The sequence below is a fragment of the Phyllobates terribilis genome, unplaced genomic scaffold, assembly GCF_046119375.1.
Source record: "Phyllobates terribilis strain yellow unplaced genomic scaffold, ASM4611937v1 Scaffold_9__5_contigs__length_417890890, whole genome shotgun sequence".
NCBI classification, from domain to species: Eukaryota; Metazoa; Chordata; class Amphibia; order Anura; family Dendrobatidae; genus Phyllobates; species Phyllobates terribilis.
The window spans coordinates 181,157,551-181,229,639 of NW_027362769.1; positions in this window are offsets into that span (position 1 = coordinate 181,157,551).

The following is a 72,089-nucleotide window of genomic DNA, read 5'->3' on the forward strand; positions in this document are numbered from 1 at the left end:
GTTCAGACTCCTGGAGTTCAGACTCCTGGCATTCAGACTCCTGGGATTCAGACTCCTGGGGTTCAGACTCCTGGGGTTCAGACTTCTGGAGTTCAGACTCCTGGGGTTCAGACTTCTGGGGTTCAGACTTCTGGGGTTCAGACTCCTGGAGTTCAGACTTTTGGGGTTTAGACTTCTGGGGTTCAGACTCCTGGGGTTCAGACTCCTGGGGTTCAGACTCCTGGAGTTCAGACTCCTGGCATTCAGACTTCTGGGATTCAGACTTCTGGGGTTCAGACTTCTGGGGTTCAGACTCCTGGGGTACAGACTCCTGGGGTACAGACTCCTGGAGTTCAGACTCCTGGGGTTCAGACTTCTGGGGTTCAGACTCCTGGGGTTCAGACTCCTGGGGTACAGACTCCTGGAGTTCAGACTTCTGGGGTTCAGACTTCTGGGGTTCAGACTCCTGGGGTTCAGACTCCTGGGGTTCAGACTTCTGGGGTTCTCTACAATTATTAGAATGAAGAATTGGAACCAGTGCTGCAACCTAAATAATCATAGGATCAGCGAGGGACTGAAGTCCCTGGTGAAAATAAGGTTCATCCGGGACTTCAATGATAGCTTTCAGCCTCTATCAGGCAGATGTCTGTATCAACTGAGACTGCACTGAGCACAGACTCGACTGAGGGCAGAATTCCCTAAAAAGAGACTCAAGTGAGCATAGAAGCCCCTGGGCAAAGACTGAACAGAGCAGAGACTCCACTAAGCAGAGACTTCACTAAGCAGAGACTTCACTGAGCAGAGACTTCACTGAGCAGAGACTTCACTGAGCAGAGACTCCAGTGAGCAGAGACTGAAAAGAGAAGACTCCACTAGACAGAGAATCCAAAAAGCAGAGACTCCACAGAGCGCCAGAGCATCTTCCCAGGGCAGGAATACTATTGAAGACCTCCTCCTCAATACAAATATACATAATGTTCTTGGTTCTGAAAGTCTCTTTTTCTTTCTGCCGCATGAACAAATAATCTCAGGAGATAATTTCATTATTTAGTAAGAGACAACTGTGCTGTCACCAGAGACGTCCATGTCTATATGAGCCACATATTAGAGTCCATACATCAAAGCCACAGCAATTACTACAGAAGATGCCGATGATCACAGCAAAAACATGGATTTCTCTCATTCCCTGGAGACCGAAGTGCAATATTGTAACCACGTTATCGTCACGTAGAAGAACTGGAATCCGTTTATTGTGTGGGAAGAAGAAGAAAAGGGAAAGACAAAGAACCGTAGGGTAGAAAATCATCCCTGCTGCTTCCATTGCCCCTTAATTTCCGTGGGAAGAGACAATTTATGGGAAACTATGAAGGAACCAAATTTTTAATGTATGTATCTTTAAGAGTCAGAAATTCTGTCTCCCCGGCCCATGCTTTACACTGCAGCTCTGCTTGCTTACACTTATTGTTGTGTTTGAGCACAAAAGTCAGATTTCATCAAGTAGCTTTGCAATATAAAACTCTTTGAAATGTCACCTAATTTTTATACAAACCAGAGTTGCACAAACATTTAGTGATTTTTGGCATTTTTATCCCATTTTGGGTTTTACGAGTAGGCTGGGCCAATCTGGGAGGCGGCATCCCTGGGGTGCAAACAAATTTTACATCACAAAAGTGGCATAAATTACAACACAAGTGCACATCAGCTGCTGACTGGTGTAACATGTGGAGCATGGAAGCTGAAAGATGTGCCGGACTCATTAGGGGGGTGCGAGGTGCCGGCGTCCTGTGGATTTGGTGCATCTTACTCCAGCGCAAAAGTCATCAAGACGGATGTGGAAAACTCCTGTCTCCATGAATCACGGCCAGAGAGCTTATATCCATTAGGGAAGAGTCAGACAACCGTATAACTTGGACGAGATGGGACGGCAATGCTCAGACTGTCCGGCGCTCTCCTGACCCGAGCGAGGCAGCTACATAGAAATACTGTCACGCTCCTGTTGGGAGAGCCGCCGGCCAGTCTGAGCATTGCGGTCCGATCCCGTCTGAGTTATACGGTTGTCTCTTCCCTTACACTAAGGGCAGAACGATGATGAACTACAAAAGCCTAAAACACCAGTAAGATAAAAGGAATATGAAGAATTCACAGATAGAAGGAGCCCGGAGCTCGTCTGTTTGTAACAGAGGAACATGTTCTCCAAAGGGACTCCAATACGGGGGTCTCTGTCCAGGATCCTCATCTCTTGGTCAGAGTCATAACAATGGACATCTCTCTCTGGAGGACATGTCCTGTCCTGTGTTAGGGCTTGTTCAGATGAGTGTATACTCGGTCCATGTGCTGTCTATATGCACTCTATGGACGACACCACGGAACCAGCAGAGACCTTCCAGTGAATATGGCTGATTTTCCCCACAAACCAATGATCCAGTGGAAAACAAATCATGCATCCAATGTAAAGAAAGCGATGCAGATGAGCCCCCGGACCTGACATGGAGCAGCTACAACTGCAATCTGCAGACATGACCAGCCATTTTTCAACATGGAACCCAGCCTTACAAAGTGAACGACATTGCTACATTTCCTGTGTAGATGCACTGCAGGGTAATGGGTTCTGACAGGAGGAACTTTGAGATGACCTCATTGTGATGAGACCATTGTAACGAGCGGGGATTTCTCATTTCCTAGAGCCCCTGTGATGCGCTTCTCTCAGCGTAGATCGCGCCTCCACATGCCACCAATGTCCCATCAGCAGAAGAGGGTCGGGGCCACGGTCTGTGGTTCAGCAGAAAGCTTAGAAAGTGTTGTGCCCCTTAGTCTCATATTAGCTCTGCATCGCTTTCTCTGGGGGTCCGCATTGTCGGCCATTCTGTATGCCGCCTCCAAAGAAAGACGAGCAGAGCCGGCAGGAGGTGAAGCTCAGGCTCCATTGATGGTGTATGCTACCGTTACATTGTTTGTGATGGAAATAGCCCTTTAGGATGATAAGTTCCAATGGGACGATCACACAGAGGATTTTCTGCTGCATATCCATTTCCAGGAGCAGTGCAGGGGCCCAAGAGGTCAGGGGGCCACTATCACCTCCAAAGCAGGTGGAATGGGGCATGAAGATCAGCTGTTGGACTGAAAAGGGCCCATATACTGTTCTTGCCCAGTTGCCCATATACTGTTCTTGTCCAGGGGCCCATACACTGTTCTTGCCCAGGGGCCCATATACTGTTCTTGCCCAGGGGCCCACATACTGTTCTTGTCCAGGGGCCCACATACTGTTCTTGTCCAGGGGCCCATATCCTGTTCTTGCCCAGGGGCCCATATACTGTTCTTGTCCAGGGGCCCATACACTGTTCTTGCTCAGGGGCCCATATACTGTTCTTGTCAGGGCGCCCATATATTGTTCTTGCCCAGGGGCCCATATACTGTTCTTATCTAGGGGCCCATATACTGTTCTTGCCCAGGGGCCCATATACTGTTCTTGTCCAGGGGCCCATACACTGTTCTTGTCCAGGGCCCCACACACTGTTCTTGTCCAGGGGCCTCAACTGTCTGTGCAAAGGGCCCATATATTGTTCTTGCCCAGGGGCCCATATACTGTTCTTGTCCAGGGGCCCATATGACGCGCCCCTGGGCCTGCTTTCTGGTGTAGCGTTGCGCACGCAGGGGTTACCCGGAGCCGGATCTATTAGGGGTGGTAGTCCTTGTGGCGGTGACCCGGTCCGTGCCCAGGGAGTCAGACTGAGTGGCGGTGTACGTAGCAGTAGATATTGGACGACTACGCCACCCGTTGAATGCAGCTATGGAGCCGCCGCTGCAGGGCAGACCGCTGAGGCCGGTGACACAGTTGTGCAGCGGAGATGGTATAACCCCCAACGGGAGGGGTATGGCCTCAGGGCAGCCGACGTGGATGATGGGGGTAGCAGGAACCACTCGGAGACGGTACGGTGTAGTTCAGGGTCTTTACTGGTGACAAAGACAGACCCTCCCGGAGTACTGGCTAGCGAATGGGGCCTGGTCAGTCCTTGAGCAGATGGGATTTCCCCTGGCCCGGCGAAGCTGTAGGCCTTCCCAACTAACTGTACTCTTCTGGCTACCTTGCTAGAGGCGGGTAAAAGTAGCCCACGTCCCTGAGTGTACCGTGTGGTGCTCACCCGTATGGCCGGTGACTCGGGGCCTTCTATTTGCTTCCGCTCCACGACGGCGGTGCTGGTCCCACGCGTGTGACCGTGCCTTCGGGTTTCTTGGCCAGAGGACCGGAATTCCCCTGCCTGACGGATTCTGCTGCTGGGTAAAAGTTAGTCCCCACAGCCTCGGACTCCGGGTCCGGTGAGAAAGCTTCGATCAGGGCGAGCTCTACAGCTACCAGCCCCTGACCTCTTCTTAGCACGATTCCCACAGAGCTCCTCGTCTTTCTTTCCTATTACTGCTTCTCTTCTTCTCTCTACTCTTCTTCCTAACCCTGCCTCAGCCCCAGGTTTATATAGGGGAAGTTCTTCCCCTCCCAGGACTGGGCAGGAGGTGTGGCATGCATAGGATCCCTGACCAAGAGACCTCCCACCTGCTCTCAGACATAACATTGCTGTTACTGTGGAAACCAGACCCCTGGGGTGCCACATTCCCCCCTAGTGAAATTTAGTACTCCGGGACTAAACATATTTTTAGAAAAACATAACAAGGTATAAACAATAATAATACAATAAGAAAAACACATAAAGATGGTTACGGCGTGTCCGCAACCGGGTGCAGTTTTGAAGAAAAGCAAGGTGTCCATTTCACCAAACAGGGAGACGTAACCAGGTAGGGGTCTGTCCTGCCCCGAGTCCTTAACAGTCTTTAGTCCATTCCTAGGTTACGCTCCAACCAATTGTACAAGGATTCCCGGTAAATCCACCAAGGACTCCTAAAAATAACTAGAAACACATAATTATTTACAAGTAACAGACAGGTGACCACAAATAAAACAATTTAAACACTTCAAATCCTCCAACGTGCGGGTAACCGGCCTCTAGTGGCCCTAGTGGACCTACGGAGCTGACTGTCTGGCCCTGAACTACAGGGTGTAGGAGCTGTCAAGGGTAAACTGGGCAGCTGTCTACGGGCTCTTTGGCTCACTAGGGGTACGGCAGGCTCACTATAAGCAGAGGGTTGATCCTCCTGTTCTGCTTGTGTGGAGTCTCTTGCCTCCTGGACCGGCTGCTCTCCCAGCTCTACCTGTTGCTCCGTAGGCACTTGGGATGCTGGTTGGAGGAACGTGAGGACGGGTACCACAACTGCACCATTGACTTGAGTCCAGGACCGAGGGAAGTCTCCGAGCACAGTACTAACCATATCTTCCCTTTCCTCTACGGGTCGAGGGTCTTCTTGTTCCCCTTCTGGATTCCGTAGCTGTTCGGGACACTTCTTCAGGTGATCCCGGGATACAATGGCTGTGGTTTCCCCTCCGTCTTTACTGATGGTACAAACCTTTGGGTTGTCGTGGCTTGAGGGCAGTACGGTGTACGGGTCCTTCTCCCACTGGTCGTCCAACTTGTGGAGCCGTCTCTTCCTCTTCAAGACCTGCTCTCCGGGTACCAGGGGAACAGCGGGAGCATACTGGTTGTAAGTTTTCTCTTGTCTTTCCCTAGCCAGACAGAGACTTCGCTCCACGCTCTCCTGTACTTTCCGGTACTGCTGCTGCCTCTCTGTGTCCCAGTCTGCTTCCGGTGAAGTGTCCTCGGGTGTCAGGACTCCCATCTCCAGGTCAACAGGTAGCTTACCAGGCCTTGCCCTCATTAGGTAAGCCGGGGTACAGTTGGTGGAACCTACAGGGATGTAGTTGTATAGGTCCACCAGGTCGGGCAGCTTCTCAGGCCACAGACTGCGTTCTTCCAGGGGCAATGTTTTTAGAAGATCTATCACCACCTGGTTCATTTTCTTACAAAGTCCATTAGTTTGCGGATGATAGGGTGTCGTCCTGATCTTCCGGCAGCCATACAGAGTACAGAACTCTTGGAAGACCTCCGCTTCAAAGGCAGGTCCCTAGTCCGTCAGCACCTGCTCTGGGTAGCCGTGTGGACGGCAAAAGTGCTGCTGGAAGGCTCTAGCTGCTGTTTGAGCCGTTAAGTCCTTGACGGGGACGACAACCAAGAACCGGGAGTAGTGATCCACGATGGTTAATGCGTAGACGTAGCCACTTCTGCTTGGGGTCAGTTTTACATGATCCAAGGCCACCAGTTCCAACGGCTGCCGGGTGACGATGGACTGAAGGGGGGTCTTCTGGCTGGCACGGTCCTTCCTTCTTAGGTTGCATGGGCCACAGTCTCTGCACCACCTCTCGATGGTTCCTCTCATGCCTACCCAATGGAACCGCCCGCGCAGCAGGAACTCCAGCTTCTTCCATCCGAAGTGCCCAGCCCCGTCGTGGTATGCCTCCATCACCATAGCTGCGTCCCTTCTTGGCACCACTACTTGCCAGACCAGTTCATGCGTCCGGGAGTTAACCATTCTGCGGCACAACTTCCCCTTGTAAAGGAACAGTCGACTCCTCTCAGCCCACAGTTGCTTGGTCTCCTCCGGAGCGTCCGGGTCAAGGTGAGCTTCTGGCTGAGTCAGCATCTCCTTCACCAGCCGGACGGCAGGGTCACTGTCTTGCGTTTCCGCCCAGTTGTAGTGAGGTAAGGGGTTGAACGTAGCGGCTTGCTTACCCCTTACACGGTGGGAATACTGGACAGTCCCATGACGGTGGAACGCAGGGAGTTCGACCTCTTCCAAATCTTCTGAATCCTCACCCTCGTCTGGTAGGTTTGGCATCCTAGACAGGGCATCCGCGTTGGTATTGGAGCGTCCTGCCCGGTATTTGATTGTGAACTCATAGTTGGACAGGCGGGCCATCCATCTCTGCTCCAGGGCACCGAGCCTTACCGTGTCCAGATGCGTCAACGGGTTGTTATCCGTGTACACGGTGAACCGGGAAGAGGCGAGGTAGTGCTTAAAGCGTTCGGTGACTGCCCACACCACTGCCAGGAACTCCAGCTTGAATGAGCTGTAATTCTCAGGGTTTCTTTCGGTGGGTCTCAGTTTTCGGCTGGCGTAAGCAATTACCCGTTCTTTCCCCTGCTGGGTCTGGGACAGTACGGCTCCTAGCCCAATGTTACTGGCGTCGGTGTAGAGGATAAAGGGCTGGCTGTAATCAGGGTATGCCAGGATTTCATCCCCCGTGAGGGCCATCTTCAGCTGGCGGAAGGACTCTTCTTCTAACTTCTCCCATCTGAAGGGCGGCTTCTGGTTCTTGGCCTTCCGGGACTGGCCTATCAGGAGGTCCTGCATAGGAGCTGCCTTTTTGGTGAAACCGGGAATGAATCTGCGGTAGTAGCCTACCAACCCTAGGAACTGCCGCACTTCCTTTACACTGGAGGGACTTGGCCATTCCTTAATTGCGGTGATCTTATCAGGGTCGGGAGCCACTCCGTCAGCGCTCACCACGTGTCCCAGGTACTGCACCTTTGGTTTCAGGAGGTGACACTTGGAGGGTTTCACCTTTAGGCCGTAGTTTGCCAGAGCTTCGAACACTTCCGCCAGGTGTTTCAGGTGATCCTCGTAGGTTTTGGAATAGACGATGACATCGTCCAGGTATAGCAGGACCGTCTCGAAGTTTCGGTGTCCCAGACAGCATTCCATCAACCGTTGGAAGGTTCCTGGTGCGTTGCAGAGTCCGAACGGCATGCAGTTAAACTCGCTAAGTCCCATCGGGGTGGTGAATGCGGTCTTCTCCCGGTCCGCCTCTGCTACAGGAACCTGCCAGTACCCGCTAGTAAGATCCAAAGTGGAGAAGAAATTAGCAGATCTTAAAGCAGCCAAAGACTCCTCTATCCTTGGTAAAGGGTACGCATCTTTGTGTGTGATATGGTTGATTTTCCGGTAATCTACACACATTCTCATGGTGTTGTCTTTTTTTTTAACCAAGACTAGTGGAGCTGCCCAGGGGCTACAGCTATCCCTGATTACCCCAGCCTCTTTCATGTCTCTGAGCATCCCCTTGGCGTGTTGGTAATGTGCAGGGGGTACGGGTCGGTATCTCTCCTTTATGGGAGGATGATCTCCCGTGGGGATGTGGTGTTCTACCCCCTTGACTCGCCCGAAGTCTAACGGGTGTTTACTAAACACTCTCTCACACTCTTGAACCACCCGATAGACTCCCTGTTTCTGGTGTGAGGGAGTGGAGTCAGTACCCAAATGTAGTTGCTGACACCAGTCCTCCATTGTTTTCTCAGAGCCGTTACCTTCCTCCGGAGAAGATGGAGGCAAGGGTTCTATGGACTGTATGGAATTTCGATTGATGGTATACAATTTGGCCAGCGTGGCATACCTGGGCAGGTACACTTCCCTCTTCCCGATATTCACTACGCGAACGGGCACCCTCCCATGGCGTACATTGACCACCCCCCGTGCTGTCAAAATGGTGGGCCTACTGTCTGAGTAAACTGGTTCTACCATTGCCTGGTAATCTCTACCTCTCAGACCAATAGCTGCCCGGCACCAAATCATCATTTCACTTTTTGGGGGCATGGCAATAGGGAAAGGGTCACACATTCTCACGCTACCAATCTCACCACCGGAGAGTTCCACCTGTTGCTGTCGCATCAGTGCCCGGATCTCTTTCTGGAGCACTCGCTGCTCGCCGGAGCTGGCGTTCTTGGCAACCTGCTGTAAAATGAAAATCACTTCTGCAAGACAATTTTCAATCACATTAGTTCCTAGAGTTATCTTTGGGTGACTCTCGTGTTTGTCAATGTCTACAATGATCAGTCCCTGTGCTGCCAGTTCGACTCTACCGATTTTAATGGTCACCTCTTTAAATCCGATCTGTGGCACAGGCTGACCATTGCTGGCGATGATACTCAAGTCGTCGTCAGGGTAGCGGGTTATATCCGAGTCATTCCAGTACTGCTTGAAGAGCACGTACGGGATGGTGGTGACCTGTGACCCGGTGTCCAGTAGGGCACTCATAGGAATGCCATCCAGTACCACAGGCAAGACTGGACGTCCTCCCACGTATTTGTCACGCCAGTTCGATGGGCCTGATGATCTTTTTCCTAGGGGTTGGCCCTCTACCCTAGGTTGGGCCAGTTTAAAGGACAGTACCTTGCCATATGTCCGGGTTGATTGCAGCGGCGGCAGATGGGTTGTCCGTCCTCGTTGTATCGGTCGCTGGGTCTTCCTCTGGCCGGTGGGGTCCTCCTTGGTCGACGCCACGGGATGTCCTCCGGTCCGGATGCCAGCTGGATCTTCCCCGAAGTGGAAACCTGTAAAGACTGCACAGTTCGGGTTAGCGCAGCAACGCTTTTAGCTAGCTCTTGGACCTGATGGTGCAGGTCTGGAGCCGGGTCATTGCTCAAAGCCTGCGCATCAGTTCCCACAGGCCCTGCCGACAAGGGCGCCGCCTCCTGGTGGTAAGTGGTAGTGGGGCGTCTGTGGGTCACAACGCCACCTGGTGCTGGTTCTCGGAGCACCCGAATGGCTCTGTCCTTGAACTGTGCAAATCCCAGATGAGGGTCCTGTAAGGCCATTGCCCGCAACTGAGTTCGGTGGGCATTGCAATATAAACCCTCTATAAATTGTTCAGTCAACAGCCTGTCCTCGTCTCCCACGCCGTCAGGGTCGGTCTGCTTAATGGCTCTCAGGGCCTCTTGTAGGTTCAGGGCATAGTCCCTTATACTCTCTTGTGCTCGCTGCTTGCACCCGTAGAATCTAAGCTTGATCTCGGCTGAGGTGCGGGTATCAAAGGTGTCCCTCAGCCGGGTTAGTATCCCTGCGACAGTCCTCCCCCCAGGTGGCCAGGACTTTACCTCCCTTTGGGCTGCCCCGGTTAATTGGGCCACCAGAATGCTCACTTTTTGCTCTTCTGTGAGGGGGTACACCTGGAAGAGGCTATCCAGCTTTTCTCTAAAGTCATGCAGGGTATGTGACTCCCCTGAGTACTGGGGTAGCCAGGCTGCCCCCGGGATATAGGGCATGGTGAAAGGCATGACCGCAACAGCGGTGGCGCTGGCGGGGGTTGGAGCGGTGAAGCTCTCCTCCGTATCCGACATCCTTCTCCCCCCTAGTGGACCGTGGCCTACCTTGCGATGATCCTCTTCCGTAGGCCGCGGCTCCGCAGTGGATCGTCAGGGTTGAGGACCTTCCGTCGCGCTCCTGTGACGTCGGCGTCGGCTGGGCTCCTTCCAGGACCTTACGCAGCGTCCGGACGTGAGGCGGGGCTTCAGTTCTCGCGCGCTTTCGGAGTCCACGCCCCTCTTCTTCCCGCGCGGCGTCCTCAAGATGGCGTCCAATGGCGGGAAAACTCCACGGATGGCGGGAAGAAGGCCGAAGATGGCGCCGGATGGCGGGAATCTTCACCACAGATAAGTTAAAAAGTCTCTTTTTCAGGCACGCAGTACCCGGTGGTTGCGGGCACGAGATCCTGCCGACTACGCCAAAAACTGACGCGCCCCTGGGCCTGCTTTCTGGTGTAGCGTTGCGCACGCAGGGGTTACCCGGAGCCGGATCTATTAGGGGTGGTAGTCCTTGTGGCGGTGACCCGGTCCGTGCCCAGGGAGTCAGACTGAGTGGCGGTGTACGTAGCAGTAGATATTGGACGACTACGCCACCCGTTGAATGCAGCTATGGAGCCGCCGCTGCAGGGCAGACCGCTGAGGCCGGTGACACAGTTGTACAGCGGACATGGTATAACCCCCAACGGGAGGGGTATGGCCTCAGGGCAGCCGACGTGGATGATGGGGGTAGCAGGAACCACTCGGAGACGGTACGGTGTAGTTCAGGGTCTTTACTGGTGACAAAGACAGACCCTCCCGGAGTACTGGCTAGCGAATGGGGCCTGGTCAGTCCTTGAGCAGATGGGATTTCCCCTGGCCCGGCGAAGCTGTAGGCCTTCCCAACTAACTGTACTCTTCTGGCTACCTTGCTAGAGGCGGGTAAAAGTAGCCCACGTCCCTGAGTGTACCGTGTGGTGCTCACCCGTATGGCCGGTGACTCGGGGCCTTCTATTTGCTTCCGCTCCACGACGGCGGTGCTGGTCCCACGCGTGTGACCGTGCCTTCGGGTTTCTTGGCCAGAGGACCGGAATTCCCCTGCCTGACGGATTCTGCTGCTGGGTAAAAGTTAGTCCCCACAGCCTCGGACTCCGGGTCCGGTGAGAAAGCTTCGATCAGGGCGAGCTCTACAGCTACCAGCCCCTGACCTCTTCTTAGCACGATTCCCACAGAGCTCCTCGTCTTTCTTTCCTATTACTGCTTCTCTTCTTCTCTCTACTCTTCTCCTAACCCTGCCTCAGCCCCAGGTTTATATAGGGGAAGTTCTTCCCCTCCCAGGACTGGGCAGGAGGTGTGGCATGCATAGGATCCCTGACCAAGAGACCTCCCACCTGCTCTCAGACATAACATTGCTGTTACTGTGGAAACCAGACCCCTGGGGTGCCACACATACACTGTTCTTGTCCAGGGGCCCATACACTGTTCTTGTCCAGGGGCCTCAACTGTCTGTGCAAAGGGCCCATATACTGTTCTTCTCCAGGGCCCCATATACTGTTCTTGCCCAGGGGTCCATATACTGTTCTTCTCCAGGGGCCCATATACTGTTCTTGTCCAGGGGCCCATATACTGTTTTTCTCCAGGGGCCCATATCCTGTTCTTGCCCAGGGGTCCATATACTGTTCTTCTCCAGGGGCCCATATACTGTTCTTGCCCAGGGGCCCTTATACTGTTCTTGCCCAGGGGCCCATACACTGTTCTTGTCCAGGGGCCCATATCCTGTTCTTGCCCAGGGGCCCATATACTGTTCTTGTCCAGGGGCCCATATACTGTTCTCCAGGGGCCCATATCCTGCTCTTGCCCAGGGGCCTCTCCCGTCTCTGTCCGCCGCTGTACCAGTGACATATATCCTGAGTGTAAACAGACAGCGGCTGCGGTGTGAGACGATTCAGTATAAGCTGCAGGTGACGCTGCGCCGTACTCTGCAATGCTGCGGGCGACATCTGCGGCTCCTCTGCTCTTTCTTTGCTATGATATCCACAGTGGTAAATGCCTTTGTGAATTATCTCTGCAGCATCTCCGCTGCCGGGGGGTCCGCATTGGAGGTGCGATGTGGCAACGTAGGATTAATGTTGTTTTATTTAATCCCTTAATTTAAGAAAATGATGGAATAATACAATAATGTAGGATTACGTGGGGCTGCCGGATTACATGTAATACAATGTGAGCGAGTAAAGTGATATAAATAGACGTAATTATCGGATTTATGGAGTAGAAATCGCTGCTCTGGTCGGATAACTTGTTTTCTGATCTCACTATCCATCTTGATTTGTCTATTTAAAGAATAATTGGTTCATTACCGCAGTAAAGCCTCCAATTTCCAGCGACGTAATCAGCACTTGTGATAAACGGCATGTATAACAGTGTATCATTACATGGGAGAACAGATGTGCGGCGCAGAGAGGCGCAGCGTCAGCGCGATCAGATGTGAGCGCCGGAAATACAGACGCTGGCGGAAGGACTAACGGATCCATCTCTTCTGTCCATCGAGTCTCACACGGAAACATCCGACTCCTCAGAACTTGTGAATGTGAAGCAGAGCCGGGTTTCCTATAAACTATCTGCTATTTCTGTCCCTCAGACCCGCGTCCGACCGTCCTGGTATTATTACTGTAGCCCTGACATAGGGAGAATTTTTTCCGTCATTTCATGTTTTATCATCGTGTAGTAAAGCGATATCTCCGCACTCTCTGAAGACTGAGGCCGGATATTGCTCTCAGTTTTGAGCTAAATAAGTCAATAAACAGTAACAAGACCTTCGCGAGGTTGTTACACAGGAATTTTAATTTCTGAGATTATTGACTTTTATTATTCGGATTTTCAAGGGACTCGTATCTGATGGAAAAGCAATTGTGCGGCTTTATAATATGTATCTACTTTTCTACACCTTGAGCACTTCTCCTTGGAGAAAAAAGAGAATAAAAAGTAACGAAACATAGAGAAGTCCAAAACGTTGAAGTATTGATTGTGGATGTATCAAAATGTAAATGTAATATTTGCGTGAAAAAGGTTTGTACCAAGATCACAACTGAACCAGCTATCCCCAGAAAAGGTAATAGGTAGAGATGGTGGAATCTACTGATTCTGATAATTTTGCATATTCAGTTTGTTCTGAGGTGTCCACAGTTCAGGACCCGGTCCTTTGTCTGCCCTTATTCACACAGGTCACTTCTGACACAGAGTAAGGTTTTTAATATTAGACAGTGGAGGACCGTCCCAAATAGGGTCACCGTGCCGTGGTGGGATGGCTTTTATGCTATTTTTCATCAAAAACAGTGTTACTAAAAATCCTATGTTATTTAAATGCACTTTTGCTTTTTACTTACTTAGTTACAGCAGAGTTTATGTTTATTTTGTTTCTTGTAGGTTTTATCTGTTTCATGGCCAATGTGAACATGCGTTTATATGCTTCATGTATACCAACTCAAACCAAGCTCAATGTGTGTGTTTTTTTCGGAGAAAGTAATAGGTAGAGATGACTGAATCTCCTGATTCTGATAATTTGGCATATTCAGTTTTGACGGAATAGAATTGTTCAAAAGTTCCCTGAAAAGATGATTATTATACTCTGAGGTCTCTCCTGACCCCAAAAAGTGCTTAAAAAAAAAAAGATTTATTCAACATTCTTGGGCTCGTCCATCACCTGTCCTCACACGACCGTAGCCCACTGGTCCTCAATGGCGGTCTTTAGAGCTGACCGGATCAGGGCGGCGCGATGGAACAGATAACAGTAAAGTAAGTATATTTGTTCTTATTCTTTTTTTTTTACCTTTGATTGTTATGGTCCAGTGTCTGAAGAGATCTCAGAATATAATTATGCACATTTAATTTGCATGGAATAAATTTGATGTAATTTGAATTCCCTTCTAAATTTAGATTTTTGCCAGACTCACCGCGATTTGTGGCACTTTTTGTATAACGCTGTTACATTATGTGATACGTATCGCACAAATTGATTCAGTGACATGAATTAATTTAATTGTGTGTGATGAGTGAAGCGCAGGTATTAATCTATTCTATAATGTATATTATTTATTTATTTTACTCCCTTATATAGTGCCATTAATTCCACAGCGCTTTACAGACATCATCATCACTGTCCCCATTAGGGCTCACAATCTACATTCCCTATCAGTATGTCCTTGGAGTGTGGGAGGAAACCAGAGAACACGGTGGAAATGTTGCAGATGTTGTCCTTGGTGGGATTATTATGTAACATATTACGGATTATTAGTGTTATTATATCATATTTGCATTATTCATTCACCTTGGAATCGCAAACAAATCGTGTATTTGTTCTTTTGTATGTTACTGTATTATATTGTCATTAAATGTATCTACTATAGTGTGATTTTACTTCTCTTCTCAGTATGTAGTTTAATTAACTAAATGAATCAATTAATGATGTCTGGAACAATTTCTTATATTATATATCTTGTTACTTCAATAGAATTTTCAAATTAAAAATGTAGATAAAAATAAAATATATTTAGTATATTTGATAGTGATGAGCGAGCACTAAAATGCTCGGGTGCTCGATGCTCGGGTCGAGCACATTGGAATACTCGGGGGCTCGACCCGAGCAACGAGCCCAATGTAAGTCTATGGGAAACTCGAGCATTTTTCAGGTGGCTCCCCCCAGCGGTCTGCAGAGGGCCTAAAAATTGCCCAAATCGATGGGAGCAGTGCTCAAATGACATGGGAACAGCATGGGGAAGACCCCTGGAAGCATCTCTGACTCCCAGGTCACTGCTATCAACAAAGTTGTCAGAGTATTACGCCACTTTTACGGACTCACAATAAAACATACAAAAACGAAACCAAAATAGATTTTCCTGGGAAATATGTTAAGGAACATCCTTTCCAGGGTAATGACTTATATATAAGGTAAAAAAAATAACCAAAAACAAAAATACTCCTCCACATCTTCGGCTTTGTTCACACGTAGCATTTTTTATGCGTTTTTGCACTTTTGCATTGCTTTCAACCGCGACAAATGCATTCACCGGGAAATGTAATTTTAACATTTTACAACCTTATCTGGCCATGTGGTGTGTGACACATCATCAGACACATGTATACAGTGCTGAAAAGACATGTGAACAGCATGGGGAAGACCCCTGGAAGCATCTCTTATACCCAGGCCACTGCCTAAAAGTGTGCCCATCATAAGTGATCCTTGGCGCATGCGAAGATGCAGACTTGCCATGAACCTGTCGTTGCAGACTTGCAACAATCACCGTCCACGTCCTTGTCCAAGTGCAGCGTTCAGTTGTCCCAACCAAGAATTTAAAGACACATAGAGCAGGGCCACAGTAACAAGTACGACATGTTCCCATTAGAAAGGAGAGGGTCTGCTATACAGTTATAGGGTATGCAGTGAGTCCAATGGCTGACCAATTTTAGCAAAAACCCCACTAAGAATTTAAAGACACATAAAGCAGGGCCACAGTAACGACAAATTCCCATTAGGAGAGTCTCTCATTGTAACATAGTAACATAGTAACATAGTTTGTAAAGCTGAATAAAGACTTGCGTCCATCAAGTTCGACCTATTAGTTCTGTAATTGCTAAAGTTGATCCAGAGGAGGGCAAAAACCCCAAATGATTTAGCCAATCTTCACCTGAGGAAAAATTCCCTCCCGACTCTGAAACCAGCAGTCAGAATAAATCCCTGTATCAACCTACTATTTTATTCTATTTTTAAGTATATGCAGAAATCTGCCTGGTATCTAGAAATGCATCCAGTCCCCGCTTGAACTGGTGTAGTGAATCCGACATTACCGTCTCCTCACTCAGTGAATTCCATATTCTCACTGCTCTTACCGTAAAGAACCCCTTCCTATGCTGGTGCTGAAACCTTTTCTCTTCCAGTCTTAGTGAGTGCCCTCTTCTTACCGTAATATCCCTCCTTTTGAACAAATCCCGGGCAAGGTCTCTATACTGTCCCCTAACATATTTGTACACATTTATTATGTCCCCCCTCAACCTTCTCTTTTCCAGGCTGAATAGTCCTAGTTTTGCCAACCTCTCTGGGTATTGCAGTCCCTCCATTCCCTTTATTAATTTTGTTGCCCTCCTTTGTACCTTTTCAAGCTCATTTATATCCTTTCTATATATTGGGGCCCATAACTGAGCACAGTATTCCAAGTGTGGTCTGACCAGTGCTTTGTACAGTGGAAGAGCAATGTTCTCCTCCTTTGCAGCTATACCTCTTCTGATACATCCCATTACCCTGTTTGCCCTTACAGCAGCCGCCTGACTTTGGGCACTCCAATATAGTTTGCTATCAATCAAGATGCCCAAGTCCTTCTCCATCTCTGAATTCCCCAATGGTTTCCCATTCAGTGAGTACTGGTGACTTCCATTTTTCCTTCCCATATGTATGACCTTACATTTCTCCTCGTTAAACCTCATTTGCCATTTAATGCTCCACCTACCCAGCTTATCCAAATCCCTCTGTAGGTCTGCACTGTCCTCTTTTGTATTAATTGTTTTACATAACTTTGTGTCATCTGCAAATATTGATATTTTACTATTTATCCCGTTGACTATGTCGTTAATAAAGATATTAAATAACATTGGGCCTAGTACAGACCCCTGTGGTACCCCACTAGTGACGCTTACCCAATCTGAGTATATTCCATTTATAACCACCCTCTGCCTTCTATCCTTTAGCCCAGGCATGTCCAAAGTCCGGCCCGCGGGCCATTTGCGGCCCGCGGTCCGGACTAATAAGGCCCCCAGGTATCCAGCAGCATGTACCTTGCGGCCGCTGCCGCTCTCGTCGCCACCGCCGCTCTCGTCGCCACCGCCGCTCAGTACTCCGGCGCAGGGAGAAGAGCCGAAATCTCGGACATCGCGAGATTTCGGCTTTCCTTCTCCCTGCGCCGGAGTACTGAGCGGCGGCAACCGGCCAGCCAAGATCTCGCGACGTGCGAGATCTCCAGCCCCCAGGGGTTGTAAGACGTTCAGAGGTCAGATAGGCTGAAGACCTCAGCTTAGTTGTGTAAAATTATATAAATAATATATATATTAAGTTATATATAAGTCCCTGCGCCACCTTACACCTCCAGAAAGGTTAGGCCAGCAGGGCTCTCACACAAGCTTGTGGTAGCAAGCTGTCATACCCTTCATTAACCCCTGACTGCCTGTCACTGTGCTATAATTCCATTATCTGATGTGCGACTGTTGCACAGCTTGCTATTCTCTGCCTGTGTTATAAAGCATATAGCAGTATCTTATTTTTGCTGTTCCACCCTCTGCGCCTTTTAATCTCTCCCCTTCTGGCCAATTTTTATAATGGCAACTACAAATAAGAAACGAAAAGTTGACAGTGAGGGCCGCTGCTTCCAGGACAAGTGGAAAGTAGAATATTTTTTCACTGAAATAAAGAATCACTGTGTTTGTCTGATATGCCAAGAGACCGTTGCTGTTTATAAAGAATTTAATGTCAAGCGACACTATCAGACGAGACATAGCACATACGACAAGCTAACAGGGCACGACCGAAGTGAAAAGTATAAGCAACTTGAAGCTGTTTTATTGTCACAACAGCGATTTTTTACAAGAGCCCGTGAGTCAAATGAAAATGCCACAAAGGCGAGCTATGAGGTGGCAGCGTTAATTGCTAAAAATTGCAAATCTTTTGCAGAGGGTGACTTTATCAAAGAATGTGTTATGAAAATGGTAGAGAATGTCTGTCCCGAGAAGAAGCAAGAGTTTTCCAACATTTGCCTGGCTCGTAACACTGTAGCACGGAGAATTGAAGAAATTTCATCGGATATTAAGAGACAGTTAATGTCAAAAGGAGCTGATTTTGACTTCTTTTCAATAGCCTGTGATGAAAGCACGGACCTATCTGACACGGCTCAGTTGCTGATTTTTTTAAGAGGGGTGGACGATGAAATGAATGTGACTGAAGAGCTACTTGACCTCCAGAGCCTCAAGGATCAAACAAGAGGGAAAGATTTATTTGATTCTGTTAGTTCTGCCATAGATGACATGAAACTGCCTTGGAACAAAGTTACTGGGATTATTACTGATGGGGCACCTGCCATGACTGGTGAACGAAGTGGATTATCAACCCTAATCTGTAACAAGGTGAGCGAAGAAGGAGGCAAAGCTATTAAACTTCATTGCATCATTCATCAACAAGTTCTCTGTGCTAAACATCTCCAATATGATCATGTTATGAAACCGGTACTAAAGACCATTAATTTTATCCGCTCTAAAGCCCTGTGCCACCGCCAGTTTAAACAGTTTCTACTGGATATCCAGGCTGAATATGAAGATGTTTCATATCATAACGATGTAAGATGGCTCAGTCGGGGGTCTGCACTGCAACGTTTCTACTCTCTCAGAAAGGAAATAGGAGAATTCTTGGAAACAAAGGGACAAACGATGCGAGAACTATCTGATCCAATTTGGCTGGCTGATTTGGGGTTTCTAGTCGACCTAACAAAGCATCTGAATGTACTGAACATGAATCTTCAGGGCAAAGATGCAGCGGTGAACCAACTTTATTCACACCTCAAAGCCTTTGGAACAAAGCTGCAACTTTTCCTAAGGCAGTTGTCACAAACACCGCCCAATACCATCCATTTTTCAGCGCTACAGGAAATAATTAACAGTTTTCCACAGGATGATATCCATGCGCAAATAAGCAGGTATGCAGCAGACATCACATCTCTGGCTGGGGAGTTTCAACGGCGCTTTCAAGATTTTGCAGCTATTGAAAAGGAGATCAGCATTTTCTCCTCTCCATTCTCTGTTGACCCCGACAATGCTCCTGATCAGTTGCAGCTCGAGCTCATTGAGCTACATTGTGACAGCGAGTTACGCAGTCGTCATCAACAGCTCTCTCTTGTTAACTTTTACCGCCAACTGGATAAGAGCCGGTTTCAAGAGATTCGAACATTGGCTAAGAAAACCCTGAGCTTGTTTGGCTCAACATATTTGTGTGAGAAGACATTCTCTGTTATGAACTTTAACAAGAACCGCGTGAGGACAAGACTAAGTGACTCTCACCTGCGTGACATTTTGCGCATCAAAACCACGGCCATTGAACCAGACCTAGTCTATGTGCTGCAGTCCAGATCCCAGTTTCACCCTTCACATTAGTGCAGGCTAGTTTCTTTTTTTTAATTGAGATTAATATGTTGTAAAATCTCAATTAATGTCAGTTGGATAGACAGTTATATATTTGAACACATGTATACTTGCTGTTATGTTCCTGTTCACATTTTTTGAACTTATAAGTTGACAGACAACCTTACATTACTTTGTGTAATGTACTTTAAAATGTTCCTGAGATATCTCAGTTTCCTGTTTTTATTATATTAAAGGGGTTGTCCAAGTTCAGAACCCAGACATACCCCCTTTTTCACCCAGGCAGCCCCCCTGCCATGGGCATCAAAGCATCTCATGCTCCGATGTGCTCCCTTGCCCTGTGCTATTTACAATGACACACTGCCGGTAGGAGGCTTCACCGGCTCTAATGTGCAGGCTTTAGCGCTGCTCTAGCTGGTTTACTGGTGATAAAGCCCGCCCATCAGTGCCGGTGACGTCACTGGGCTTTCTGCCAGCCCCGTGGAGAGCCGGGTATGTCACTAGAACTCCAGAAAATGCCTTTCCTCTGCGCAATTTAGTGCAGGGCAAAAGTAGGACATTGGAGCATAAACTGCTTCGATGCTCAAGTCGGGGAGGGGCTTCCTGGGTGAGAATGGGGGTATGTCTGGGTTAACCCCTTTAAGGCAGATTGATTAAACACCTGTTTAGATTTGTCATCCAAGTCACAAAATAAAAAGTATGCCGTTTTCAATAAACTTTGCAAAAAAAGTTTATTTGCATTCATTTTAATGGTCCAAAGAATGTCAAGCAAAATGATCGGCCCTCGCACATGTTCACTTCATCAAATTTGGCACTCTTAGAAAAAAGTTTGGACACCCCTGCTTTAGCCAGTTAGCTACCCACTTGCAGACATTTTCCCCCAGCCCCATCATTCTCATTTTGTATACCAACCTATTATGTGGCACGCTATCGAACGCTTTTGAGAAGTCGAGATACACGACATCCACTGGTTCCCCCTGATCTACTCGAGAGCTCACCTCCTCGTAGAAGTCAATCAGGTTTGTTTGGCAGGAGTGATTCCTCATGAATCCTTGTTGGTTCGGGGTTAAAAGATTATTAGCATCAAGATGTGACGCGCCCCCTGGGCCAGTGTTGTTGGGGATACCCGGAGCCGGATCAGATGGGGGTTGTAGTCTCCGAGTGGCTGTGACCCGGTCCGTGCCCAGGGTGTCAAGCTCAGTGTGTGGCAGTCCTTACTGATGTTACTAAAGTTCTTTATGTCGACTACGCCACCCGTTGAATTGCGGTCACTACGGCCGCCGCTGCAGCAGGGTCCGCTGAGGCTGATGGTGTTTGTGCAGCTTAGGTAGTATAACCCCCAACGGGAGGGGTATAGCCTCAGGGGGTCAGGTGCAGAGGATGGTGGTTGTGGAAGTGCAGGGATGATGGTAATGAGAGTCAGAGTCGGGTTGTGCAGTTCAGGGTTCTTTACTTACTGCTGTTCTTGTACCGGTCACTCCGGCCTTGAGTGACCACCCGAGCCGCGCTGCGTCCACCAGGTCCTGGACTCGGCCAACCCCCAAGTAGTTCTGGAGCGTGGTTCTGAGCTCCCTTTCTGTCCTGTCCTCGTCTCTGGCCTTCCCCACCAGGGATCCACCTATGTCCGGCTCCCTCGGGCCTCTTGTTGGTGAACCCTTGTCTCTGGGTTCCCTGACCCTATGCGTGGTCTGCCTTCCGGGTGGATATAGTGGGTGGCCGTGGCAGATTCTGCCCACGGCCTCCGGTTCCTGGCTAAGGTGTGCTGTAGCCTCTGCCAGCTTGGGATCCGGTACCCTGTTGCCAACTCTTCACCCTTTGATTTAGTTTGGGCTCTCAGAGTTCCTTCTTTCTCCCCCTCTGGATCTTTCTTTCTCCTCTCTCACTCTTGGCCTTGGGGCTGCTCTGCTCCTCTGCTTTCCTCCACTGCTCTGCAAAAGACTGACAGACTGACCAGCCTTCTACAAAAGACTCCTCTGCAAAGACCCTGATCTAAGATGGTGCCCACCTTATATACTCCCTCTATGTGTGAGCTCAGGTGACCAGCACCCAATGAGCTCCTAGCACTACCCAGACTGCTCCCCCTATCTGCCCCTACACTACTGGGATGTTCCACCCCCCTCCCACTCCAGCCAGGAACAGACACTGTCGTACCTGCACATTTCTCTAGTGGGAGTACCATCGGTCTGTTCCTCGGAAATGGGATGTGTGTAGTGCATGCAGCTAACTGAGCTCAGTTCCACACTCCATCCTTACCCGGGAGTGGAATACCACACCTCTGGCTTGAGGTGTAATACCCCTGTAGCAGCCGAATCCTCAGGGTGCTACATTCCCCCCTGGTAAATCACAGCACGTCCTCGGGCTGTAAGATATAAAAACATCCAAAACATACAATTTTTTTCCATAAACATAAACATATAAAACATATAAAACACCATATACATCATCAGCAGCAATAAACTTCTCATATAAACATTCTTGTTTCTGGTTCCTCCGGTCACGGTGCAACTTGTGACCGGGTAAAGTGCGACAGTCTCTTGAAGAAAAATGGTTTTCCCATAAAACCAGTAGGGGGCGCTTTAGGAAGCGCAACTATATACAAGGGGATATGGCCGCTCTCAGTCCTCGGCCAGGTATTAGGGAGGATTGACCGTTCTCAGTCCTCGGTCAGTGGGAATAGGGACACACGGGGTTAACAGTTCACTTTTGGCTGGTCCCAACGGGGACTATATTTTAACTAAGTAACAGTTCTTATACCCTGACGGGTAACTTTATACAGTCTCTTCACTACCGTACTCAACGACGGCGTCCTCCTGCTCTTTCTTTGTGGACAGTTTCAGTTTCAGACCCGTCCGGGTCCTCTTGCTCCTCCTCACACCGCAGCTCCTCCTCCGTCAGGCGATGCACATGGAGGGCGTAGGGTCCTTTGGCACACTTGTGCCGGGTGAAGGTGACCTCGTCCCCTATATACAGGTCACGACCTCTGTGTCCCTCCGGTAGGTGGGACTCAACGTCTCTCCTGGTCACGAAGACGTCGCCTGGGGTGCGGTGATCCCTGATGAAACCCCACCCATGCTGCAGATTGAACTTTATCACAGTCCCGCTGGTTCGGGGACCATGCGCTGCACGGGGGTCTCTCCTGGTCCGGCTCTTCTGCTCCGCGCTCCTTATTTGGGCTTGTTGTTCCCGGACCCGCCTCTCTCTCCGCTCCCTCTCAAAGACCTCGAGCTGCTGGCGGCAGCACTCTGCACGCTCCGCTGCGGCTGCCCGAGTCTCCTGAGTGAACCCCATGAGGTCTTCTCCGGTGGGATCCCACTCAAACTGGGTCTCTTCTAGCGGGGGCGAGATCCTCTTTATGGGCTTTGGAGCCGGGATCAGGGGTTCGCACATGGCCCTTGGTTTTTGCAGCTCCAGCTGGATGTATTCCTGGGGCCATACGAAGGGCTGCCCATCCGGGCACGTATGCTGGGCGAACAGGTCCTCACCCAGGTGCGGTACTTTAGGTGTTATGGGCGCCGTGGTGGTAGCGGCGCCTGGGTTAACCAGGCCTTGCGACCAGGCCTGGGGCACCTTGAAAGTAAAGGGCACCGTAAGAACGGCGGCGCCCTGTGTTACTTGGCCCTGCGACCAGGCCGGGGGCTCCGCGGAGGTAGGGGGCGCTGTTGGTATTGCGTCGCCCGGGGGTACTAGGCCTTGCGACCAGGCCGATGGTACTTCCTGCTTGGCCACGCTCGGGGTCGAGGCGTGTGACGTCACAGGGGTCGCGGCTTCCGTTCGAGGCCTAGTCTGCGGCGGTGACGTTGCAGCGACGGGCACGGCAGGGGGAATTTTGGGCTCTGCGACGGGGAGCTGGGGCAGGCACGCGGTTTCCCGGCTCGGGGTAGTGACGTCCCCTTTACCTGCCTCCATTCGTTCGGCTCCCTTCTCGGCACCGTCTCCGGCCTTCAGTCCTCCTGCGCCATCCTCAGAGGCGGTCTGTCTCCTCGTCTCGGGTGGCGTGCTCCGCTGACGAGTCTCGGTCTGCTGGGCCATCTCTCGGCTCCACTCCGCCAACGTCTCTCGCTGTACCCGGGCCAACCTCTGTGCGAGGCCCTCCAGCGCGGTCTGTGCACACTCCCGGTCTCGGGGGAGCTGTGTTAGGATCTCCAGCAGGCCTTCTGGAGTGGCGACCTGCAACAGGCTCCTGACCACTGGGTCGGTGCTGCCTGGAGTGGCGGCCCGCATCAGGCTCCTGACCACTGGGTCGGTGCTGCCTGGCTCTCCCTCCATCTCCGGGTGTGCTTTCTCTGGACTCTCTTCCAGACGTCTTGTCTCCGGGTGCGCTCTCTCCAGACTGCTCCAAGCGACACCCATCTTTGTTCTCTTCTTCTGTCTCCGCCCACATCGAGGGTGGTCCCGGGGCAACTTCAGTTCCAGGGGCTGTTCTCTTACGCTGATGGACACTTCCAGCATCACAGTCTCTGTTGGTGGGCGCGGTTTCCGCTTTTGGCGCCATTCTTCGACCTGGCCCACGATGGGAGGTGGCCTCTTGCCACCCTCTGGCACGCCCATAATGGCGTCCGCTTCCCCAAGGCGGGAAATCCTTGGAAATGGCGGGAATCGTCTCCCAGTGGCGGGAAACTCCATGGATGGCGGGAAAAAGCTGCAAATGGCGGACAACCGGCGGGAAACGACCTGTGATGGGGCCCGATGGCGGGGACCCTCCGGAACCGGCAGGAGACTTCTTTTTAAGGTAACGATGAACTTTTCTTCAGGCACGCAGTACCCGGTTGTTGCGGACACGTAATCCTGCCGACTACGCCAAAGTTGACGCGCCCCCTGGGCCAGTGTTGTTGGGGATACCCGGAGCCGGATCAGATGGGGGTTGTAGTCTCCGAGTGGCTGTGACCCGGTCCGTGCCCAGGGTGTCAAGCTCAGTGTGTGGCAGTCCTTACTGATGTTACTAAAGTTCTTTATGTCGACTACGCCACCCGTTGAATTGCGGTCACTACGGCCGCCGCTGCAGCAGGGTCCGCTGAGGCTGATGGTGTTTGTGCAGCTTAGGTAGTATAACCCCCAACGGGAGGGGTATAGCCTCAGGGGGTCAGGTGCAGAGGATGGTGGTTGTGGAAGTGCAGGGATGATGGTAATGAGAGTCAGAGTCGGGTTGTGCAGTTCAGGGTTCTTTACTTACTGCTGTTCTTGTACCGGTCACTCCGGCCTTGAGTGACCACCCGAGCCGCGCTGCGTCCACCAGGTCCTGGACTCGGCCAACCCCCAAGTAGTTCTGGAGCGTGGTTCTGAGCTCCCTTTCTGTCCTGTCCTCGTCTCTGGCCTTCCCCACCAGGGATCCACCTATGTCCGGCTCCCTCGGGCCTCTTGTTGGTGAACCCTTGTCTCTGGGTTCCCTGACCCTATGCGTGGTCTGCCTTCCGGGTGGATATAGTGGGTGGCCGTGGCAGATTCTGCCCACGGCCTCCGGTTCCTGGCTAAGGTGTGCTGTAGCCTCTGCCAGCTTGGGATCCGGTACCCTGTTGCCAACTCTTCACCCTTTGATTTAGTTTGGGCTCTCAGAGTTCCTTCTTTCTCCCCCTCTGGATCTTTCTTTCTCCTCTCTCACTCTTGGCCTTGGGGCTGCTCTGCTCCTCTGCTTTCCTCCACTGCTCTGCAAAAGACTGACAGACTGACCAGCCTTCTACAAAAGACTCCTCTGCAAAGACCCTGATCTAAGATGGTGCCCACCTTATATACTCCCTCTATGTGTGAGCTCAGGTGACCAGCACCCAATGAGCTCCTAGCACTACCCAGACTGCTCCCCCTATCTGCCCCTACACTACTGGGATGTTCCACCCCCCTCCCACTCCAGCCAGGAACAGACACTGTCGTACCTGCACATTTCTCTAGTGGGAGTACCATCGGTCTGTTCCTCGGAAATGGGATGTGTGTAGTGCATGCAGCTAACTGAGCTCAGTTCCACACTCCATCCTTACCCGGGAGTGGAATACCACACCTCTGGCTTGAGGTGTAATACCCCTGTAGCAGCCGAATCCTCAGGGTGCTACAGATGCTCCATGATTGCCTCATTAATAAAGCCTTCAAAAATTTTGCCCACAACGGACGTCAGACTCACCGGCCGATAGTTTCCGGCGTCACTTTTCGCTCCCTTTTTGAATATTGGCACTACATTCGCCTGTCGCTAATCAAGTGGTACAGACCCAGTCTCAACAGAGTCCTTAAATATAAGATATAACGGTCTGTCTATCACATGACTTAGTTCCCTTAGTACCCGTGGGTGTATGCCATCAGGTCCTGGTGATTTGTTTATTTTAATGTTACTGAGGCGTTTCTGTACCCCAGCTTGGGTTAGATTTGTCATACTTAGTGGAGGATTAAGCTTGTCACTTCTCATTTCTCCTGTTAGTTCTATTTCTTTTGTGAAAGTTGTTGAAAAAAAATTATTTAATAGGTTAGCTTTATCCTCATCTTTCTCTATGATTTTGCCTTCATCACTTTTTATCGGTCCAATATTATTCGATTTAATCCTTTTACTATTTATATACGTAAAGAACAGTTTGGGATTTGATCTACTTTCCCTAGCAATACGTTTCTCTGTTTCCTCCTTCGCTATTTTTATTTGTTTTTTACAGGTTCTCGTTTTTTCCTTGTAACACATTAGTGCCTCCTTACTGTTTTCCTGTTTTAATCTCTTGAATGCCTCTTTTTTGCTATTTAACGCCCCTTTTACGTTCTTGTTCAACCATATTGGTTTCCTCTTATTTCTGGCCCTTTTATTCCCATACGGTATATACCTCTCGCACTGAGTATTCAGAATTCTTTTGAAGGTTTCCCATTTACTATTCGTATTCCTTTGATTAAGGGCCACAGTAACGGTGAATGTGAATGCCTATGCGGTGAATGTAAGGGCTGCCAAAAATTTGGAGGCACTTCAATGCCCCTTGGAAGAGACGTGGAGGAGGGCCTCATAAAAAAATGTTCCCATTAGAAAGGAGCGGGCCTCCTATACTTGTAATGCCCATGCACTAAGTGTATGGGCTGACACACATTTACGCCTGGGGGGTATACATGAACATGCTGTATAATTTTTTTTTTTTACGGGCATCATAAACACCCTTTAAAAAAATTATGAGGGTGTTGCATCACTGACCACGGTCACCCTGGTGATATGGTGGTGGAGGATGAGGAGAAGGAGGAGAACAAGAGCAAATAGCCAAAATCAGGAAGCGTATACCCATGTGTGGGTGTGAAGAGGTGCATGGGAATACACCTCCCAAGAAAAGACACTGGATTTGAGTTTATGTTACGCTGCTATTGTGTCACCCTGGCCTGGATGCCACAAAATGTATTAAAGCTGTGTCTGAGAGCAAGGGGGAGGTTCTCTAGTCAGGGGAACATTAGCATGCAATGCCTCCTGTCTCAGGCCAGTAGGGGGAGCAGGCTGCCCCTATAAAATCTGGTGCTGGGGGCAGGGTTAGAGAGAACTTGAAGGCCTGTCTCAGCACTGAGACTTGTCCCAGAGCAGAGCAGGGACAGACAGTTGCACTGCACCTAAGAGGAAGTGTGGCAGGAGGAGAGCCACAAGCCAGAGACAAGAGGCGAAGAGAGCCTGTCTTGGCAGATAACGGACTTAACTTTACCAGACTTTGGTGTCTGAGGCTGGGAGGATTCTACATCCTCCAGCAGATAACCAGTCCGCAAGGGACTGTATATTCCTTGGCCTAAGAAGCCTGGAGGCCCTGCCACAACAGAAGGGACCAGCAAAGCCGTACAAGGCTGGGAGCAGAAAGGAACCCACGTCGCAGGCCATACAGGCGAGAATACACGGAAAGCTCGGAAACGTGGGCTGTTACCCTATAACGAGGAGATAGCCAGAAGGAGCGCAGAAAGCACGGTAGGCCTACACCCTCACCCTGACCAGGGCCAATTTCCCCGTTGCTCTCAGACATCCAGGTCCCCTCCTAGCTGGGACTGTTTGTGGGTCAATTTACCTGTTCTAGTAAAGACCCTGGACTGCAACCTGTTGTCTGCGTGCTCCTTGCTCCTCCAGCACTATCAGCACTGGGACTCTCACTACCATCACTCCCAATATCCACTACACTGCCTGGGGCTGCACTCTTCCCGTGGGGAGTCACACCACCTCAGCTGCATACACCATCAGCCCCAGCGGTCTGCCCTGCAGCGGCGGTTCCTAATGACCGCAAATCCACGGGTGGCGTAGTCGGACATAATCATCAGCACATAACGGACTACCACTGGCCTGACCACCCTGAGCCATGGAACCGGGTTGCCACTACTACTTCCACCGTTTCCCTATTGCCTGGATCCGAGTGCCCCACGGCCCAGGGGGCGAGTCAGCTTTGGCGTAGTCGGCAGGATTTTGTGCCCGCAACCACCGGGTACTGCGTGCCTGAAAAAGACTTTTGTAACTTACCTGTGGCGAAGTTTCCCGCCGTCCGGAGTCGTTTCCCGCCATCCGGAGCCGATTCCCGCCATCAGACGCCATTTTGGACCGTTTCCCGCCGTCTTCCCGCCATCCGCAGCTGCTTCCCGCCATCGGACGCCATCTTCAGGACGACGAGCAGGAAGTAGAGGGGCGTGGACGTCCAAACCGCGTGAGATCCGAAGCTCCGCCCCACGCACCGACGCTGCGCAAGGTCCTGGAAGGGAGAGAGAGCGACGCTGACGTCATCAGGATGCAACGTCAGGTCCTCGTCCATAGCAGCAGCAGCGGAGCCGCGGCCTACAGAAGAGGATCGTCGAAAGGTAGGCCACGGTCCACTAGGGGGGTAGAAAGATGTCGGACACAGAGGCGCCCACTACCACCAACGCAGCTGCAGCAGCGGTGATGCCCTTTTCCCTGCCCTACATCCCTGGAGCGGCCTGGCTGCCCAAGTACTCAGGGGAGCCCCATGCCCTAACTGACTTTAAGGAAAGGCTGTACAGTTTGTTCCAGGTTTACCCCCTGACAGAGGAACAGAAGGTCAGCATACTAGCAGGGCAGTTAACTGGCGCAGCCCAAAGGGAGGTAAAATCAAGGCCCACTGAGGAGAAAAGGACTGTGAAGGGTTACCTTTGACACACGTACCTCCGCTGAGATTAAAATGAGGTTCTATGGATGTAAGCAGCGGGCACAGGACAGCATCAGAGACTATGCCCTAAATCTGCAGGAAGCCTTGAGGGCCATCCAACAAACTGACCCTGGCAGTGTGCAGGAAACGGATAGACTACTAACAGAACAATTCATAGAAGGTCTGCTGTCTAGTGCCCACAGGGCCCAGCTGCGCCTCATGTTCTTTCAGAACCCCGACCTGACCTTTGCCCAATTTAAGGACAGGGCCATAAGGGTGCTCCATGAACCTGCAACCAGTGGCGCTATAAACCCCCGGCGCCCTGCTCTCACCTACCACCAGGAGGCGGCGCCCTCCTCTATGGACCCCGTGGGGGCTGATGCACAGGCCCTGAACCAAGCCCCGTCGAAAGACCTGCACCATCAAGTCCAGGAGCTGACCAGGAGCGTCGCGGCGTTGACCAGGACCGTCCAGGCGTTGCAAGTGGACCCGTCAAGACCCATCGAGCTGGCTTCAAGTCCGGAGGATGTCCCGTGGCGTCGACAGAGGAGGATCCTGTCGTTCCGAGGGAGGCCCACAGACCGCTACGCAGAGGATGGACAGCCCATTTGCCGTCGATGCAACCAGCCCGGACACATTTCCAGGTACTGTAATTTAAACGGGTCCAACCTGGGGCAGAGGGCCAACCCCCAGGCATAAGATCACCAGGCCCTTATGATTGGCGTGATAAGTACGTTGGGGGGCGCCCGGTTTTACCCGTGGTGATGGACGGTATCCCCATGAGCGCCTTGCTGGATACTGGGTCACAAGTAGTGTTGAGCCACCCCCGTAGTGTTCGAGTTCGGTTCGGTTCGTCGAACACCCGTGTGTTCGCCGAACTGTTCGTTGAACTGTTCGTCGAACACCTTCGAACACCGTTAAAACCAATGGCAGGCAAACAAAAACACATAGAAACACATAGAAAACACCTTCAAAGGTGTCCAAAAGCTGACAAACTGCTCAGAAGACACAACTAACACATGGAAAAGTGACAAGTACATATAGTCATGCGAAAAGAAAAGAGGTGGAGGAGTAAAAGGAGGGGGAGACACAGATATAGGCATGTCATGCCCTTCTAAAATCCAAAAAGTGAGAAGCCGACACGTTCAGTCCGCTCCTGCCCGTGCCACCTCCGTGTCGCCGGGTTTGTGCCAGAGCCGCGGTGAACCCTGACGGCCAGCCCCCCTCTCCCAATACTGGTGCCTGTCCGCTGGTGGGTCGAGAGAGCCCCCCTGTGGTGGAGGCAGCTCTAAGCTTTTTAATTTAAATTGTCTCTCTAATTTGAATGAATACACTTTAAATCCATTTACAAGGATCTATTGGAGGGCAAGTCTCATGCCAGCAGCCGCGTAATTCCAGCTCCAGTAGCGTCCACTAAAGCTGCTGCAGTTAAAAAGCTTTTATAAGGATCGAGCTCGGCTGTCCACCGCAAGGCATCCTACTGCCAGTCCCAGCCCCTATGCCTTGGGGTGCCTCCTGATGCTCTTCACTGAGTATCCCGTGGTCCCGAAGCATTTCCTTTGAAAAAATTAAGTGTCCAAACTACAGGTGGTGTAGCTTGCTTAACAGCCGGGATAATCCGCTGACTAGCAGACACTGCTACTAGGCACAAAGTATTTCCTGGGCTAGATGCAGTTAAAAATTTGTAATTTGATACTCTCGTTGGATGCTGAGAAAGCATTCCATAGAGTCTCCTGGCACGCCATATATGATTCTCTTAAAAAGCTTGGGGTAGGGGTCTAGGGGACCCTTTTATAGCCAAAATCACGGCCCTGTATCACAATACGTCACCTAGGCTGAAGATAAATGGAACTGTAGCACCCTGAGGGCTCGATTGCTACAGAGGTATTGCACCTCACCCAGAGGTGTGATATCTCACTCTCAGATAAGGATGGAGTGTGGATCAGGACCCGACACCTGCATGCATTACACCACATTGCCGTGGGGCAGGGCGACCAATATGCCTCTGAGATGGGCACGACAGTCCCTGTCCCTGGCTGGAGTGGGGGGAGGGAACACTGAGGAAGGTGAACCCTAGAGTGCAGGAGCAGGGAGGAAGCAGTTCCTGGGTGCATTGAGAAGGGAGTATAAAAGGTGGGCACCATCTTAGTTCAGTGCAGAGAAGTCTGAGCAGAAGTGGCAGGGAGCAGGGGCTCTGCATGAGCTCTGCTCCGGAGGCGGGCCTAGTAACAGAGGCCCAGGCCTGCAAGAGGGAGAAGGAAGGAAGAGAAGCGGAGAAGGCTCCAGGAATGAGGAATGAAGGGATCCCAGGGGTGTGGACGGGCGAGTCACCACCGCACGCCCGAATCCACCTGCGTGGAGGGGTCAGGCCAAAGGGGGAGACAGGTCCCCGAAACTAGTGGAGGCAGGAAAAGACCCTCAGCTAGAAACCGGAGGCTGTGACATTTTATGCGGCGCAGCCCCTCGCTACACCCGCTAGGAAGGCACCACATAGGGTCAGGGAAACTGGCGCCAAGTTTACCAAGAGGAGGCCCGAGGCAGCCGGACAGAAGGGTTGGTAAGAAAGGCCAGACAAAGGATACACAAAGGGGGTCCTGTGAAGCGCTCCAAAGTTATCTGGGAGTTGTCTGAGCCCCTCACCTGGTGAGCACAGTACGACGTGGGCAGCCGTTACCTGCAGACGTGGTCTGGATAATAAGAACTGTGAGTAAAGGCCCTGGACTGCATCACTGACTCCGTGTCGTTACTGCTGCTGCCCTGCACCATCACCCCCATCCTCCGCATACACTGCCCTGAGGCTATACTCCTCCCGTGGGGAGTTATGCTACGCTCTGCTGCACCCACAACACCAGCCTCAGTGGTCTGCCCTGTAGCGGCGGTTCACTCTGACCGCAATCCACGGGTGGCGTAGTCGGACATTTAAACATCAAAACCACATAAATAGTTCCGCCACTGGTTTGACCACCCTGAGCCACCGGACCGGGTCGCCGCCACGGAGACTACAATCACCAGCATCCACCAAAAAGGGTCCGGCTCCGGGTGTCCCAAGGCCCAGGGGGTGCGTCAGAACATTTTCATCACCTTTCACAATCACCAATGGGACAAGGCAGTGATGTCCTCTGTCCCCTCTCTTATACATCCTAGTGACGGAGCACCTGCTCTCATCAATTCGCCATAACCCCAATATTAGGTGGATTGAGGTGGGAGGCACCGAGTACAAGTGCTCTCTATTTGCTGATGATGTCCTAGTATATATCACTCAATCACATATATCCATCCATGCTGTTATGGCTGAAATAGATCACTTTGTTACATGGTCAAATTTTAAAATCAATGCAGCGAAGTCTGAGGCCCTCGATGTCTCCCTCCCCAAATCCATATAGGATTCCATCCAGTCCAACTTTCCCTTTGCCTGGCCCTCACAGGGTATCAAATACTTAGGAATTCCAATTCATAGAGACCTCTCCCATCTATGTTATCTTAATTTTGGGCCCTTTATTGAACAACTCCATACAGACCACGGTTGGCAAGTTAGAACTGTAAGATTCACTACGTGAACCACTGGTGTTTTGTGGAAAAGCACATGTACACTGCGTTCCAAATTATTATGCAAAAAGTGTTTAGGAGTGATAAGGGAAGAATTTGTTTGTTTGTCAGTTAAACTCATTGATGGTGATGTGTGTCAGGGCTCTTTATATCACTGTAAGCAATTGCAGACACCTGTGCTAATTAGTTTGGCAGGTGTGTCCAATGAAAGGCAAGACTACTTAAGAAGGCTGTCTCACATTATTAAGCAGCCTACATTTTCTGCCAAAATGGGAAAGAAAAAGGATGTGTCGGCTGCTGAGAAGCAACAAATTGTGGGGTGTTTAGGTCAAGGCATGACTACAATCAACATTGTGCGATGATCAGGATGAAGTGTCTTGGCAATCAAGAAGTATGTAGCTGATTCACAGTACACACGTGTGCGTGCTGATAAGGGCAAATTGAGGACTCTTTCCTACAGGCAATTACGTCAGGTTAAAAGAGCAGCGGCAAAAAAGCCTTGTCATAGCAGCAGACAAGTTTTTGAAGCTGCTGGTGCCTCCAACGTCCCCCGAACAACAAGATGCAGGGTCCTTCAGAGGTTTGCAGCTGTGCATACGCCATCCTGTCGACCTCCTCTATCCACTTCACACAAGCAGAAACGGCTCCAGTGGGCCAAACATTACATGAAGACTGATTTCAAAACTGTTTTGTTCACGGATGAGTGCCGTGCAGAGCTCGATGGTCCAGATGGATGGAGTGGAGGATGGCTGGTTGATGGACACCCCACGCAAACACGGCTACAGCGCCAACAAGGAGGAGGTGGAGTAATGTTTTGGGCTGGAATCATGGGGAGAGAGATTGTCGGCCCCTTTAGGATCCCTGAAGGCGCTAAAGATGAGCTCCATAATGTATGTGGATTTTCTCAAACAGCACTTCCTGCCATGGTTCAAGAAGAAGAACCGTGTATTTCACAGCAAGATCATTTTTTTGCATGATAATGCACCATCTCAAGCTGCACATAAAACATCTGCATCTCTGGCTGATATGGGCATAAAAGGGGACAAACTTATGGTGTGACCCCTATGCTCCCCTGACCTCTACCCCATTCAGAACCTCTGGAGCATCATCAAAAGGAGTGTCTATGATGGCGGGAGGCAGTTCACATCTAAGCAACAGCTCTGGGAGGGTATTCTGTCCTCATGCAAAACAATTGAAGCAGAAACCATCCAAAACCTGACAAATTCAATGGACGAGAGAGTTCAGAAGCTCCTTTCGAACAAGGGGTCCTATGTGAAAATGTAACATCACCTAGAATAAAGTTTTGAGTTGAAAACTGATTTCAGTGTGTAATAACCTGCTAATGCTTATAATTTCAAAAATGACCATTTTTTTGGTCTTTATTAAAATGAAAAGGTTGATCGAAAAGTTTGGGGGATCTAAGAGTGTGGCAACCCAGTAGTCATGATTACTTCGAATTCTGACAATATGAGGGTCATGTTGCAGGTAGTGCAGCAAGAAGGCACTTATGTGTCTTGCGCATCTCGGAGCCCCAAAATTATTTTCCGGGCTAGATGCAGCTAAAAATTATTATTAATTTTAAATCTGGTGCAGCTTATTATAGATGGCCTAATAGGATCAGTGCTGCACACTGCTACAAAGCCCAAATTATTTTCCAGCCAAGATACAGATAAACATGATTAGTAATTTGAAAGCTTAAAACGGTTGGTGAGGTGATTTTAACCAATCATCAAGCTTTTACTCTCCCCAGGATGACACAGGGGTAGAAAAGTCATTTCGGATCCATGATTTGTTCATCTTTATGAACGTGAGTCTGTCTACATTATCAGTGGAGAGCCGCGTGCGCTTATCTGTCAGCACACCACCAGCAGCGCTGAACACACGTTCAGACAGAACGCTGGCTGCGGGGCATGACAAGATCTCCAAGGCGTAAGTGGCTAGCTCCGGCCATTTATCCAGATTGGAATACCAAAAAGAGCAAGGGTCCAGTGACACAGTCATGGCTTCAATGTTTACTTGGAGATACTCCTGTACCATCGTCTCTAGGCGTTGACTATGTGTCAGACTTCTTGTCTCCTGTGGCCTTGCAAAGGATGGGCTAAAAAAGTGGTGAAATGATTCCGCAAAATTGATGTTACCAGCAGATACTGTGGTTCTGTTACGGTTTGAGTGCTGAACACTTGACGGTCCCACGGTTGGCAAGTTGGAACTGTGAGATTCACTACGTGCACCACTGGTATTTTGTGGAAAAGCACATGTAAGATTCTGCAACAGTCTCTGCTGATACTCCTGCATGCGTGCATCCCTTTCTATGGCAGGAATAATTTCTGCAAATTTACTTTTGTACCGGGGATCTAACAGTGTGGCAACCCAGTAGTCAGGATTATTTCTAATTCTCACAATTCGAGGGTCATGTTGCAGGTAGTGCAGCAAGAAGGCACTCATGTGTGTTGCGCATCCAGGAGCACCAAGTCCCTGTTGTGTTGGTGGCGAGGTAACAATCATGCTTCCTTCCTCTGTCCTCTCCCCCCAACCTCGCACAACAGAAATGTGATCAAGGTCTCCCTCATCTGATGAGTCTTCCATCAGTTCGTCCTCCACTTCTTCCTGGGCTCCTGCACCTTCCTCACTAGTTTGGCTGCTACCATGCGCCCTGGTAAAACCATCTCCCCCACCCTCACATGCCTGTCGCCTTGGTGCTGCCGACCGTCTGGACCTTGCAGATGTTAGCCCTTCCGCATACAACTCCTCCTCCTCTACTTCCTCCACCTCCTCTTGTGCCACCACCTGACTCCGAATTCTGTTTAACATGTGCTCCAGCATGTAAATCACCGGAATAGTCATGCTGATAATGGCATCATCAGCACTAAACATCTTCGTCGCCATTTCAAAACTGTGCAGAAGGGTGCATAGGTCCCTGATCTGAGACCACTCCTCCAGCGTGATTTGCCCCACCTCTGGATCTCGTTGGCCCAGGCTATACGTCAGAACGTATTGCACCAGGGCTTGTCGGTGCTGCCACAGTCGCTGCAACATGTGCAGAGTTGAATTCCACTGGGTAGGCACATCGCATTTTAGCCGGTGAAGTGGCAGGCCCAACGACTTCTGTAGAGATGTAAGTCGCTGAGCTGTGGGATGCGAACGGCGGAAGTGAGCACACAGCGACCGTGCCCTCTGCAGAAGGCCATCTAGTCTGGGATAGTGGGCTAAAAATTGCTGGACAACCAGGTTCAACACATGAGCCATACAAGGCACGTGTGTGACATTGCCCCGGCGAAGGGCCGCACCCAGGTTTGCAGCATTGTCGCACACGGCCTTCCCTGGTTTCAGGTCCAGTGGAGACAACCATTCATGAAATTGGTTCTTCAGAGCTGACCACAACTCCTCAGCTGTGTGACTCACATTTCCCAGACATTTCAATGTAAAAACCGCCTGATGACGTTGAGCCCTACTGCCAGCATAGTAAGGAGGTGTGCAGGATCCCTTCTGCGCAGTTAGAAAGCTTGTGGCATGACCAGACAGGCTTTGGGTGCAGGTGGAAGACCGAGAGGAGGTTGAGGAGGCAGAAGCAGTGGAGGAACTTTGACATAAAGAGGATTGACGCACAACTCGTGGGGACGGCAAGACTTGGACAGCAGCCCCTTGTCCTGCTGTCACCATAGTTACCCAGTGCCCAGTCAGCGACATGTAACGCCCCTGTCCATGCCTACTCGTCCAAGTGTCTGTGGTGAAATGCACCCTGTCACACACAGAGTTTCTCAAAGAAGCGGTGATGGTGTGTGCGACATGCTGGTGGAGCACAGGCACACCTTTCTTTGAGAAGTAGTGCCGACTGGGCATCTGGTACTGGGGCACTGCGACGGACATAAGGTCTCGAAAATCCTCTGTGTCCACCAGGCGGAAAGGCAGCATTTCTGTAGCCAAGAGCTTGCAGATGGTGAAATTCAACCTCTTAGCTTTCTCATGGGTAGGAGGAAATGGTCTTTTACTTGTCCACATCTGAGGGACCGAGGGCTGGCTATTGTGCTTAGACGGGGTTGATAAGGGTGATCCCGGCAAACTGCCGGTCTGTGAGGAAGATGCAGGCGGACATGTTAGCACCACCTTTGGATCAAGGCAACCTATCGATGTCGGACAGCGCTCAACACCATGCGACCTGAAGAGCCACCACGACTTGTGGTGAGAAGCAGAGTTGTGTTTGAGGATGCAGTTGTTGACGTGCTTCCAGTACTACGTCTCTGTCCAGGAAGGCGCAACCTGACCTCATCGTCACTAGCATCTTCCTCCACCTCCTCTGCTGACCTCATCTCTTGGCTGACTGTGGGTTTACAGTAAGTGGGATCTTCAACCTCATCATCATCACCCTGTGCGTTATCACACCCGTCGTCCTCAGAGCCAACCTGTTCCTGCCCTGACAAAAAACTAAAGTTGTCGCTCCAAACAGGTATTTGAGTCTCATCATAGTCTTCCTCATTGTCTCCACCAACAGGAGTTACAGTTTGGGAATGAGGGTCTACATTATGGTCAGAACCTTCTGCGTCTGGTCCTGGATCCGACTCATAAAGATTCTGGGCATCAGTGCAGATCATTTCCTCGTCTGGATTCACAGAAGCGCTGGAGCCGACCTCTGATTCCCAGGCTATAGTATGAGTAAACAGCTCTACAGACTCAACCATCTGTTCTACCTCATACTCAGACGGGCAGCTGGAGATTTGGGAGCTGTGAGGAAGCAAGTGCGATTGGGGTGACACCTTTGAGGACTGGAGTATTTGTGATGTTGAAGTTGATGTGGAGGAGAGCCCACTTAAAGGAGCACTTGATATCCGTTGAAGCACCTGCTGTTTTTGTGCCTCATCTGGAATTTGTAGCGATTGGCGTGGCCGTAAGAAAGGGATCTTATCACATTGTCCGCTAAAAGAAGTAGACATTTTAGTTTGGCTGGAAGATGGTCTTTCTTCTGCAGATGTTACTGTTACTTTAACACCTACCCCACGGACACAACCTTTTTTCCCCTTCCCAACACGCCTATTCCCCTTTCCACCAGCAGCAGGCCTTTTTCCACTCATTTTGGTGGTTAACTAATTCACAACTCTGGAGTTGTTTGCACAAAAAAACAATGGATGGGAACCGAGCAGAGCTGAGTGGCCAAACTGTGGTATTAGGCCAAAACTATTGGCTGGGTTAGATGCAGAAAAAAATTATATTCAATTTGCAACCTGATGGAGGTCAGTATAGAAGGACTAATAGAACAAGTCCCACACACTGCTAGAAGGCCAAATATTTTTTCAGAGGTAGATGCAGAAAAAAATTGTATTCAGTTTGCAACCTGATGGAGGTCAGTATAGATGGACTAATAGAGAAAGTCCCACACACTGCTAGAAGGCCAAATATTTTTTCAGAGCTAGATGCAGACAAAAAATTATTTTTAATTTGCAACCTGATGGAGGTCAGTATAGATGGACTAATAGAACAAGTCCCAAACACTGCTAGAAGGCAAAATATTTTTTCAGAGCTAGATGCAGACAAAAAATTATTTTTAATTTGCAACCTGATGGAGGTCAGTATAGATGGACTAATAGAGAAAGTCCCACACACTGCTAGAAGGCCAAATATTTTTTCAGAGCTAGATGCAGAAAAAAATTATATTCAGTTTGCAACCTGATGGAGGTCAGTATAGATGGACTAATAGAGAAAGTCCCACACACTGCTAGAAGGCCAAATATTTTTTCAGAGCTAGATGCAGACAAAAAATTATTTTGAATTTGCAACCTGATGGAGGTCAGTATAGATGGACTAATAGAGAAAGTCCCACACACTGCTAGAAGGCCAAATATTTTTTCAGAGCTAGATGCAGATAAAAATTATTTTTAATTTGCAACCTGATGGAGGTCAGTATAGATGGACTAATAGAGAAAGTCCCACACACTGCTAGAAGGCCAAATATTTTTTCAGAGCTAGATGCAGAAAAAAATTATATTCAGTTTGCAACCTGATGGAGGTCAGTATAGATGGACTAATAGAACAAGTCCCACACACTGCTAGAAGCCCAAATATTTTTTCAGAGGTAGATGCAGAAAAAAATTATATTCAGTTTGCAACCTGATGGAGGTCTGTATAGATGGACTAATAGAGAAAGTCCCACACACTGCTAGAAGCCGAAATATTTTTTCAGAGGTAGATGCAGAAAAAAATTATATTCAGTTTGCAACCTGATGGAGGTCTGTATAGATGGATTAATAGAACAAGTCCCACACACAGCTAGAAGCCCAATATTTTTTCAGAGGTAGATGCAGAAAAAAAATATATTCAGTTTGCAACCTGATGGAGGTCAGTATAGATGGACTAATAGAGAAAGTCCCACACACTGCTAGAAGGCCAAATATTTTTTCAGAGCTAGATGCAGATAAAAATTATTTTTAATTTGCAACCTGATGGAGGTCAGTATAGATGGACTAATAGAGAAAGTCCCACACACTGCTAGAAGGCCAAATATTTTTTCAGAGCTAGATGCAGACAAAAAATTATTTTGAATTTGCAACCTGATGGAGGTCAGTATAGATGGACTAATAGAGAAAGTCCCACACACTGCTAGAAGGCCAAATATTTTTTCAGAGCTAGATGCAGATAAAAATTATTTTTAATTTGCAACCTGATGGAGGTCAGTATAGATGGACTAATAGAGAAAGTCCCACACACTGCTAGAAGGCCAAATATTTTTTCAGAGCTAGATGCAGAAAAAAATTATATTCAGTTTGCAACCTGATGGAGGTCTGTATAGATGGATTAATAGAACAAGTCCCACACACAGCTAGAAGCCCAATATTTTTTCAGAGGTAGATGCAGAAAAAAATTATATTCAGTTTGCAACCTGATGGAGGTCAGTATAGATGGACTAATAGAGAAAGTGTTAGAACCTTGCTCTTAGGTTTTTTTTCCTTTGCTGGTCACATGACCTTGTTGGCCTATTTAAGCCTGCTCCGCCCTTCTGGCTTTGCTGGACTTCATTGTATAACTACTTTCTAGCTAGCCTGTGCTCTGTATCTTACTCTGTTAGTTTGCTTGGTCTACGGACCTCTATGTTCTATATGTTTTGTTTGTTCGTCTGTCTGCTACTATTTCTGTTAGGAGGTGTCCCATATTCCTCCCAGTCCTTAGTACTTGTAGGGATTCCTCCCCCACATCTATAGGTCTCCGTACAGACTAGCTTAGGACTTTAGCAGGTCTGATCGCAGGATCAGGTTCCCTGTTACATCGTAGGGATTCAGCTGAGTTCTATCGTAGGGACAGATCTCCTCTCTTTCCTTAGCTCTGGTAGCAGAACATAACAGAAAGTCCCACACACAGCTAGAAGCCCAAATATTTTTTCCGAGGTAGATGCAGAAAAAAATTATATTCAGTTTGCAACCTGATGGAGGTCTGTATAGATGGATTAATAGAACAAGTCCCACACACTGCTAGAAGGCCAATTATTTTTTCAGAGCTAGATGCAGAAAAAAATTATATTCAGTTTGCAACCTGATGGAGGTCAGTATAGATGGACTAATAGAACAAGTCCCACACACAGCTAGAAGGCCAAATATTTTTTCAGAGGTAGATGCAGATAAAAATTATTTTTAATTTGCAACCTGATGGAGGTCAGTATAGATGGACTAATAGAGAAAGTCCCACACACTGCTAGAAGGCCAAATATTTTTTCAGAGCTAGATGCAGATAAAAATTATTTTTAATTTGCAACCTGATGGAGGTCAGTATAGATGGACTAATAGAGAAAGTCCCACACACTGCTAGAAGGCCAAATATTTTTTCAGAGCTAGATGCAGATAAAAATTATTTTTAATTTGCAACCTGATGGAGGTCAGTATAGATGGACTAATAGAGAAAGTCCCACACACTGCTAGAAGGCCAAATATTTTTTCAGAGCTAGATGCAGATAAAAATTATTTTTAATTTGCAACCTGATGGAGGTCAGTATAGATGGACTAATAGAGAAAGTCCCACACACAGCTAGAAGGCCAAATATTTTTTCAGAGCTAGATGCAGAAAAAAATTATATTCAGTTTGCAACCTGATGGAGGTCAGTATAGATGAACTAATAGAACAAGTCCCACACACTGCTAGAAGGCCAAATATTTTTTCAGAGGTAGATGTGTGGCACCCCAGGGGTCTGGTTTCCACAGTAACGGCAATGTTATGTCTGAGAGCAGGTGGGAGGTCTCTTGGTCAGGAATCCTATGCATGCCACACCTCCTGCCCAGTCCTGGGAGGGGAAGAACTTCCCCTATATAAACCTGGGGCTGAGACAGGGTTAGTGAGTAGAGAAGAAGTAGAGACAGAGAAGCAGATCTAGGAAAAGAACATCAGGAGCTCTGTGGGAGCAGTGCTACAAGGAGTCAGGGGCAGGCAGCTGCAGAGCTCGCCCTGTCTGAGAAGTTATCACCGGACCCGGAGTCCGAGGCTGTGGGGACTAACTCCTATCCAGCAGCAGAAACCGACCGGCAGGGGATTGCAGGTCCTCTGGCCCAGAAACCCGAAGGCACGGTCACACGCGTGGGACCAGCACCGCCGTCGTGGAGCGGAAGCCACTAGAAGGCCCCGAGTCACCGGCCATACGGGTGAGCACCACACGGTACACTCGGGGACGTGGGCTACTTATACCCGCCTCTAGCAAGGTAGCCAGAAGAGTATCGTTAGTTTGGGAGGCCTACAACTCCGCCTGGCCAGGGGAGATCCCATCTGCTCAAGGACTGACCAGGCCCCAATCGCTAGCCAGTACTCCGGGAGGGTCTATCGTTGTCACCAGTAAAGACCCTGAACTACACCGTACCGTCTCCGAGTGGTTCCTGCTACCCCCATCATCCACGTCGGCTGCCCTGAGGCCATACCCCTCCCGTTGGGGGTTATACTATCACGCTGCACAATCCTACCACCGGCCTCAGCGGTCTGCCCTGCAGCAGCAGCTCCTTAGCTGTACTCAACGGGTGGCGTAGTCGTCCAACATCTACCGCTAATACAGCGCCACTTAGTCTGACTCCCTGGACACGGACCGGATCACCGCCACGAGACTACAACCCTCAAGAGATCCGGCTCCGGGTAAGTTCCCGCGTGTGCAACGCAGCGCGACACAAGCCCAGGGGCGCGTCAACTTTTGGCGTAGTCGGCAGGATTTCGTGCCCGCAACCACCGGGTACTGCGTGCCTGAAAAAGACTGTTCAAACTTACCTGTGGTGAAGATTCCCGCCATCCGGCGCCATCTTCCGCTTCCTTCCCGCCATCGGTGGAGTTTTCCCGCCATCCGGCGCCATCTTCAGCCTTCTTCCCGCCATACGTGGAGTTTTCCCGCCATTGGACGCCATCTTGAGGACGCCGCGCGGGAAGAAGAGGGGCGTGGACTCCGAAAGCGCGCGAGAACTGAAGCCCCGCCTCACGTCCGGACGTTGCGTGAGGTCCTGGAAGGAGCCCAGCAGACGCCGACGTCACAGGAGCGCGACGGAAGGTCCTCAACCCTGACGATCCACTGCGGAGCCGCGGCCTACGGAAGAGGATCATCGCAAGGTAGGCCACGGTCCACTAGGGGGGAGAAGGATGCCGGATACGGAGGAGAGCTTCACCGCTTCAACCCCCGCCAGCGCCACCGCTGTTGCGGTCATGCCTTTCACCATGCCCTATATCCCGGGGGCAGCCTGGCTACCCCAGTACTCAGGGGAGTCACATACCCTGCATGACTTTAGAGAAAAGCTGGATAGCCTCTTCCAGGTGTACCCCCTCACAGAGGAGCAAAAAGTGAGCATCCTGGTGGCCCAATTAACCGGGGCAGCCCAAAGGGAGGTAAAGTCCTGGCCACCTGGGGGGAGGACTGTCGCAGGGATACTAACCCGGCTGAGGGACACCTTTGATACCCGCACCTCAGCCGAGATCAAGCTTAGATTCTACGGGTGCAAACAGCGGGCACATGAGAGTATAAGGGACTATGCCCTGAACCTACAAGAGGCCCTGAGAGCCATTAAGCAGACCGACCCTGACGGCGTGGGAGACGAGGACAGGCTGTTGACTGAACAATTTATAGAGGGTTTATATTGCAATGCCCACCGAACCCAGTTGCGGGCAATGGCCTTACAGGACCCTCATCTGGGATTTGCACAGTTCAAGGACAGAGCCATCCGGGTGCTTCGAGAACCGGCACCAGGTGGCGTTGTGACCCCCAGACGCCCCACTACCACTTACCACCAGGAGGCGGCGCCCTTGTCAGCAGGGCCTGTGGGAGCTGATGCGCAGGCTTTGAACAATGACCCGGCTCCAGACCTGCACCATCAGGTCCAAGAGCTAGCTAAAAGCGTTGCTGCGCTAACCCGAACTGTGCAGTCTTTACAGGTTTCCACTCCAGGGAAGATCCAGCTGGCATCCGGACCGGAGGACATCCCGTGGCGTCGACCAAGGAGGACCCCACCGGCCAGAGGAAGACCCAGCGACCGATACAACGAGGACGGACGACCCATCTGCCGCCGCTGCAATCAACCCGGACATATGGCAAGGTACTGTCCTTTAAACTGGCACAACCTGGGGTAGAGGGCCAACCCCCAGGAAAAAGATCACCAGGCCCATCAAACTGGCGCGACAAATATGTGGGAGGACGTCCAGTCTTACCCGTGGTACTGGATGGCATTCCTATGAGTGCCCTACTGGACACCGGGTCACAGGTCACCACCATCCCGTACGTGCTCTTCAAGCAGTACTGGAATGACTCGGATATCACCCGCTACCCTGACGACGACTTGAGTATCATCGCCAGCAATGGTCAGCCCGTGCCACAGATTGGATTTAAAGAGGTGACCATTAAAATCGGTAGAGTCGAACTGGCAGCACAGGGACTGATCATTGTAGACATTGACAAACATGAGAGTCACCCAAAGACAACTCTAGGAACTAATGTAATTGAAAATTGTCTTGCAGAGGTGATTTTCCTTTTACTGCAGGTTGCCAAGAACGCCAGCTCCGGCCAGCAGCGAGTGCTCCAGAAAGAGATCCGGGCACTGATGCGACGGCAACAGCTAGAACTCTCCGGTGGTGAGATTGGTAGCGTGCGAATGTGTGACCCTTTCCCTATTGCCATGTCCCCGAAAAGTGAAATGATGATTTGGTGCCGGGCAGCTATTGGTCTGAGAGGTAGAGATTACCAGGCAATGGTAGAACCAGTTTACTCAGACAGTAGGCCCACCATTTTGACAGCACGGGGGGTGGTCAATGTACGCCATGGGAGGGTGCCCGTTCGCATAATAAATATCGGGAAGAGGGAAGTGTACCTGCCCCGGTATGCCACGCTAGCCAAATTGTATACCATCAATCAAGATTCCATACAGTCCGTAGAACCCTTGCCTCCATCTTCCCCGGAGGAAGGTAACGGCTCTCAGAAAACAATGGAGGACTGGTGTCAGCAACTACATTTGGGTACTGATTCCACTCCCTCACACCAGAAACAGGGAGTCTATCGGGTGGTTCAAGAGTACGAGAGAGTGTTTAGTAAACTTCGGGCGAGTCAAGGGGGTAGAACACCACATCCCCACGGGAAACCATCCTCCCATAAAAGAGAGGTATCGACCCGTACCCCCTGCACACTACCAACACGCCAAGGGGATGCTTAGAGACATGAAGGAGGCTGGGGTGATCAGGGATAGCTGTAGCCCCTGGGCAGCTCCACTAGTCTTAGTCAAAAAGAATCATAGAATCATAGAATCATAGAATCATAGAATGGTAGAGTTGGAAGGGACCTCCTGGGTCATCTGGTCCAACCCCCTGCTCAAAGCAGGATTCACTAGATCATCTCAGACAGATGTCTGTCCAGCCTCTGTTTGAAGACGTCCATTGAAGGGGAACTCACCACCTCTCGTGGCAGCCTGTTCCACTCATTAATCACCCTAACTGTCAAAAAGTTTTTTCTAATATCTAATCTGTGTCTCCTCCCATTTAGTTTCATCCCATTGCTTCTAGTCTTTCCTTGTGCAAATGAGAATAAAGATGATCCTTCTACAATGTGACAGCCCTTGACATATTTGTAGACAGCTATTAAGTCTCCTCTCAGTCTTCTTTTTTGCAAGCTAAACATTCCCAAATCCTGCAACCGTTTCTCATAGGACATGGTTTGCAGACCAGTCACCATTCTGGTCGCTCTTCTCTGAACTTGCTCCAGTTTGTCTATGTCTTTTTTAAAATGTGGTGCCCAAAACTGTACACAGTATTCCAGATGAGGTCTGACCAAAGAGGAGTAAAGACCGATAATGACTTCACGTGATCTAGACTGTATGCTTCTGTTAATACATCCCAGAATTGTATTTGCCTTTTTTGCTGCTGCATCACACTGTTGACTCATGTTCAGTCTATGATCTATTAGTATACCTAAGTCTTTTTCACATGTACTGTTGCTTAGCTCTATTCCTCCCATTCTGTATATGCTTTTTTCATTTTTATTGCCCAGATGTAGTACTTTGCATTTTTCCCTGTTAAAAACCATTCTGTTGGTTGCTGCCCACTGCTCCAGTTTATTTAGGTCTTTTTGAATCCTCTCTCTCTCTTCTCTAGTATTAGCTATCCCTCCTAGCTTTGTGTCATCAGCAAATTTAATCAGTTTACCCTCAATTCCTTCATCTAAATCATTGATAAAGATGTTGAACAATACAGGTCCCAGGACGGAGCCCTGTGGTACCCCACTTGAGACATTCATCCAGCTGGATGTGAAGCCATTTACAACCACCCTTTGAGGCCGATCACTAAGCCAGTTATGAATCCACCTAACAGTTGCCTGGTCCATTGCATACTTGGTCATTTTTTCAATAAGGATGGTGTGAGATACTTTGTCAAATGCTTTGCTGAAGTCAAGATATACTATATCTACAGCATTTCCCTGATCCACCCAGTCAGTGATTCTGTCATAGAAGGAAATTAAGTTAGTCTGACATGACTTGTTAGTTACAAACCCATGCTGACTCTGGTTAATCACTTCATTCTTATCCATGTACTTACATACATGTTGTTTAATAATTTGTTCAAAGATCTTTCCTGGTATAGAAGTCAGACTCACCGGCCTATAGTTCCCTGGGTCCACCTTCTTGGCCTTTTTGAAGATAGGAACAACATTTGCTCTTCTCCAGTCTTCTGGGACTTCTCCTGTTCTCCAAGAATTTTCAAAGATTATGGAGAGTGGTTCTAAAATTTCTTCTTTGATCTCCTTCAGTACTCTGGGGTGTAATTCATCTGGACCTGGAGACTTGAACTCATTTATGTTAGCTAAATATTCCCTCACAATCTTTCTGTTTACAGATAACTTGGATTCCTCTATTCCTTTAAAAGGACAGTGAAGATCAGTTGATGTTACATTTTCTTTCTGAGAGAAAACAGATGCAAAATAGGAATTAAAAAGTTCGGCCTTCTCAACATCCTCTCTTACCATTTCTCCATTTTCATCCTGTAAAAATCCTATAGCATCTTTGACTTTTCTTTTACTTTTGACATACCCCCAAAATCCTTTTTTATTGCTTTTGACATCTCTTGCAAGCCTTAATTCATTGTCAGCTTTAGCTAACCTGATACGTGCCCTGCAGGATCTGCAGACTGCATTATAATCTTCTTTAGATATGCCTCCCTCTTTCCATTTAATAAACATTTCTTTCTTTCTTTTTAGCATGTGTTTAAGTTCTGTGTTCATCCATCCTGGTTTCCTTAAATGCTTCCCATTCTTCCTACTTTTCGGGATTGTTAACGATTGTGCTTTGAGAATCTCATTTTTAAAAATTTCCCATCCTTCCTGGACATTTTTGTCCTTAAGGACATCCAGCCATTGGATCCCTCCTATTCTCTTTCTGAGTCTCTTAAAATCTGCCTTTCTAAAATCTAACCTTGAAGTTTGAGTCTTCACATGTCTTCCTCCTCTAGTTATCCAAAATTCTATAATAGCATGATTGCTGCCTCCTAGGGTCCCAGCCACCTTTACCTCCTCAACCATTTCCTCCCTGTTTATAAGGATTAGATCCAAAGTAGCAGATCCCCTTGTTTTCTCCCCTACCTTTTGGAAGATAAAGTTGTCAGCAAGAGAGGATAAGAATTTGCTTGACCTGTTAGTTTTACTTGAGAGAGATTCCCAACAAATGTCTGGATAGTTGAAATCTCCCATGACCACTACGTCATATTTTTTTGAGAACTTGGTCATTTGATACATAAAGAGTTCATCCATATCTTCAGCTTGCCCAGGTGGCCTGTAGTAAATGCCTACAATGGTGTCCTTTCCGTTGTTCTCTCCTTGTATTCTTACCCAAACAGTTTCCACAGAACTCCCAGTCTCTGAAGCTTCAATCTCTGTGCAGATATTCGCTTTTCTAACATACAATGCAACACCTCCTCCTCGTTTATCAAGTCTGTTTCTTGCAAATAAGTTGTATCCTTTTAGCCTTTTATTCCAATCATGTGTATCGTCCCACCAAGTTTCAGTGATTCCAATGACATCATATTCCTTTTCCTGCATTAGTAGTTCCAATTCTCCTTGTTTGTTGCCCATGCTTTGTGCATTTGTATAAAAACATTTTAGTTTGTGATTGGTTTCTCTTCCTCCCATATTTTTTTATTTAAATTGTTTTGTCTTTGTTCTTCCTTTCCACTTCCAGTAGCAGAGATCTCAATAGTATTTGTCAGCTGTATGGCTTTTTCTGGCCTTTTGCTTCCCTTCCCACATTGTTCTAGTTTAAAGCTCTTCTGATGAGTGTAGCAAGGCGACTTCCAAATACATGTTTTCCAGTCTTCGTAAGGTGCACCCCATCTCTAGCAAGTAGTCCATCATATAGGTAATTCATTCCGTGATCCAGAAATCCAAATCCTTGTTGACGGCACCATCGACGTAGCCAGTTGTTCACCTGTAGAATCTTATTCCACCTCATTGTTCCATGGCCATCCACTGGGAGGATGGATGAGAGGACCACCTGCGCTCCCAATTCTTTCACTTTCTTGCCTAAGTCTTCAAAGTCACTGCAGATGGTTTCCAGGTCCTTTCTTGCGGTGACAACACCATGAGGATGTGTGTAGATTAGAGGAAAATCAACCGTATCACACACAAGGATGCGTACCCCTTACCAAGGATAGAGGAGTCTTTGGCTGCTTTAAGATCTGCTAACTTCTTCTCTACCTTGGATCTCACTAGTGGGTACTGGCAGGTTCCTGTAGCAGAGGCGGACCGGGAGAAGACCGCATTCACCACCCCGATGGGACTTAGCGAGTTTACCTGCATGCCGTTCGGACTCTGCAATGCACCAGGAACCTTCCAACGATTAATGGAGTGCTGTCTGGGCCACAGAAACTTCGAGACGGTCCTGTTGTACCTGGACGATGTCATCGTATATTCCAAGACGTATGAGGACCACCTGAAACACCTGGCGGAAGTGTTCGAAGCTCTGGCAAGCTACGGCCTAAAGGTGAAACCCTCCAAGTGTCACCTCCTGAAACCAAAGGTGCAGTACCTGGGACACGTGGTGAGCGCTGACGGAGTGGCTCCCGACCCTGATAAGATCACCGCAATTAAGGAATGGCCAAGTCCCTCCAGTGTAAAGGAAGTGCGGCAGTTCCTCGGGTTGGTAGGCTATTACCGCAGATTCATCCCCGGTTTCACCAAAAAGGCAGCTCCTATGCAGGACCTCCTGATAGGCCAGTCCCGGAAGGCCAAGAACCAGAAGCCACCCTTCAGATGGGAGAAGTTAGAAGAAGAGTCCTTCCGCCAGCTGAAGATGGCCCTCACGGGGGATGAAATCCTGGCGTACCCTGATTACAGCCAGCCCTTTATCCTCTACACAGCAAGTAACATCGGGCTAGGAGTCGTACTGTCCCAGATCCAGCAGGGGAAAGAACGAGTAATCGCTTACGCCAGCCGAAAACTGCGACCCACCGAAAGAAACCCTGAGAATTACAGCTCATTTAAGCTAGAGTTCCTGGCAGTGGTGTGGGCAGTCACCGAACGCTTTAAGCACTACCTCGCTTCTTCCCGGTTCACCGTGTACACGGATAACAACCCGTTGACACACCTGGACACGGCAAGACTCGGTGCCCTAGAGCAGAGATGGATGGCCCGTCTGTCCAACTACGAGTTCACAATCAAATACCGGGCAGGACGCTCCAATACCAACGCGGACGCCCTGTCCAGGATGCCAAACCTACCGGACGTAGGAGAAGATCCAGAGGGACTGGAAGAAGTTGAACTCCCCGCGTTCCACCGTCATGGGACTATCCAGTATTCCCATCGGGTAAGGAGTAAGCAAGCCGCTACGTTTAGCCCCTTGCCTCACTACAACTGGGTTGAAACGCAAGACAGTGACCCTGCCGTCCGGCTGGTGAAGGAGATGCTGACTCGGCCAGAGGCTCGCCTTGACCCAGACGCTCCGGAGGAAGCTAAGCAACTGTGGGCTGAGAAGAGTCGACTGTTCCTTTACAAGGGGAAGTTGTGCCGCAGAATGGTTAACTCCCGGACGCATGAACTAATCTGGCAAGTAGTGGTGCCACGGAGAGACGCAGCCATGGTGATGGAAGCATACCACGACGGGGCTGGATACTTCGGATGGAAGAAGCTGGAGTTCCTGCTGCGTGGGCGGTTCCACTGGGTAGGCATGAGGGGAACCATCGAGAGGTGGTGCAGAGACTGTGGCCCGTGCAACCTAAGAAGGAAGGACCGTGCCAGCCAGAAGACTCCCCTGCAGTCCATCGTCACCCGGCAGCCGTTGGAACTGGTAGCCTTGGATCATGTAAAACTGACCCCAAGCAGAAGTGGCTACGTCTACGCGTTAACCATTGTGGATCATTACTCCCGGTTCTTGGTTGTCGTCCCCGTCAAGGACTTAACGGCTCAAACAGCAGCTAGAGCCTTCCAGCAGCACTTCTGCCGTCCACACGGGTACCCGGACCAAGTGCTGACGGACCAGGGACCTGCCTTTGAAGCGGAGGTCTTCCAGGAATTCTGCAATCTGTATGGCTGCCGGAAGATAAGGACGACACCCTATCATCCGCAAACTAATGGACTTTGTGAGAAAATGAACCAGGTGGTAATGGATCTCCTGAAAACGTTGCCCCTGGAAGAACGCAGTCTGTGGCCTGAGAAGCTGCCCGATCTGGTGGACCTATACAACCACATCCCGGTAGGTTCCACCAACTGTACCCCGGCTTACCTAATGAGGGCGAGACCTGGTAAGTTACCTGTTGACCTGGAAATGGGAGTCCTGACACCCGAGGACACTTCACCAGAAGCAGACTGGGACACAGAGAGGCAGCAGCAGTACCGGAAAGTACAGGAGAGCGTGGAGCGAAGTCTCTGTCAGGCTAGGGAAAGACAAGAGAAAACTTACAACCAGTATGCTCCCGCTGTTCCCCTGGTACCCGGAGAGCAGGTCTTGAAGAGGAAAAGACGGCTCCACAAGTTGGACGACCAGTGGGAGAAGGACCCGTACACCGTACTGCCCTCAAGCCACGAGAACCTGAAAGTCTGTACCATCAGTAAAGACGGAGGGGAGACCATAGCCATTGTATCCCGGGATCACCTGAAGAAGTGTCCTGAACAGCTACGGAACCCTGAAGAGGAACAAGAAGACCATCGACCCGTAGAGGAAAGGGAAGATATGGTTAGTACTGTGCTCGGAGACTTCCCTCGGTCCTGGACTCAAGTCAATGGTGCAGTTGTGGTACCCGTCCTCACGTTCCTCCAACCAGCATCCCAAGTGCCTACGGAGCAACAGGTAGAGCTGGAAGAGCAGCCGGTCCAGGAGGCAGAAGACTCCACACAAGCAGAACAGGAGGATCAACCCTCTGCTTATAGTGAGCCTGCCGTACCCCTAGTGAGTCAAAGAGCCGGTAGACAGCTGCCCAGTTTACCCTTGACAGCTCCTACACCCTGTAGTTCAGGGCTAGACAGTCAGCTCCGTAGGTCCACTAGGGCCACTAGAGGCCAGTTACCCGCACGTTGGAGGATTTGAAGTGTATAAATTGTTTTATTTGTGGTTACCTGTTTTTCTTGTTGCTTGTGTATAATTATGTGTTTCTAGTTATTTTTAGGAGTCCTTGGTGGATTTACCGGGAATCCTTTGTGTATAGTTGGAGCGTAACCCAGGACGGACTAAAGACTGTTAAGGACTCGGGGCAGGACAGACCCCTACCTGGTTACGTCTCCCTGTTTTGGTGAAATGGACACCATGCTTTTCTTCAAAGACTGCGCCCGGTTGCGGACACGCCGTAACCATCTTTATGTGTTTTTCTTATTGTATTATTATTGTTATTATCTTGTTATGTTTTTCTAAAAATATGTTTAGTCCCGGAGTACTAAATTTCACTAGGGGGGAATGTGGCACCCCAGGGGTCTGGTTTCCACAGTAACGGCAATGTTATGTCTGAGAGCAGGTGGGAGGTCTCTTGGTCAGGAATCCTATGCATGCCACACCTCCTGCCCAGTCCTGGGAGGGGAAGAACTTCCCCTATATAAACCTGGGGCTGAGACAGGGTTAGTGAGTAGAGAAGAAGTAGAGACAGAGAAGCAGATCTAGGAAAAGAACATCAGGAGCTCTGTGGGAGCAGTGCTACAAGGAGTCAGGGGCTGGCAGCTGCAGAGCTCGCCCTGACTGAGAAGTTATCACCGGAACCGGAGTCCGAGGCTGTGGCGACTAACTCCTATCCAGCAGCAGAAACTGACCGGCAGGGGATTGCAGGTCCTCTGGCCCAGAAACCCGAAGGCACGGTCACACGCGTGGGACCAGCACCGCCGTCGTGGAGCGGAAGCCACTAGAAGGCCCCGAGTCACCGGCCATACGGGTGAGCACCACACGGTACACTCGGGGACGTGGGCTACTTATACCCGCCTCTAGCAAGGTAGCCAGAAGAGTATCATTAGTTTGGGAGGCCTACAACTCCGCCTGGCCAGGGGAGATCCCATCTGCTCAAGGACTGACCAGGCCCCAATCGCTAGCCAGTACTCCGGGAGGGTCTATCGTTGTCACCAGTAAAGACCCTGAACTACACCGTACCGTCTCCGAGTGGTTCCTGCTACCCCCATCATCCACGTCGGCTGCCCTGAGGCCATACCCCTCCCGTTGGGGGTTATACTATCACGCTGCACAATTCTACCACCGGCCTCAGCGGTCTGCCCTGCAGCAGCAGCTCCTTAGCTGTACTCAACGGGTGGCGTAGTCGTCCAACATCTACCGCTAATACAGCGCCACTTAGTCTGACTCCCTGGGCACGGACTGGATCACCGCCACGAGACTACAACCCTCAAGAGATCCGGCTCCGGGTAAGCTCCCGCGTGCGCAACGCAGCGCGACACAGGCCCAGGGGCGCGTCAGATGCAGATAAAAATTATTTTTAATTTGCCACCTGATGGAGGTCAGTATAGATGGACTAATAGAACAAGTCCCACACACTGCTAGAAGGCCAAATATTTTTTTAGAGCTAGATGCAGAAAAAAATTATATTCAGTTTGCAACCTGATGGAGGTCAGTATAGATGGACTAATAGAGAAAGTCCCACACACTGCTAGAAGGCCAAATATTTTTAATTTGCAACCTGATGGAGGTCAGTATAGATGGACTAATAGAACAAGTCCCACACACTGCTAGAAGCCCAAATATTTTTAATTTGCAACCTGATGGAGGTCAGTATAGATGGACTAATAGAGAAAGTCCCACACACTGCTAGAAGTCCAAATATTTTTTCAGAGCTAGATGCAGAAAAAATTATATTCAATTTGCAACCTGATGGAGGTCAGTATAGATGGACTAATAGAATGATGCTATGCCCAAAAGATTTTACTTCACTAGGTGCAGTAAAAAAATTGGTATTCTATACACAGGTGGTATATCTTGCAACACAGATAGGCTACTCCACTGACTAACACACTCTGCAATAGGCCAAAAAGGATTAGCTTTGCTAGATTCAGCCAAATGCTGTGAAAAAAACTTGCACAGCACTGGCACAGACCTGCCTGGCAAAAACTGATAGGAACTGATGTAACCTAGTCCTGAAAAGGACTCCAATTACAATTAGTCTTTACTCCCACAATCTATCTATTTAAGAGCACAGACCTGCCTGATAAAAGTCGTAGGAAATGCTGTAACCTAGTCCTTAAAAGGACTGCAATCACAACTATTCCCTACTCCCAAGCTATCTGTAGATTTGTGCGAAAATTGGCTTGAAATTAACAAGGTATAGCGCACACAGCAACAGCGGTGCCATCTAACACGCAGCTGCAGCAGTGAGAAAATGGTGGCGACGGGGAAAATGGCTTGGTCTTATAGGGCAAGGACATGTGACATACACTGCCAATCACACATGCCCTTGCTTGTGTGAAAAAAAGCACTTCGCTCCGTGTGTGCGCTGCTGATAGGCTGACAGATTGCACCTCCCCACTGTAAATGCGGGAAAGAGAAAAAAAAATGGAGATCTTCATTATTACTGCAGAGATCCATCCCCTGCCCCTCCCCCCACCCCGCTGTACACTCAAACTGCGTATTAACATTAATTTTCATCATTACTGAGAAAAATCCAGTTATGATTTTGGTGCACGAACAGTTATCGAACATAACCTCGAACAGCCGAATTTTTCTCAAATCGTTCGTGTTCGCCGAACGGCTCGAACACCGCCCAAAACAGCTCGAATTTGAGATTGGCGAACAGTTCGAGTCGAACAACGCTCATCTCTAGTCACAAGTAACCACTATCCCTTATGTACTTTTTAAGCAGTATTGGACTGATGCTGATATCACACGGTATCCAGACAGTAACTTGAGCATCATCGCCAGTAATGGCTTACCCGTGCCGCAGATGGGGTTCAAGGAGATGAACATTAAAATTGGTAAAGTTGAACTGCCGGCACAGGGAGTGATTATTGTGGACATTGTCCGTCGTGAAAGTCACCCTAAAATAACTGTGGGTACTAATGTAATTGAAAATTGTCTTTCAGAGGTAATTGTAATTCTACAACAGGTGGTGGTGAATGCTAGTTCCAGCCAACAGAGAGTCCTCAACAAAGAGATAAAAGCCCTGATGAGACGGCAGCAGGTAGAACTGTCTGGTGGTGAGATCGGTAGCGTAAGACTGAGTGACCCATTCCCCATTTCCATGCCTCCCAAAAGTTAAATGATGATCTGGTGTCGGACTGCAATCGGGTTGAGAGGTAGAGACTACCAAGCCATGGTAGAACCCGTGTACTCAGACAGCAGGCCCACCATTTTGACAGCACGGGGGGTGGTTGATGTCCGTCATGGGAGGGTGCCCGTCCGCATCCTCAACATTGGGGAGAGGGAGGTACACTTACCCAGGTACGCTACACTCGCCAAGCTGTTTGTGGTCGAACACAAAGCTATCAGGGCCGTGAAACCCTTGCCTCCATCTCCTCAGGCGGAAGGTAATGGCTCCCAGAAACAAAAGGAGGACTGGTGCCAGAAACTCCATGTGACTCCACTCCCCTGCACCAAAAACAAGGAGTCTACCGGGTGGTACAGGAGTACGAGAGAGTCTTTAGTAAGCACCCGCTAGACTTCGGCAGAGTAAAGGGGATAGAACACCACATCCCCACAGGGAGCCACCCACCAATAAAAGAGAGACACAGGCCTGTACCCCCTGCACATTATCAGAACGCCAGGGCATGCTGAGAGAGATGAAAGAAGCTGGGGTCATTAGAGACAGCTGTAGCCCCTGGACAGACCCCCACCTGGTTAAGGCTCCCCGTTGTACTGGTGATATGGACACACGGTCACAGGCCACACTGTGACCTTAAGAACTCAATCTGTGCGTCGTTTGTCTATTAATGTTTTATAGTTATGCATATTGTCTTTGTGTATTGTTTAGTCCCGGAGTACTAAATTTCACTAGGGGGGAATGTGTCACCCTGGTCTGGATGCCACAAAATGTATTAAAGCTGTGTCTGAGAGCAAGCGGGAGGTTCTCTAGTCAGGGGAACATTAGCATGCAATGCCTCCTGTCTCAGGCCAGTAGGGGGAGCAGGCTGCCCCTATAAAAGCTGGTGCTGGGGGCAGGGTTAGGGAGATCTTGATGGCCTGTCTCAGCACTGAGACTTGTCCCAGAGCAGAGCAGGGACAGACAGTTGCACTGCACCTAAGAGGAAGTGTGGCAGGAGGAGAGCCACAAGCCAGAGACAAGAGGCGAAGTGAGCCTGTCTTGGCAGATAAAGGACTTAATTTACCAGACTTTGGTGTCTGAGGCTGGGAGGATTCCACATTCTCCAGCAGATAACCAGTCCGCAAGGGACTGTATATTCCTTGGCCTAAGAAGCCTGGAGGCCCTGCCACAACAGAAGGGACCAGCAAAGTCATACAAGGCTGGGAGCAGAAAGGAACCCACGTCGCAGGCCATACAGGCGAGAATACACGGAAAGCTCGGAAACGTGGGCTGTTACCCTATAACGAGGAGATAGCCAGAAGGAGCGCAGAAAGCACGGTAGGCCTACACCCTCACCCTGACCAGGGCCAATTTCCCCGTTGCTCTCAGACATCCAGGTCCCCTCCTAGCTGGGACTGTTTGTGGGTCAATTTACCTGTTCTAGTAAAGACCCTGGACTGCAACCTGTTGTCTGCGTGCTCCTTGCTCCTCCAGCACTATCAGCACTGGGACTCTCACTACCATCACTCCCAACATCCACTACACTGCCCTGGGGCTGCATTCTTCCCGTGGGGAGTCACACCACCTCAGCTGCATACACCATCAGCCCCAGCGGTCTGCCCTGCAGCGGCAGTTCCTAATGACCGCAAATCCACGGGTGGCGTAGTCGGACATAATCATCAGCACATAACGGACTACCACTGGCCTGACCACCCTGAGCCACGGAACCGGGTTGCCACTACTACTCCCACCGTTTCCCTATTGCCCGGATCCGAGTGCCCCACGGCCCAGGGGGCGAGTTACTATCATTCGGCGGTGTGGAGAAGTCTGGCCCAATCCAGCCCTTGTTCATTTTTATAAGAGTCAGCCTGTCAGCATTTTCAGTTGACAGGCGGATGCGATTATCAGTTATAATTCCACCAGCGGCACTAAAAACCCGCTCTGATAAAACGCTGGCGGCAGGGTAGGTCAGGACCTCCGAGGCATAGAGAGCCAGTTCATTCCACGTATCCAGCTTGGATACCCAATAATTATAAGGCACAGAGGAATCACGGAGGATGTTGGTACGGTCAGCAAGGTACTCCCTCAGCATCTTCCCAAACTTTGCACTCCTTGTGAGAGTACCCCGTGCCTCAGGGCCTGTGCGATGGGAGGGTCTGAGAAAACTCTCCCAGAACTTTGACAGTGTTCCCCTGCCTCTGCTGGATTGAAGTTGTGTCTCTCTTGCCTGTACTCCTTGGTTGTCCAACAAAGTGTGCCCTCTGCCACCAGTATTTTCAGATGGGAATTTCTTTAATAGTTCCGCAACAAGGGCCTTCTGGTACAGCCCCATTTTTGTAGACCTGTCCGCCTCAGGAATAAGAGATAGAAAGTTCTCCTTGTAGCATGGGTCTAGAAGTGTCACGAACCAGTAATGACTGTCACCAAAAATTTTGAGAATGAGAGGGTCATGGGAAAGGCAGCGTAACATAAACTCAGCCATGCGTGCCAGACTACTAACAGGCTGACTGACCATGCTCTCCTCCTCCTCCTCTCTGTCCTCTGGCCATCCACGCTGAACAGACGGTATTGACAGCTGTGCAGGTAGTACTGTCTATAGTGCATGAAACTAGCTCCTGTCTTTCCTCCTCCTCCTCTTCCTAATTGTCACCCAATCGACGTTGGGATGAGATTAGGCTGGGCTGTGTGTAATCACCCTGTATGGTTCCTTGCTCCATCTCATCGTGCTCCGCCTGCAATGCATCCTCTTTGACTGTGAGCAGAGAGCGATTCAGAAGACAGAGAAGCGGGATGGTGACGTTAATTATGGCGTCATCGCCGCTCACCATCTTGGTGGAGTCATCAAAGTTTTGGAGGATGGTACATATGTCTGACATCCATGTCCACTCCTGAGGTCTTATGTGTGGAGTCTGAACTGAATAGCGACGGCCTTGTTGATGCTGGTACTCAACCACTGCCCTCTTCTGCTCACAAATCCTTCCCAACATCTGCAGTGTAGAGTTCCAACGCGAGGGGACATCACACACCAGTCTGTGAGCCGGAAGCTGCAAACACTGCTGAAACACTGCAAGGGCAGCGGAAGCTGTAGCTGACTTTCTAAAGTGGGCACACAGGCGGCATACTTTAACAAGCAGATCCGGCAGCTCCGGGTAGGATTTGAGAAACCGCTGAACAACGAGGTTAAGCACATGGGCCAGGCATGGTACATGTGTGAGCTCGCCTCGCCTCAGAGCCGCCACCAGGTTCTGGCCATTGTCACACACGACCATGCCTGGCTGTAGGTTCAGCGGTGTGAACCACAGATCTGCTTGCTCTTTCAGAGCTGTCCACAACTCTTCAGCATTGTGCGTTTTTTCAGCTAAGCATATTAGCTTCAGCACAGCCTGTTGCCGCTTGGCCGAGGCAGTGCTGCAGTGCTTCCAGCTTGTGACTGATGTGGCCATTTCTGAGATGGAGGCTGAAGAGGAGGAGGAGGCTGAGGAGGATGAGGTGCAGGAGCTGTAGACCATGGGGGCAGCCCTGATTGACCTAGGGCCCACAAGCCTTGGCGTCGGGAGGACGTGTTCCGTCCCAAGGTCCGACTGGGTCCCGGCTTCCACTATGTTAACCCAGTGTGCCGTCAGCGAGATGTACCGCCCCTGCCCACAAACACTTGTCCACGTGTCCGTGGTTAGGTGGACTTTACCGGTAACTGTGTTGTTGAGAGCACGGCTAATGTTTTGGGACACGTGCTTTTCTAATGTGGGGACGGCACAAAGGGAGAAATAGTGGCAGCTGGGGACCGGGTACCGCGGGACAGCCGCCACCATCAGGTTGCGGAATGCTTCCGTCTCCACAAGCCTAAAAGGCAACATTTCGAGCACAAGCAGTCGTGAAATGTGAGAATTTAGTAGTGTGGCCTGTGGGGCGTTGGCTGCATATTTGCGCTTGCGTTCCAAGGACTGTGGAATGGACAACTGAACGCTGTGCTGGGACAAGGACGTGGATGTGCTTCCTGATGCTGCTACTTGAGAGTGTGCAATGACAGGTGCAGGGCAGGAGGCATCTTCGCATGCACCATGGACAGGGGATTAGCTTGCATGCACAACAGCGGAAGAAGCAATGGTGCCACCCGCAGACACTGTTCCTGGACCCTGAGGCTCGGCCCACAAAGTCGGGTTCTCTGCTGCCATGTGCCTGATGATGCTGGTGGTGGTCAGGCTGGTCGTTTTGCCACCCCTGCTGACGATGGCCTGGCAGGTGGTGCAAATGGCCATTTTGGGGTTATCGGCAGTCTTTTAAAAAACAGCCAGACTCGGGAAGACCTAACAGTTGTACTGGCAACTTCCTTCGTGTTGGTGTTACGGGGAACGGTTGCCTGCCTTCTGTCTGCGGCCACCACATTGCTACTTCCTGCCTGTTGGGGTGCTCTGCCTCCCTCCCCCTGTGTGCTGCTGTCCTCGCTCTGCATGTCCTCCTGCCAGGCTGGGTCAGTTACTTTATCATCCACCACCTCGTCTTCCACTTCCGCACCCTGGTTCTCCTCCTGACTTTCTGGCAATTGTGTCTCATCATCGTCCACCTCTTTTGACACTTTCCCACAGTCGTCTTCGTGTGACCGTGGCTGCTCAAATATTTGGGCATTGCTACACACGACCTCCTCTTGCCCCGCTTCAAGTGGACTGGGCGAAAGGCCCGAATCTATAAATGGGAAAGTGAACAGCTCTTCAGAGTGTCCAAGTGTGGGATCAGTTGTCTCTGGGCACTCGGCATGGTGGGAGGAAGGAGGATCAGGGTGAGGAATATGTGGTCCAGACTCACGGCTACTGAGACTTGACCGTGTGGAAAACAGGGTGGTGGTGGTGGCTAAGTGACTGGAAGTTTGGCTCCCCTGCGGGTTCAGTCGCCACAGAGGTAGTGCATCTCACCCATAGGTGTGGTATCTCAATCTCAGGTAAGGATGGAGTACTGCCCGGGACCCTAACACCTGCATCCAACACTACACTACTCCAGACCAGCAGTAGGGGCAAGATGTGTTGCTTTCCTGCTGAGCCCTGTCCCTGGTTGGAGTGGGGGAAACCAAAGTAGGGGGAACGATGTAGTGGGTGTGGGTGGAAGAAGAAGCTCAGGGGACCACTTGTTAGGGATAGTATATAGAGAGAAGCCATCTTGAAAGTACAGAACAGTCTGAGAGGGGAAGTAGAAGGAGCAGGAGATCTGCAGTAGCTCTGCTCAGGAGGAGGGCCAAGCCAGTGAGGCCCAAGACTGGAGAGAGAGAGGAGCAGGAAGGACTCCAGGAATGTGGAAGGGACCCCAGGGGTACGGGAAGTGCTGGAGGCCACCCGTACGCCCAAATCTACCAGGAGGTGGAGGGGTCAGGTCACACAGAGGGGACCGGTCCCTAAACTAGCAGAGTTCTTTAAGCCTCAACTAGGAAACCGGAGGCTGCAGTATTTCAGGTACTGCAGCCACAAGCCACATCTAATCACCAGAAAGGTGGCCATAGAGGACCCAGGGGACAGAGAAGACATCGCCCGGCAAGGTCCGCGGCCATTGGCCTGAGACACTAGGTGTGAGGCGCAGGGAGACGACCAGAGGGAATACATAGAAGGGGATCCCGTCAAGTACTCCGGAGAGACCTGGGAGTTTGCTGAACCCCTCCCTGAGTAAGCACAGAAAGCCGTGGGAAGTTACTCTATTACTGGTAACTGGAAGTCTAAGAAACTGTGAGTAAACCCTGAGGACTGCACCTTACTGTCTCTGTGATCATTATCTGAGCAATCCTCTGCACTACACCATAACAGCAACATCTACACTGCTCTGGAGCTAAGCTCTACCTGTGGAGAGCTAAACCAACTCTGCTGCATTCATCCTAGCTCCAGAGGACCTGCTCCACAGCAGCGGCTCCATACAGCCGCATACCACAGGTGGCGTCACGAACTGTATATAAAAACTATAAATCCCCTGTAAATATACCCCTTTTGATTGACCGCCCTGGATCACGGACCGGGTCATCGCCACTGTGACATCTCCCCTAACAACGACCAGCCCGACACCGAGTACCCCACGACCCAGGGAGGCGCGTCAGAAGCATTATCCACTATCCAACCAACAACCTTTCCACACTGCTCTGGGTTCAATAGTGGCGTGCTGCGGTCCCCTAGAAATTGGGACAGGAAGGTCAGGAGAGTAGATGTGGGTGTTTGTTGTGGCACAATTTCAGCTTGCCCACGGCCTCCGTCTCTTCATGCACCATCACCATCAAATCCAGTTCCCCGTCCCTTGCCACGTGCCTTGCCCATTTTAAATGGAGGACAGCATCTTCCACGCTCACTACAAATGGCTGAGTTTGGAGAGAACTTATATGTGATCCGTGTGATGGAGAAAACACAGGTTTAAATACCTGGCCTGTAGGGAAGTAGTTTGAACAGCAAACTGCGGTGAATTGCTTCACTGACACACTGAAGGAAATTTTTAATGGAGGCCAGAAATGGCAGTATTTTCTGAAAACGTATATGTGATCCGTGTGACGGAGAAAACAGAGTTTTAAATAGCTGGATTTCTAGCGCTGTAATATGGAAAGGACCTGGCTGTATTCTGCAGTGCCAACAAGCAAATGGCGCAGAAAAACGGTGTTCTCTGGATTGCTTTTTAAGCAAATAATGAGGATTAAGATCCAAAGAAAAGTATTCCTGGCCCCTGAGACCTGGGCCTCTGTATAGAAATATCTAACAGCAGCAGAAGGCAGAACTGTAATGGAGCCTCTTGTGCTATATGCTCTGCAGTCTGCTATATACACTGCCTGCCTATATACACTGCCTGCCTATATGCACTGCCTGCCTATATACCCTGCCTGCCTATATACACTGCCTGCCTGCCTATATACACTGCCTGCCTATATGCACTGCCTGCCTGATATCTCTGCAGATGGATTAGTCCTCAGAAGGACTGTTTGTTAAGATGGATATGTGTAATGTACGGTTTTTTTCCCTACATTACCTAATACACAAGCAAATCTCTCCCTGACACAGCAGCAGCTCTCCCTTCACTGTCTGATCCGGAGTGACTGTGACGAGCATGGTGGCGCCAGGTCTGATATAGACCTGATGACGCCGTGCGGCCAGCCAATCACTGTAATGCCACAACCAACATGGCTACGGCATTACAGTGCATGGCAGGCAATCCCTGCATGTTCATTGGCTCTGTAAAGAGCGCCAAACATGCAGGGAGGAGACCAGAGTTCCCGCCTGAGCAACCCGGAAATACTCGGCGAGCGCAGAGCATCTCGAGCATGCTCGCTCATCACTAGCATTTGATGTGTGATTGTAGAAGAGTCTGACCATTTATTTTTATATTTAAAGAATGCAGAGATCCTAGAGAACATTTTTTAAACTAAATCCATGTAATATTTTTGCAGTTGAATTTTATGGAAAATGTTGCACCATTTACCGTTTACAACCTCATTGTTGCACTGTCTATTGCTGGCTGCAGATTGAGTTAACTGTAAATCTGTCAGTGAGCTCATTCCAGCAAGGAGTTTGTCTTTTTCTGAGCTCGTCTCAGCTGATTTATGACCAGAAAGTTCAGTTTAAGTTAGAAGCAATTGAGAGGAATTAAGTAAACGACATTTAAAAGTTTTACAAACTTTCCAGTCAAAACAAGTTCACTGGTGGATTCTCAGTTTACTCATTCTGCAGCCAGCAATAAATAGCGCAACATGGAAACTATAGAAGTCATTTTATTTCATGGATACAATTTGTAAAACGCTTGTAAAGACAAGCAACTTTCCAATTAAACTAAGTAAAAATCTTCTCTGCTCTCAAAAACAGTGAGCTTTTTAATTCTATAGTTTTCCAGCTCATTGCCAAAGTTACCGGCCACCACTGCACTCTATCAGCTACGTCGAGAACCATCATACATTATGGAGTGCTATGAGGGGCCATTATATTATTTGGAGGGCTATGTGCAGGTCATTATACTGTTTGGAGGACTTGTTGGGTCCCATTATAATGTGTGGGGGCCATCATTCTGTGTGGAGGGTTCTGGGGGCCACTATACAGTATGGAGGGCCAATCAGGGGTGGATTAAGAGTAGCAAGGGCCCCGGGCAGTTTAGAAGGCGCCCCCCCCCCACACCTGATGTATCACATGTCACATGATCCCCTGTGATAGATCATGTGATAGTTCATGTTAAATTAATTTGGCACAATATTAATTATAATATTTTTTTTAGGCTGTGTGCCCACTATGCGTTTTTTAAGCATTTCCGCAGCGGCAATTCCCCTGCAGAAACACTTAAAAACCGCTTGGTAGAAGGTCTGCCATGTCCCCCAATGATAATCCGCTGTGCTGTGCAGATGCTGCGGAAATTTCCGCTGTGGATTATCATTACGGAAAAATCCACAGCACTACCAATTATTTTGCGGAAGCGCGGCGCTTTCGCCGCCATTGACTTGCATTGGATCACATGGAATCCGCATCACTGCATCTGTACATGCAGAATCCATGCGTATCAATGTGCGGATGGTACCCGGGTGTGGAGGACAGGAGACTCTCATCCAGACCCGGGTACCATAGAACCTGTAAAAAAAGAATAAAATAAAAAATAAATATTATACTCACCTTCTGACGGCCCCCAGTGTCTTTATCCGATGCGTCCTATACACAGCGGGAGGCCGCACGTAGCCATCTATACACAGCGGGAGGCCGCACATAGCCATCTATACAGAGCGGGAGGCCGCACGGTGCCATCTATACACAGCGGGAGGCCGCACGTAGCCATCTATACACAGCGGGAGGCCGCACGGCGCCATCTATACACAACGGGAGGCCGTACGGCACCATCTATACACAGAGGGAGGCTGCACGGCACTATCTATACACAGTGGGAGGCCGCACGTAGCCATCTATACACAGCAGGAGGCCGCATGTAGCCATCTATACACAGCAGGAGGCCGCACATAGCCATCTATACACATCGGGAGGCCGCACGGCGCCACCTATACACAGCGGGAGGCCACACGGCGCCACCTATACACAGCGGGAGGCCGCACGGTGCCACCTATACACAGCGGGAGGCCGCACGGCGCCATCTATACACAGAGGGAGGCCGCACGGCGCCATCTATACTCAGCAGGAGGCCGCACGCAGTCACGCACGCAATCACAAACATATACAGACATACACGCATAAACACATTTGAAACACAAAAATACATATAAACAGACATCACACAATGATATCTGCCTGCACACACACACACACTCACACACAGACACACACAGACTCACCATCCCCCTGCTCGGCTCCAGTCCTCCTGCTTTTTTCCGGTGCCGTACTGCAGGCCGGGTGCGCACTAAGTGACGTCACAGCTAGGAGACACGGCCGCGCACAGGGCCCGGCCGAAGAAGAAGCGTGCGCCGCTGATGGGGGAGCAGTCCGGGGGCCCCCCCACCACTGTCTGCCGGTATGTGCCGCGGCACCGCACATATAATGAGGGCAATCTGGCCATAGACAACCCGGAGCCCCGGGCCCCCTGGAGGTTCGGGGCCCCGGGCGGTAGCCCGAATTGCCCTCATTATAATCCGCCTATGGGGCCAATAGACTGTATGAACGGCCATCATGTGGACAATGTGTGGCCATTATACTGTATGGAGGACTATGTGGGGCCCATTATTCTGTATGGAGGACTATGTGGGGCCATTTTACTGTATGGAGGACTATGTGGGGCCATCATACTGTATGGGCTATGTGGGGCCCATTATACTGTACGAAGGACTATGTGGGGCCCATTATACTGTATGGAAGACTATGAGGGGCCCATTATACTGTATGGAGGACTATGTGGGGCCCATTATACTGTATGGAGGACTGGATCACGGAATGAATTACCTATACGATGGACTACTTGCTAGAGATGGGGTGCACCTTACGAAGACTGGAAAACATGTATTTGGAAGTCGCCTTGCTACACTCATCAGAAGAGCTTTAAACTAGAACAATGTGGGAAGGGAAGCAAAAGGCCAGAAAAAGCCATACAGCTGACAAATACTATTGAGATCTCTGCTACTGGAAGTGGAAAAGAAGAACAAAGACAAAAAAATCTAAATAATAAAAATATGGGAGGAAGAGAAACCAATCACAAACTAAAATGTTTTTATACAAATGCACAAAGCATGGGCAACAAACAAGGAGAATTGGAACTACTAATGCAGGAAAAGGAATATGATGTCATTGGAATCACTGAAACTTGGTGGGACGATACACATGATTGGAATAAAAGGCTAAAAGGATACAACTTATTTGCAAGAAACAGACTTGATAAACGAGGAGGAGGTGTCGCATTGTATGTTAGAAAAGCGAATATCTGCACAGAGATTGAAGCTTCAGAGACTGGGAGTTCTGTGGAAACTGTTTGGGTAAGAATACAAGGAGAGAACAACGGAAAGGACACCATTGTAGGCATTTACTACAGGCCACCTGGGCAAGCTGAAGATATGGATGAACTCTTTATGTATCAAATGACCAAGTTCTCCAAAAAATATGACGTAGTGGTCATGGGAGATTTCAACTATCCAGACATTTGTTGGGAATCTCTCTCAAGTAAAACTAACAGGTCAAGCAAATTCTTATCCTCTCTTGCTGACAACTTTATCTTCCAAAAGGTAGGGGAGAAAACAAGGGGATCTGCTACTTTGGATCTAATCCTTATAAACAGGGAGGAAATGGTTGAGGAGGTAAAGGTGGCTGGAACCCTAGGAGGCAGCGATCATGCTATTATAGAATTTTGGATAACTAGAGGAGGAAGACATGTGAAGACTCAAACTTCAAGGTTAGATTTTAGAAAGGCAGATTTTAAGAGACTCAGAAAGAGAATAGGAGGGATCCAATGGCTGGATGTCCTTAAGGACAAAAATGTCCAGGAAGGATGGGAAATTTTTAAAAATGAGATTCTCAAAGCACAATCGTTAACAATCCCGAAAAGTAGGAAGAATGGGAAGCATTTAAGGAAACCAGGATGGATGAACACAGAACTTAAACACATGCTAAAAAGAAAGAAAGAAATGTTTATTAAATGGAAAGAGGGAGGCATATCTAAAGAAGATTATAATGCAGTCTGCAGATCCTGTAGGGCACGTATCAGGTTAGCTAAAGCTGACAATGAATTAAGGCTTGCAAGAGATGTCAAAAGCAATAAAAAAGGATTTTGGGGGTATGTCAAAAGTAAAAGAAAAGTCAAAGATGCTATAGGATTTTTACAGGATGAAAATGGAGAAATGGTAAGAGAGGATGTTGAGAAGGCCGAACTTTTTAATTCCTATTTTGCATCTGTTTTCTCTCAGAAAGAAAATGTAACATCAACTGATCTTCACTGTCCTTTTAAAGGAATAGAGGAATCCAAGTTATCTGTAAACAGAAAGATTGTGAGGGAATATTTAGCTAACATAAATGAGTTCAAGTCTCCAGGTCCAGATGAATTACACCCCAGAGTACTGAAGGAGATCGTAGAAGAAATTTTAGAACCACTCTCCATAATCTTTGAAAATTCTTGGAGAACAGGAGAAGTCCCAGAAGACTGGAGAAGAGCAAATGTTGTTCCTATCTTCAAAAAGGGGAAGAAGGTGGACCCAGGGAACTATAGGCCGGTGAGTCTGACTTCTATACCAGGAAAGATCTTTGAACAAATTATTAAACAACATGTATGTAAGTACATGGATAAGAATGAAGTGATTAACCAGAGTCAGCATGGGTTTGTAACTAACAAGTCATGTCAGACTAACTTAATTTCCTTCTATGACAGAATCACTGACTGGGTGGATCAGGGAAATGCTGTAGATATAGTATATCTTGACTTCAGCAAAGCATTTGACAAAGTATCTCACACCATCCTTATTGAAAAAATGACTAAGTATGCAATGGACCAGGCAACTGTTAGGTGGATTCATAACTGGCTTAGTGATCGGACTCAAAGGGTGGTTGTAAATGGCTTCACATCCAGCTGGATGAATGTCTCAAGTGGGGTACCACAGGGCTCCGTCCTGGGACCTGTATTGTTCAACATCTTTATCAATGATTTAGATGAAGGAATTGAAGGTAAACTGATTAAATTTGCTGATGACACAAAGCTAGGAGGGATAGCTAATACTAGAGAAGAGAGAGAGAGGATTCAAAAAGACCTAAATAAACTGGAGCAGTGGGCAGCAACCAACAGAATGGTTTTTAACAGGGAAAAATGCAAAGTACTACATCTGGGCAATAAAAATGAAAAAAGCATATACAGAATGGGAGGAATAGAGCTAAGCAACAGTACATGTGAAAAAGACTTAGGTATACTAATAGATCATAGACTGAACATGAGTCAACAGTGTGATGCAGCAGCAAAAAAGGCAAATACAATTCTGGGATGTATTAACAGAAGCATACAGTCTAGATCACGTGAAGTCATTATCGGTCTTTACTCCTCTTTGGTCAGACCTCATCTGGAATACTGTGTACAGTTTTGGGCACCACATTTTAAAAAAGACATAGACAAACTGGAGCAAGTTCAGAGAAGAGCGACCAGAATGGTGACTGGTCTGCAAACCATGTCCTATGAGGAACGGTTGCAGGATTTGGGAATGTTTAGCTTGCAAAAAAGAAGACTGAGAGGAGACTTAATAGCTGTATACAAATATGTCAAGGGCTGTCACATTGTAGAAGGATCATCTTTATTCTCATTTGCACAAGGAAAGACTAGAAGCAATGGGATGAAACTAAATGGGAGGAGACACAGATTAGATATTAGAAAAAACTTTTTGACAGTTAGGGTGATTAATGAGTGGAACAGGCTGCCACGAGAGGTGGTGAGTTCCCCTTCAATGGACGTCTTCAAACAGAGGCTGGACAGACATCTGTCTGAGATGATCTAGTGAATCCTGCTTTGAGCAGGGGGTTGGACCAGATGACCCAGGAGGTCCCTTTCAACTCTACCATTCTATGATTCTATGTGGGGCCCATTATACTGTATGGAGGACTATGTGGGGCCCATTATACTGTATGGAGGACTATGTGGGGGCCATTATACTGTATGGAGGACTATGAGGGGCCCATTATACTGTATGGAGGACTATGTGGGGCCCATTATACTGTATGGAGGACTACGTGGGGCCCATTATACAGTATGAAGGACTAAGTGGGGCCCGTTATACTGTATGGAGGACTATGTGGGGGCCATTATACTGTATGGAGGGTTTCGTCGGAGCCATTATACAGTGTGTGGGGGACTATGGAGGCCATCATACTGTGTTGGGGTCAATGTATGGGTATAATACTTTGTACAGTGGGGAGTACTGTAGGGTCGCAAGGAACAATGAAGATAAAAGGAAGGTACATCCGGCACTGGGTCCTCATAAAAACATTCTTCTTTATTGCATATATGTATACAATGACTAAGGACATAATCGTCTGAAATGTGTATGCAATTACTCTATCTGGAGTTTTTATCGATTTGCAATAAAGAAGAATGTTTTTATGAGGACCCAGGGCTGGATGTACCTTCCTTTTCTCTTCATTGTTCCTTGCTATGCTACAAGAACGTCCGTGCAGAGGAGATCCTCGATCCATGGGTGAGATGAATACCAGGCTACCGCAAGGTTTCCTATGACTTTCATGTACTGTAGGGTCATCACACTGTGTGCGTGGAGGGTACTGTGGGGACACATTTATTGGCACCATGCTTTGTGGAGGCCATGAAATGGGTATCTTAGTGCATGTGAACACTAAGGGGCTGGGGAAAAAATATTTTATAAGGGCTGCAAAGTAGATATGCTCTTCTGTGACCCTGCTGAATATGAATCTTTTTTAGGGGGGAGGGGTCCCAAGTAGGACTTCTGCCCCATGAGTTGTATGTATGCCATTGGCTGCAGAGGTAAAAATCAGAGAGCGCAGAGTTTGGGCCAGGGGTCGCCTTGCCTGGACTGGACTCGGGAGATCGGGAGACAGAAAGCCCAGAGGCAGACGAGGGCTGGTTGGATCCCGAGACAACTCCTGGAACAATTTAGCTATAATATAGATTTTATTTAATCTATTTTAATTATTTAATTTAACGTCATGTGATGGGCTCATAATGTGAATCCTGGATGGTTATAAAGTGTAACTCTCCCTTTACAGACATCTCACAACATGGAGCTGAATTTCTTGCTATTATGACAGCTGTCTGCTTTTCTAAGTGTGACAATATGTTTTATGCTTAATATCAAGAAATAATGTCAGAAATGTTGTTATTTTGTATTTCATGGTAAAGTCACAATCTCAGTTCTCACTTTAGGACTTCATTAATCATTATCTCATATGTTTGATGAGAGGACGGATGGAGGAGAGGAGCTCAGTGATTTCATGGTTTAGATTCTGTATCGATTTAAAAGAGGAAGAAAAAAAAAAAAGATCCGGTCATTATTAACATCCAAGTAACAGCAAAATCATTACCGGCCGCGCCGCAGATGAGTAAATGAAGCAGATGAATCTCCCGGTCAGTGCGACGTTACATTGTAGCAAACACTTTATTTTCTGATGTCAGCTGTTTTCTATGACAGATGAGTGGATCTCACCACTTCCACTAGACCCAGCGGAGAGATACATTGTGTTTATGGGTGGAAGGAACATTCATTGGATGAAATTGTGACGACCAAACGATACAAGAATTGTAAAGACCATGAAACCTTCATGACGGCTACAGGTGTTTCATTAAATATCAGTCCAGTCATCACAATGGGCTCAATCGTGGAGACAATAATTGTATCTCATTTTGAGGTCATGAAGATGGCAAAAATATGTCTGAGATCAATGCAGCATTAATAAAAGGGAAAACGAGTTTGGTTAAAGGGGTTGTCCAGAACTGAGTCATTTGTCTATCGTTAGGGTAAGTTATCAACATGAGATGTGTGGCGTTCAACGTCCGGCACCGCCACCAAACTTATATAAGCAAAGTACAGCCCGGAAGACAGCGGCCATTACCAGTACGGCATTTTCTCCACCATCTCGTAATCACTGAGGCTTGATATGAACTGTGGCACATGGGAATGTGCTGTATAGTGAAGCACTGCGACTTGTATACGGCTCTGAAGGAATCCTGCTGTACTGTAGAGTTATGCACCAGTTCCAGCACCATGTGCTCTGTTGACATCATCCACCCTGGTCATATAAACCCAGCTTAGGATGCCACTTGAATATTCAGGTATTCGCTACACTGCACATCCAGTATGAACAAACCTCTGCTATTACATTGCTCCAGGATTGCTACATCAAGCTCCGCTGTACAACTCTGCTATTCCATGCTTCCAGCACTGCTATCTCAAACTCTGTTGTGCTATCTCTGAGGCATTGAGATCTGCTGTACCAGTTCCTAATCGCTGAGTTTACTCTGCTACATCAATGTTCCAGCTCCACTCTTCCAGTACAGCTATCCAGTTTTTGTTCCAGTCCTGTGACATTGGTCACTATTACTCCAACTGCGAAACAGATGCTCATCTGGAGCAAGGGATTAGAGGATTGACCTCCCCCTGATAACGTGTACCATATTTTTCAGATTATAAGATGCACCGGACCATAAGACGCATCCCAAATTTTGGGGTGGAATATAGGAAAAAAATATTTTTTATAAGATGGGGGTCCGTCTTATAGTCTGAATAGGTACGGTATCTTACCTGGGGGGCGGTGGAGTAAGTGTCACAGGAGGCAATGTCCCTCTGGAAGCCAGTGCCCCTGGAGCGGGGAGTTGCGGTGGTGGTGGGGCAGGATCACAGGGCCCTCCGTTCCCTTCCTCAGTTACCTGGCTGCTGCAGCAGAAGAGATGGCTGAGGCCCGATGCTGGGGGCCGGTGTCTGAATGGGAGCCGGTGTCTGGCTGTGTGCTGGGGCCTAGTTCGGGACGGGGCCGGTGTCTGGATGCGGGCTGGGGCCAGTGAGCGGCGTGGCAGAGCTGCGTGCGTGGCTTTCTGGTGTGCGCGGCCATCTTTCGGAGGCTGTGATCTACAGGAAAATGGCCGCCTGAGCTACAAGTCTGAGTCTCGGGCGGCCATTTTCCTGTAGATCAACAGCTTCAGGAAGATGGCCGCGCACACTGGAAAGCCCCCAGCCAGACACCGGCTCACAGCATCTCGCCTCTTCTGCTGCTGCCGCCGCCACCGCCGGGTTCCTGAAGAAAGGAGGGAGGGAACGGAGGGCCCTACGATCCCGCTCCACCACCACCACAACTATCAGGTACGCAACTATCTACGTTCGGTCTGAAAAATACAGTAACATGCAGCTTACACTGAATGTATTATGTGCTCCTGGAGTAAATACTATACATCCTACAAGACACAGCCAAACCCATTGCCATAATAATTCAAAATAAATGTTATTATGCACATTTAATACAAACAATTATATTGGAGGGAAGGGGAACTAGATGAACTATACCGGGCGAGGGGCAGTCTTTTAAAGCTTTGGCAATACTCTGTTCCTATCACAGCTCACTTCCCGTTTCCCCCGTCACTCTCTATCCACTTTCGCAGTGCCGCCCTAGCATCTGCTGGTCCCGGTCTGACTACTGTCTTTCCATCTATCCACGCCTGGTACCATATGTCCCTGTCAGAGGTAGCAGCCCGTCTCGTGCGTCCTTCCTGGTCACCGACCCGACCATGAATCTCCGATCTGACTCCTCCGGAGCTTCTGCGACGTCCTGTCACTGGTGCACAAGTCTGAGATCCGTGCTGCCGCAACCTGCTCCCGTTCTGTCAACCGACGTCACCCGGGTGAGGAAGCTTGACTGGCGTCGCTCGGGTCTTCGGGGCTTGACCGTCGACATCTGGGCTGGGAGGATACGCGGCACCTTTCTTCCAGACAGGAGCTCCGGACGCTGCTGTTGCTCCTCCTGTCTCTCTCTGCAGCGTCAGAATCACCTGATAACTTGCACATGAGCTGATTATCTCCTCAGCTCGTTTCCCTGACAACGCTACACCCAGAGTCCTGATCAAACTCCTCCCCTCTGCCACGACTCCTCCCTCTGCCACGACTCCTCCCTCTGCCACGACTCCTCCCTCTGTCACGACTCCTCCCTTCTGCCATGACTCCTCCCCTCTGCCACGCCTCCTCCCCTCTGCCACACCTCCTCCCATCTGCCATGCCTCCTCACCTCTGCCACACCTCCTCCCTCTGCCATGCCTCCTCCCCTTTGCCATGCCTCCTCCCTCTGCCATGCCTCCTCCCTCTGCCACGCCTCCTCCCTCTGTCACGCCTCCTCCCCTCTGCCACGCCTCCTCCCCTCTGTCACGCCTCCTTCCTCTGCCACGCCTCCTCCCCTCTGTCACGCCTCCTCCCCTCTGCCACGCCTCCTCCCCTCTGTCACGCCTCCTCCCCTCTGCCACGCCTCCTCCCCTCTGTCACGCCTCCTTCCTCTGCCACGCCTCCTCCCCTCTGTCACGCCTCCTCCCCTCTGCCATGCCTCATCCTCTGCCATGCCTTCTCCCCTCTGCCACGCCTCCTCCCTCTGCCACGCCTCCTCCCTCTGCCACGCCTCCTCCCTCTGCCACGCCTCCTTCCCTCTGTCACGCCTCCTTCCTCTGCCACGCCTCCTCCCCTCTGTCACGCCTCCTCCCCTCTGCCACGCCTCCTCCCCTCTGTCACGCCTCCTCCCCTCTGCCACGCCTCCTCCCCTCTGTCACGCCTCCTTCCTCTGCCACGCCTCCTCCCCTCTGTCACGCCTCCTCCCCTCTGCCATGCCTCATCCTCTGCCATGCCTTCTCCCCTCTGCCACGCCTCCTCCTCTGCCATGCCTCCTCCCCTCTGCCACGCCTCATCCTCTGTCACGCCTCCTCCCCTCTGCCACGCCTCATCCTCTGCCATGCCTCCTCCCCTCTGCCACACCTCCTCCCCTCTGCCACGCCTCCTCCTCTGCCATGCCTCCTCCCCTCTGCCACGCCTCATCCTCTGTCACGCCTCCTCCCCTCTGCCACGCCTCATCCTCTGCCATGCCTCCTACTCTGCCACACCTCCTCCTCTCTGTCACGCCTCCTCCCCTCTGTCACGCCTCCTCCCCTTTGCCACACCTCCTCCTCTCTGTCACGCCTCCTCCCCTCTGTCACGCCTCCTCGCTGTTCTGGTTCCAGTGTCTTGCCTCATTACATACCTATATCATTGTCCTCTGTTCTTTTGCTGCCCCACAATTGGTCTTTTGTTCATTTGAAAATTGTCGTGTCCTGCACTCTGGCGGCAGCGTCAGCACCTGGGGTCCTCGGCTCTTCTTCTCTCTCCTCACCGGCACCACCCACCACCCTGTACTTCAGAGTGGAGAGGAAAGGTGACTTTGTGCAGCAGATCCTCTGTCTCCACTGTCAATCAAGAAATGGAGGGTTGGGCCAAGTTGGGAGAAGCGAAGAGGCGGTGAGCACCGCGAGTGCACTGATAAGTCCACCAGGGAGCTCACAAGCCTAATTTACATGTGAATAGAAGATGATTTTTGGCTCAAGGAAGCACCAGATGGTGACGAATTAGGTTTGTTCTAAAATTAAGAAATTAAATCTTGTGACAATCAGCAGCTGTGATACTGTATTCACGAAATCCTCGTGATGAGTCTCATTCCTAAATATCTTCTGAATATTTTGTCTCATTGTCATTCTACTGAACACGAGAAGTGGCCGGTGGCTTTACATCGACTACAAAAACTCTGGAAGAATTAGTCTACAGCTGCCATCTCCACGTCCGATCCGCCATGCCCACTTGGATGGTTTTGTTGGGGGCATCTCGATAGAGAATAAGTGCAATAATCTGCGGACGTCGTCTGCAGGACCCGGGGATGTGAGAGTGTTCGATGTGGATTCCAGTAATCCTCTTCAATAATGTACAAATCAATTAAAACGCCATTATCCTCGTCCGTTCCCACGTATCCTGTGTGATGATATATGAAGGTCACCGTTACAGAGGATAGCCATTATATATGGATGAGAATGGCACATCCAGCCTCTACTATTACCGGGTGTCAGGGTGATTTATACCTCACACTCATCACTAATAACACTTTGCTGCAAGATTTTAATGGTTTTAATGAAAGAAAAGAAGACGATGTTATACAGGAACTGAAATAAAGTATCCAGGAGTCGTAACATTGAGGTGAAGGTTAGGACCTCAAACATCTCATCTATATATATAATCGTCTTATCCCGTCTGTCTGTCTGTCTGTCTGTCTGTCCTGGAAATCCCGCGTCGCTCATTGGTCCGGCAGCGGGCAAT